The sequence below is a fragment of the Strix aluco genome, chromosome 4 (assembly GCF_031877795.1).
Source record: "Strix aluco isolate bStrAlu1 chromosome 4, bStrAlu1.hap1, whole genome shotgun sequence".
Classification (NCBI taxonomy): domain Eukaryota; kingdom Metazoa; phylum Chordata; class Aves; order Strigiformes; family Strigidae; genus Strix; species Strix aluco.
In genome coordinates, this window is record NC_133934.1 from 78865203 (window position 1) to 78937291 (window position 72089).

The window sequence follows — 72089 nt, forward strand, 5'->3', positions numbered from 1 at the left end:
CTAAAGCTTTGTGTGCTTCTTTTTGGATGTTTGCTTTTCTCCTAGTTGAGAAAATTCTGATGAATTATAGTATAGCAAAGATATCACATGAAAAGCAAAGATGAATGGAAAACAAGTTATTTTCTTTCAGTTTTAAACAGTGAAAAATACGAGACTTGGGATATCCCAAGTCCAAATACATGCACTCACAGGTATACGTGAAATCATTTACTCTCATTCTTTGAGCTGGCGTAAACTGAAGAAACAGAGGTGTTTGTGACAACTTTTGTCTTAGAAGAAGTGCCCTTACCACAAGACAGTTAATAAATAACTATGTTTCTTTGGCTTACAAATATTTATCTAGGCTGGTGTTTATTCCTCCAATGCTGGTACCTCCTTTTCACTTGAATTTTCGTACTCTGTCACAGCAAGAATTCCAGCCAAGTCTGTATTTTTATTTTCTCTTTCAAATCCTGCACAGGTTTCTAACAGCTGTCAGTTGAGGCTGATTTCACCTCCCATATCTGTACAACTGCTTAAAAAGTGGTATTAACTCTCTATACTGAGACAGAGTAGAAGGAAAGTGAGTTGCTGTTTTTCTGGAGACACAGATACAGTGTCATGTGAGAGAGCCAAGAGCCCCTGGAGAGCATGAAGTAGTGAGTTCTGCTCTTTTGTGTTAAATTGCTGGAAGGTTCTTTGCAGTGGTAGTGACTGCAAACCAGACCCTGTGCAGGAGCTAATCATCGTGACTGCGTTTCACTTGGGTGCCTCCTCTGCAGAACAAATGCTGGAGCCAAGCGTTGGACCACAGGATGCAGTGCACAGGAGTGCTGAGAAATGGCAGCAAGCTGCCTCACGTAATGAATTCATCATGCAGTCATCTAGAACTACTCGCTGCAAACACTCAGTTCCAGTCCTTGTTTCCTCTCTCATATGACAGATGTTCAAGACACAGAAGTCTTATTTAGGTCCTTAAGTAGATTTGCTGAGTCTGGCTGTAATAGAATATCCCAGCACAGGGAACTAACTGGTATTGTTCACCAGGTTTTATAAATAGTGTTCCTGAAAAAATGTTATTTCACTGAGAAACAGGAAGGAAATGTCCAACTATAGAAACTCATCTTTTCTTCAGCAAGAAGATAGAGCCATTTCTAAAACCCTCTCATTTAGCTGCAGAATATTTTTAGTGCCTCACAGAGTGTGACATGCACAGAATAACAACCAGCACCCAGAGTAATGCAGAAGAGGCCAAAAAGAAGATTGCACAGAGAGGAAGTACCATTTTCACTCTTGCCTCTGGAGTGCATGACCCTTACATAGGTAAGCGATGGTTCCTGGAAACCTGAGAGTACTCCTAGGGAGATCCTGAGCCTCATCTTCAGGACATTAAAGTTTAGCTCAAGGTAGAAAGGTTTTTCATCATGATGTGTCTAAGCAGTACTTTAGGATTACAGCTGTCATGTCCTGTGATTATCATAGGCACTAAACTCCCACTTTTCTTAACAGCTAACATCCACAACTTTTGAATTCACTGCAATTTGCAGAATATTTTTTCAGCTCCTTTATAATGATCCTCTTCTGATGTCACCTGGGCCTATGACACCTCTCTGTGCTGTTGTCCCACAGTAAGCCAGATGCTGTACCTTTTGGAGAATCTCTTTTCTGTCCTGGCAACCCTCTTCCATGGCCGTGCTCTTCTTTCTTGGTGTTGTCTTGAGAGGCAACTTCTCTTTCACTCCTGTGGTGGCTACTCCAGTAAAACACTGGGGTAGAGGCTGCAGAGAAAAGGAGGAATTACAGCATAAAGCTACAGTGTTTGCTTCCAAGATTAGCAATTCTTTGGTGCTCTGGTTGGGACGATACACTTAAGCAACAAAGGGGGAAGAGGTTATGCAGAGACAAGGGCACAGACTGTGTGCTTTCTTCCCTTTATGGAAGGATAAGAGGTAGCATGCATAAATGCCACTGCTTGGGACAGCAAGCAGCTGCCTTTTGTGTTTGTCAGTCACTTGCCTGACTTCTAAATTGCAGACGTATGTCTTGCCCCATGTTTTTTCTGGGTTTTTTCCAAGTTGGAAAATTGCTCAGAAATGGCAGCAGGAAATCCCTACTACCTACTATTTGTGGTGAGAAAAATTTCCACATCGTATTAGGTACAAACATAGTCTTATATTATTATATAACAACTGAAAGTAAAACAGAATGGAGAAGGGGGTGGAGCATTCGCTGCTGTCACCAGTGCAAACTTTATCCTAACTTCTGTGTCAACTTGCTGCACAGCTTTTCCAAGACCTGTGAGTATTTTACAACTTTTAACATCCCTTGTTTTTCTTTCTTTCTTTCTTTCTTTCTTTCTTTCTTTCTTTCTTTCTTTCTTTCTTTCTTTCTTTCTTTCTTTCTTTCTTTCTTTCTTTCTTTCTTTCTTTCTTTCTTTCTTTCTTTCTTTCTTTCTTTCTTTCTTTCTTTTTCTTTCTTTCTTTCTTAATTAATTAAAAATATGAGGGAACTCTTACTGCTTAGCTTCCAATTAGTTAATGTTTTTTAAAATTGACTCATAAGATTTGTTATAAATATAAAAGACATAGTCTAAGTATTGTATTTAACCTCGTATCTGACACCTGTTTCTCTCTTTCTGCTGTGTGAGAGACATTAGCAAGTACAAGGAATAGGTGCTAGCCAGTGATAATTTGTCATTGTTTTCTAACAAATTCACACAGCAAAAATGAGGAGAAAACAAAGATACTGCTGTGAGCCTAGTTAACATAGCAAGGACAGAGCTAAAAAGCTGGGAGAAAAGTTATTTACCATCTTAGTGTATACACTTGAAAGAGCATTAAATGCAGGCAGGGAACAGAAAATCTGCAGTCAAGTGGAATCCTACTGAAAACAGTGATACAGAGATACTGTAGCTAGTAGCAGTATAATAGGGAGGTTTTAGCTGGTAGTAAATGTGAGTATAACTATCACAATATGTTTTGCTCTACTTTCCAAATAATCAATAGCACAGCACTTCCTTTGCCTGTTATGAATGTGTTTATTTCTGTTTACAGTTACCAGTTTATTTGACATGTACTAGATAAATGGAAAGCTATTACTTTTATTTATCTTGGAAGAAGATAATTATAGATCAACTTAGTATAAACAAATGATCTTTACATGTCAATAGAGGTATCAAATTCATTCTTTGGAAGTCTACTGGACTATTCTAAACTCTAAGGACATGTAGTATGAGTTTATAACCTCTCACAATCATTTTAGCTCTGCAAACTCAAACAATAGAGGTCGTCTTTGCCAGCTCTTTACTGTGTAACATTACAATGAGGTGAGCAGCTCTGGTGTCGGGGGATCGGTGGTGGAGCGCTCCCATGCAGTGCCCAGGCTCATTTCCTGACACGGGCAAACTCCCGGGGAGCCGAGGGAGCCGCCACGGTGGCTGAAGGGACCTCAGTGGGGCCAGGAGCAACGGCTGGCCAAGTCCCCTTCCCCTGCCCCATATAAAAGCAGCCCTTAGGGAGCGCGGTGTGGCAGTTGCGGCAGCAGAGGCATGCAGGCAGGGCACTGAAGCTCTGCCAGCTTGACCAGGGAGGCCATAAGGGATTCGGAGGCAATGGCCACAAGTTCCTGCCCGGTGCAGCAGGCGTGTCTCCTCCGTGACTACCCCACCTTCCCAGGTGCCCTTGCATAATAGGTATGAGGCTCTGTAAGTGGAGCCGAACAATAACAAGGGCAATGGTTCATTTAGCATGGAGGTGTCAACGAGGTTCAGTCAGCTTATGCCCTGCATCAAAACCGCTTTCATAAAGAAAAAAAGACAGGTCATTGTCATAGAAGACTCCCTTCTGAAGGGAACAGAGTGCCCAATATGCCAACCGGACTCACTTAGGGAATTCTACTGCCTCCCTGGGGCCTGTGTTAAAGATGCAAAAAGAAAACTCCCTACCCTGGTACCCTCAGATTATTATCCATTATTGATTTTTCAGGTAGGCAGCCATGAAGTTGCCACAAGAAGTCCAAGGGCAATCACGAGAGACTTCAGGGCCTTGGGACGACTGGTTAAGGGATCGGGAGCACAAGTAGTGTTCTCCTCTATCCTTCCAGTTGCAGGGAATGATGAGGGAAGAAACATGGTGGGATGACTCGCACAACTGGAGTGCTGCAGTGGATGCCTACAAGGTATTCAGAAGGGATAGGCATGGAAGGAGGGGCAGTGGCGTAGCCCTGTATGCTAGGGAGTGTTTTAATTATCTAGAGCTTAATGATGGTGATGATAGGGTTGGGTGTTTATGGGTAAAAATCAGGGGAAATTCCAAGAAGGCAGATATCATGGTGGGGGTCTGTTATAGACCACCCAACCAGGATGAAGAGGTGAATGAAATATTCTGTAAGCAGCTGGGAGAAGTCTCACGATCACTCACCCTTGTTCTCGTGGGGTACTCCAACTTACCAGATGTCTGCTGGAAATATAATACAGCAGAGAAGAAACCATCTAGGAGGTTCCTGGAGTGTGTGTAAGATAACTTCCTGAGACAGCTGGTGAGTGGGCCAACTAGGGAAGGTGTCCCGCTGGACCTTTTGTTTGTGAACAGAGAAGGACTTGTGGGTGATGTGATGGTTGGAGGCCATCTTGGGCACAGCGATCATGAAATGATAGGTTTTTTGATTCTTGGAGAAGTAGGGAGGGGGTCAGCAAAACTGCTACCTTGAAATTCCGGAGAGCAGATTTCCAAAGGGTTGTCAAGCAATGGAACAGGTTGCCCAGGAAAGTGGTTGAGTCACCATCCCTGGAGGTATTTAAAAGATGTGTGGATGTGGCACTTAGGGATACATTTTAGTGGTGGACTCAGCAGTGCTAGGTTAAAAATTGGACTTGATGATCTTAAAGGTCCTTTCCAACCGAAACTATTATTTGATACCCTGATGTCTTCAAGAATGTTTGAATTCTCTGGTAAAAATAATATGGTCAGATCCATCCTGAGACTTCCTAGATCCTCACTGAAAATAGAGAGGGATCACAGGGAACAGAGGTACAGACTGATGTGGAGTAATTGGGTAGTATAGATAACATAATGCTAGATATTTTCTGAAGAGTGAAAAGTTCCTTCTCACTTCAGCTTGCAGTCTCTTCCAGGCCACAGACAGTAACACATTTGACACAAACCTTTCAACGTCAGGTGCAGGGCTCTGTCAGCCAAATGCTTCCCTCTTCTGTGCTCAGCTTGCTGCAGCCAGTAGAGCAGGGAGAAGGACAATCTGGAACAGCCCTTCTGTGAGACACATTGTTCTATCAAAACAACATTTTTTTGTGGTGTAAAGCAATCACCATTCTGCAGGCCAGCACAGTGTTATTGCTTGCAGGGATCAGTAAAGCACAGCAGCCCAACCTCAGTTGTTGGAACAAACTTGTTAACATATTTTATTCCTCTGTTTTCACATGACATGGTCTTGTTGCTATATTCTCTATTTCATCACTGCACCATCAGTAGGAGCTAAAACCTGGGAGAGTAAATACCCTTGCTTTCATGTTTTTCAGGAAGTCTTCCTGTGCACTTAAAAACTCATAATGGAAGATAAGGACTTTAAAGGTTATTTTAACTACAGGACTGTAATACACTGCCAGTTCTTCTCATTGTAATACATTTCCTATTCTCTACACCAAATTATAGTGTGTTAGGCAAAGCAAGAACATCTCAAACATGTCCATTTGCTGTGCTTGCATGCTAAAATGTTTCTAATTTTCAAAAGTATTTCAAAAGTAATTGTTCAGAAATGGAGGGGGGAAATCCCTACTATTGGTTATTTATTATTCTCTACTTATTACTCAGAGAAATGTATATGAAGAAAAATCCAATTTTTTTTTTTTTTTATAAGTAGTTCCAAAATTTAAAGACATTCTTCTCATTTAACCTAGATTTCTGATTCCCTTTTTACAGACTTTGATAGGACAGGAGTTCACTCCAGGAATAAATGCTGACATATTAACAAACAAGCTGATACATTTGTCTCTGCAAAGACCAAACTCTGGTAGAAAGCACTATTAATAGGTCCTCATGGAAATATATGCTCAAAACTCCTTTTAGAGCAGGAGTTCGAAGGGATAGGACTATGCTGGAGGTCCCCAGTACCTAGACACACAGCTTATTCTTTCACAGATAAAAGGAGTTCCGATTTTATATCATTAATCCCAGACCAATTTACCTTCTCACTGCTTCTGTGCCAAACACTGAACCTTAGCTGCTGGTGACTACCTCAAAGGTTCCTGCGTACTGCTCCTCTGCTCTTGCTGGGCCAATGCTGCTCCCAAGGTGGGTGCTATGATCCCACACTCAGAATGAACCTGAAGGAAGGACTGTAAGAGAAAGACATTTCAGCCAAGCTGCCTGATCTGTGTCTGTAAGCAGAGATCCCACTTAGCCAGGGCTGAGTGCCACCTTCGAGATAATATTCTGCACATCTCTATGAGGGGTCTAGTCTAGGATTTCCTCCACATCCTTTAGCTGATCTGGGGCCTGTTCACCATCCATCAGATTTATGGGCAGCTGGGGCTAGATTTTTATACCATGATGGCAACACAAAGAATTCAGGCACCTCAGCAGCTAATATAAGCTTTCTGTCTTCCATTCATGAATTAATGTACTAGTGTAAAGTAAGGAGACTGATTCTTTTTTAGCTAAAAAATTAGTGAAGAGCAGCAGAAATATTTGGAAGCCAGCAGGAGTTGTACTATATAATTAAACTGTTGTCCTTGCTGATAGGTTATTATCAGCAGGTAGCAAGATATATGCATCATTACAAACCACCTCACAGTATTTCATGCTTTAAGAGATGAGGTATGTCTTTAGTGGCAGTATAGGGTGATCACTCAGACATTGTTGCCATTATAGATGCTATAAATTACAACTTAACAGTTTAATAGTTTATCAATTAACTCTAGTGCCAATGCTTAAAAATTCTTTACTAAAAAATGGCTGGTTTTTTCACCTAGTGAGGAACTGTTTTTAAAAGCCTGCTTTATAAAAATACCTGTAGACTAGAAGGGTTGCATTCTGCGACAGTTAAAAAAAATCTTATACCAAAGCTGAATAAACCAGCCCACCTATGACTAGAATTTATCAAATATTTTAGGATGGCTTTTTGTAAATAAAAAAACAAATGAAGCTAATTTACTGGCTGTAATTTATTCTTGAGTAGAGGGTTTGCCATATTCTAAACCACTAGCCAAAAATGGCTCCCACTGCACCTTTCCCTGGCTGCGGTCCCTGCCAGAAGGCTGTGAAAGTCAAGTGCTTAGTAATTTTCTTCCCTTGAGTTTAACTTATAAATAAAAACAGTGTGGAGAACTTTATTGTCTCTGCTGGAGAAAGGACTTGAGTTCATTGGCGATGTCAGGTCACCGTCTGCCACTGATCCTGTTTGTGCAGATAAAAAATATGATGATGCTGTTGTTGAGCTGGTGATTTTGTGAACAACTCACGCAGTAGAAGACCCATTTTACATAAAGGAATAACAACACTGACAAGGTTTCACTCCACATATCTTATATATCATATTGACTGTTAATATGTTGTTAACCTATTAAGATATTAACATTATTAACATAATATCAATTCTGTAACCAAGATGATGGAAAATTAAACATGAACTCTGTGGCCTCTTTTGATGTTGTATTGGCTAATTAAGAATTATGGTATCTCCGGCATGTGACAACATGTCACTGTCTGTCTTCCCGCAAGGGGAAGTGGGAACCTTACCTGCCCTTCCAGGACTAAGAAGAGGTATTGCAGGACCATGGAAATCTCTCCACTTGACATCTGAAAGCTGCAGCTGGTTACTGCCACCAACCTGCTTGTAAAAGGTATCAAGCACTAATTATATCTGTTCGTATAAACCATATTGGCTCTCTCTTGAGTCACGTAGCCTCACTTTGAATGTCATATTAGCCTCAGTTTGAACATTATTAAAATAATAGACTGCACACCTGTTAAAAGTGAGTGCATGTAGTGTGTTTTTAAGAACACGGGAATGGTGTCACAGTAACAGTGACTCTTGCAGGCGCATCTATTGTAGCCTGTGGCAGAAAACCAAAAAGTATGGTTGTTTCCCAGCTAGTGTACATCCATAGTGGTGTAGTTGCTAGGTGGAGTTTTCCTTTGTGCTGCTTCTTGGCAGGGTAAATAGATCAAATAGTGTTTCACATTCCTGAGGCTAGATTACTTCTGATACTACAGTTAACATGATCAGTTGTACTCAGGGCTGCCACATGCAGCGTAAATCACTGCTGGGCAGCAGAGGGGATGGGAAGGAGGGTGGCACTGGAAGCCCACCTGGGACTGCACTGGTCCCTGTTCTCAGCCTGGGGATACCAGGTGTCAACATGCTCTGTGATGAGCAACACCAGATGCTGGTGATGGCAAAAGTCATCAAATTGGGGTTTACATGCTGCCTTGCTGCTTACAGCTTTCTTTCACTCATTTAATTTTAAATATTTCTAGTTAATAAGAAAAAGTTTACAGCCTTAGTTACACTGTATCTTATAGTAATTAGTTACATGGGCACAAGAAATGTGATTTTACACTGTCTAAAATATGTATGTATATACATATAAAATGTATAAATAAAACCCAGGAAAACCAGGAAAAGCAGATATTCTGTATTTCACGTATTCTTCTTTTGTATGGCCCTGTGTCTGATTTGCTGCACATTCCTTGCACCATGTTGTAAATCCAGAATAATTATTTTTTTCCCCTCCCGTATGGCACTTATCAGTATAGTATCCAATCGCTTTTGATCATGAATTAGTTCATTTTTCTCAAAAGTCCTGAAGGATAAGAAAATGGGAATTTCCATACAAATGGAAAAAGATTAGAAGAACTTAATTATTTTGGGTCCAGTATGTGATACCTGGAGATAGATTTTTTTTTAAGAGACTGTTTAGCATTCCCTAGGATTGTCTGTTTGCACATACAGCACCCAGTTTGTTCTGGGTGCTATATGAGAACACAGACAGCTGTGAGAACTCAATGCTTTTTTTGAACTAAGCTCTGTGGAGGGCACCCATTTCTTCAAACAGTAGCAACTGCACTGGAGAAACCTGTAGCCAGCTGACTGCATCTGAGCTAGATGACTATAACGACTAGAAATATATGTTTGGGGAGCAAGAAGCATTTCATCCTAAGGGCAGATATACAAGGCAACTTAAAATCAAGATTTCTTGTAGGAGGGAACTCAGAAAATGATTGTCACTTGTGAAAAATCTGGGTTAAGGAACTTGCCCAAATCACAGGTTGATGGTGAGATGAAGGCAGAGACAGGACTCTGTTCCTTAGGGTTGCATTCAGCTGCCTTTGTCATTGAACCTATCCTTTTCTTTCTGTGATCTTCTGCCCCCTTTTCCACACATCTTCCTTCTTCAAATAAGAACATTTATACAGGGTTTTTCAGGAGCTTGGTCCACTTGGTGAACAGAATCCATTTTGTCCCTAAATGCTGTGAGAGAAAAAGGAAATCATTACATCATGCTGTGATTAAAGATTTAATACCTTTTTAAAATTATGAATTCATGGGAAGGCAGTGAGAATGGGATTGAGTTTCAAGTTCTCAAGAAGAATATGCTTTAGTGTTCATAAATCCTCCCACTTCTGTACAACTAGACTTTCCTCCTTCCTTTCACCTCCACCCTGTCTTAATTTTTTGCTGTGCTCTTCATTCAGTAATGCTACTCAAATTCTACTGCTGTGTACCAGCAGCATCACTAATATCTGTTCCTCAGCCTTCACCATGCTGCTCCTGCAGGAAGTCTTGTTTTTTATACAGAGTTCTGTTTACCTCTGAAGCTCTGAGATGGAGTATGTTCATTGTGAAGAGACTGCTGGAGACCAACTACACAGTGCCAACAAATCTCTTCTGCAATTATGTAAACAGAACCACTCATGACTTGGCCAAATTTGTGCAGGTTTTCTAGGCTGTCAAATCTGAACACATTACTAAAAAGCACAGGTTTAATTAAATGGTTATAAACATTTTCTTTATATTAAAGAAATGCATATTTCTGCTAATTTGTTTTGGAAATGACTGAACTATTCTTGATGGGACTTAAAAGAAAATCACTAGCCTGAATAAGTAATTCTGTGCAGGAAATTTCAGCTCTAACAATTTTAGCTTGACCGAAATAAAAACAACTGAAACTGAGTCTTATTGTTTGAGACCCAGCTGCAGAAAACCCTAACAAAACTGTAGGTAATAGCCCCTTTACATATATAGAAATAGGACTGTGTTCTCAGCCTGTATCTTTGAAATTATCAGTGTTTAATTCAATTTTCTAAGAAAATAATGCTTATGCAATCACACATCTGTGCACGTGTGCATATTTCTGTCTCCCCCCTCCATCACATTTTTTATTTCAAGGCCTAATTTCACTCAATAATTTACATTGGAAGAGGCATCTACAGGTCACCTCTTCCAGCCTCCCACCTAAAGCAGGACTAACTTCAACATTAGAGCAGGTTGCTCTGGGCTTAGTTCATTTTTTAATACCTCTGAGAATGGAGCTTCCATAACTTCTGTAGGAAGCCTCCTTCACAAACTTATTCTCTTTCAGTTTGTGTTGCGACTCCTTTTAGAAAAAATACTAATATTGAAGTCCAAATAAACTGTTCTGTCAACATGTCTTCATCATTTTCTTCTGTGTGTCTTCAAGGTCTTGCTATGAATACAAACCCAGTTGTTTGAACAAAAATCTGCTTGTTTCTCCAGCACTTGCAAGATTTGAAAGTTAATCTAGTAAAAAAAAAGTTTCTGAAAGAGAAAGGAAACATTCCAATTAGTCTTTATTGTGTCATCTGTAAAGAGGTAATAAAAAGGGGGATGAGCTGGTCAGGCAGCTGCCATGATCCTTACTATGAAAACACTGTTTAAATGGAGGTGGTATAGTGGATTGCTGCTGACCTGACCTTGGTTCCATATGGTTTGCCTCATTTATTCTCTTCTAATTTATTTTATAAAATACAGGAGAACAGAAGTAAAATTGCATAGTTGGACTGTACTGTGTCTACGTAAATGGCAGCTTTTAAAAGCAGTTATCATGTTGTGTTGTAGTAACTCTTCCAGCCCTTTACAAAAAATAGAATTATGTTGATGTTAATGACTTTAATAATAGTTATGTGGATACAACCTCTCTTCTGATTGTTATCAGAAGTCACAAAAATTTATCTTTTGATGACAATATACATTTTCCAGGGGGAACCTGCCTTATATTGTAGCATTCAAAGATGGATCTCTATTCTCTAGATAAAAATGATCCTTTTAAAAAGTCTGTATCTTGTGTTTTCCATTCATTTAGAAGATTTAAAGGGGACTTGCAAAAGCTACTTGCGAAATTTCAGCAACTTCCTGCTTTGAATGCTCTTAATAAATGAGTTGAGAGCCACTCAGAACTCTATTGCAACATTATACATACTTATTTTTTCCACGCCTAGGTCCTACATGTACTTTCCTGATCCAGATTCTGTGCTTCTGTTCTGAGTAATGTTCCAGCAGGCAGGATGCTGAGGATGGGGCGGCCAACACATAACTCTGCTGGAGCATGGAGCAGGCTGGAGAGTCAAGTAAGTGCCACTTAAACAACACGACATTTTAGGAAATTTCAGCAAAGCTTTAAATGTTATTTTACAGCCCAACAAGAAAAATAGGTAATACCACAAATTTAAGGCTTGGAAACATTTTCTGTATTTTAGATGAGATCACTAGTACCCTATAATTTTCTGCTTTTGTTTTTCTACTCCTTGTCTTTCACTTGTACCAGAATTACATAGTAAATAGGTCTGGATTTTTTCACATTTGTGTTTTTCACAGTTTATTTGTGGCACAGTAGTTCTAGGAGACTTTCTTGCTTGGACTTAATGCCTATGTCTAGCTGACCTTTCGCAACATGCGAGGCCATAACCCCTGACCCTCAAGGGTGTTTAATACAGGAAGGAAATCATTGCAAGTGTCCAGCATCTCTAGGACTCTTCAGAGCTCCCCAACACGCTTTCTAGATGATTCTGTACCAGTTGCATTTCCAGTATGCAACATGGCCCCGTGACCTCATTATAACCAGAAGCCATTAGCATATGGCACTCATTACCCCCCAGGCTTGCACACAGCCCTGCACTGGCAGCCTGAGGTGGGATTCTCCCACTTGCAAACATTTGATTGTCCCATGGCAACAAACAGAGTAGAGAGCTGCCTGCATGGTCCCTTGTCATGGGGGAAAAAACAGAGTGCCCTAGCTGTGGGACCTCACCCATGCAAGGCAGGCACCGTGCCTATAACTCTGCCGCCATGGTGCCTTCAGCACACCTCCACAGCCCTATCCCACCCGGCCTTCCCTGCCAACATGCTGCACTGTGGATGGATAAGTCCCTGTGCAAAGCCAGTCTGCCTAAACATGCAGGTAGAGGGAAACAGACAAACAGAAATTGAATGGTCTCCATGCTAGTTGTGGCAGTGAAATTCTTGCTTAGGATGTGGTGGATTTTTTTTACAATGAAGTTTGATCAAAGCTTCTTTAGCTTCTTCAGTTCTAAACTATAGCTCATCTTTTCTGCTGGCTTACCACATGCTTTTCTGCAGAAGTCATAGAAATGATCAGTCAGTTCAAAACTGAGTTAATCACTGATTACTCAACAGCTTCCTATGACTTCATAGAGAAGAGAAGGCTCCAGGGAGACCTTATAGCAGCCTTTCAGTACTTAGAGGGGGCTACAGGAAAGATGGGGAGGGACTCTTGATCAGGGAGTGTAGGGATAGGACAAGGAGTAACGATTTTAAACTGAAAGAGGGCAGATTTACATTAGATGTAAGGAAGAAATTCTTTCCTGTGAGGGTGGTGAGACACTGGCACAGGTTGCCCAGAGAAGCTGTGGCTGCCTCTTCTCTGGAAGGGTTCAAGGCCAGGTTGGACGGGGCTTTGAGCAACCTGGTATAGTGGAAGGTGTCCGTGCCCATGGCAGGGGGTTGGAACTAGATGATCTTTAAGGTCCCTTCCAACCCAAACCATTCTGTGGTTCTATGAGTGCCAGAGTGATTTACATCAGAATCTTAGCTTTTATTAAAAGCAGGAAAAATATAACCCTCCTGATTATGAAGAAAAATTTGGAACTCAAACCCCACCAATTTAGCCTATGGAAAGTTGGGAGGATTAGAGCAGACAGCAGCAGTTTATGGGACAAGTGAAGAATATACCATAGCTAAGTCACACACCCAAATCTCTCTCATGTATTGAGAGAGTCACTCGCAATAAAGTTTGTTTCTTGTTTTTATCTAATTCCTTGCCATTCTGCTGTTTGTATTCTGTTGGGAGACTGGGGTAAAAGAGAAAAGATCATTCTTAGGAGATCATAGTATCTTCCACTTGTTGGCTGGGTTCAGGTGTCTGACAGTACTGTCATCTAGACTACTGCATGGACCTACTTGTCACAGGCCTTTCAAAATTGGACCTCCTTATAGTGCTCCCACTTCTACACCCTCTTCTTTTTGGTCTACACTTCTATCATCTCCTGCACCATATTCCATCTCTCCGCACCAGACTGCAACTCCCTAAGCCTTTGTCCCTACCTTTTCAGTCTCTAGCTCATGTTCTCATATAAAAAAGCAGGTCCTGGCACTTCTCAGATGGTGCTGAAGATATGATGTATGATAATGACAGAGCAGGTCATAAGCCACTGTCTTGAGCAGGTACAAGTTACTGCATGCTAGTTCTTCCACAATGTTTGCCTGTAGCACATGTGAGTAAAGTTAAGGTTATTTACTCTTCCAGGCCTGTAAAAAAGTCAAATGCATCAGAAGCAAATAAGTTTCCATTTATGCTGAGCATTTCAAATACAAATATAGTCAGTGTTGTTCTGAGTGTAGTATTTCCCCTACTGCTCTTAAAGAATATAAAAAGCCATTACTCATGCAGCAAGATTCAGACAGAGGATTGTGTGACTATCCCAGCAAGCAAGCTTATTTTGCCCTTTGGTCATAGTCATGTTGCCTCTGTTATAACTTACCTATTTAATCTCCTTCATCCTTCATGATAACTTAAAAGAAGTCTCATGTCTTCTGGAAGTGATTCTGTTTGCTTCCAAAGCCAGTGAACATTTTAAAATACAACTGTACCACTACCCCTTGTGCAAGTTTAATCGTCTGGCATTTATGCTGTTACTTTATCATCTCTTAGATTAATCATTTTATGCTATTTCTCATATTTATACACAGTGAATGATGTAGTTATGAAGGTACAGACAAAAAGACAACATCCTTCCCAACAGGGCTTAGTATCTCAGAACAGATGTAACATATAGTCATTAACATCTATGTTGTGCCTGTTAAAATAAAAAGTGCAAATAAGTTGAAAATAGTAAATCATTGTAGAATAGTCTACTATGAGGAAACAAGCTGAGCAAGATTCCATCCATTGAGAATATATTATTGTGCACTCTGTAATAGTTTTGTAAAGATTTTTTCCTTTAAATTTTTAGTGATCGATAAAGATTTGAATTGGGTGATGCATTTGTAGTTGAGCTATCTTCTCACGTATTTTTAACAGAGAATATTTATATAAAATACTCTCAAAAACTACTGCACAAAAGCTAAGAATATTGTGATAATGTCTCAGAAAAGTTTCCAGAGATCAGCTCAAAGAGGTATCACTCACTGCAGAACAGACAGGTAGTTACAGTGCTACCAGAAATTTAGGAACCAAGGTTCCCAGTCTGTTTTCCAGGAATCAGATCAGCCTTCCACTACCAAAATTACTTTGAATAACTGAATCTCTGTCTGTCAATCACTTTGTTATGAGTTATCTCTATACGCTAGAAGAGAAGATGACATTAACAGAAAGTTAGAATTGAGTATCTGGTCCTTGGGAACTTGACGGGGAAGCGGTCCAAGAAGATACTGATCTACAGGCTCACAAATAATTACTTATCCTTAGTGTACCCGAGGGTGAGTCTGCATGCACCGAACTAGCTTCTGTCTAGTGCTAGCCTGTGGGCTGTGTGATGCTCTTAAGTGGTGTTCTAGAAGGTTGTTGTTAAGAAGGTTGCTGAATAAGAGTTTATTCCTGACATTAATCTTTAATATAGACAGTTTTATTAACATAAACATGAGAACAAACTAAATAAAGGGGGGAAATGTACATTTCACCCATTGTCTTGCTCCACTGATTCTAACAGCTACTAGTAAAAGCAGAATTTTTTGTTCTCTTAAAAGTTCCTACAATAGTTTACCATATGATTTTAAATTAGAAGTTTAGATTAAACTACATATTAGCTGATTCATTATTCCTAATGTAAGGTTCTCCAGCTGAATTTGAAAGTTCAAAGGCTGTGATTAGAGGATTCCCTCCCTCGCTTACAGCTGGGGACCTGTGGAAAATTTTATATTTTTTCATTTTCTATGTCTTTCAGAGAAAAGGAAGTGGTTTAATCATTTCTCTAAAATGTATTGTGAGGTACGTTTGCAGAGTTACACATGCATTTACTTTATCTTCATGTTTTCCCCACTTTATCTTCATATTTTATTTGCATTTTAATTATACCAAAATTTGCTTTTAAAAAGATCACAGAAATGCCACCATATTCATTCACTCACTCATGAAAATGACATAAATCAGCCCCAATCTTGGTTGTTAATTTCTTTTCTTTTCTCTGAACAGTGTTAAAATGCCTGTTCCTTATTCAGTTGAGTCAATGAAACTCTGTGACAGTTTAAAGTAAATGTTAGGCCTATTTATCTACTGAAGGAATAAAACTCACTGCACACAACCCTTGACTTCTGGTGTTCAGGTTATGCAGTTCTGTGAAAGACAACACAATGCCATTGAGAGCGCAGCCTTTGCAATTTCTGTTATTCTCTCCTGTCTCCCTTTCCATTATCAATACATTAAGTCCTTTTTTTTTTTTTTTTTTTTTTTTTTTTTTTTTTTTTTAACACAATCAACATTAGGTCTATAGCTGGAACACAATTTCAATGCTTTTATTAGCTAATCTGGACTCATGTTTGGATGAAGTTTCATATGCAGTATTTTGTTACACCTTTGTAATCATCTAGCCAGTTGTAAACTATATTTATTCTACTGTGCTGTAAGCCTACCAAGGTTGCTGGGCAAATGACAGCCTCCAAAAAAGCTCCAGGCATATTCACTCCCCCTATTTCACCTCAAAGTTATTTTTAAGACAAACACCAATCATATAACTCTTCAGTATAAGAGTTAAAATTTATCAAAGTCCTAAAAAGAAAGAAATGAGAGGTGAGCATGGAAATTAGGGTGCAACTTCAGTGGGCATTTCTATGAATCACTACATAACAAGTTTTTAATTATATCAACTTGGAAAGTGGGATAGTTAGACTGCAACAGGTGGACATGCTCACTATGTGAGAAACTTCCAAGAAAAGCAAAAGCAATCCGGGGAGTGTTGCTCTATTTCCTTTCTGGAAAATGTTGCCTGTTGGAGACATGCCTCTAAGTTACAGCTCTCCTTCAGTATTAGGGTAGGCTGCAGACTTGTTCTGTCCTTGCTCCAACATCTCCAGTCATTCAGCCAACTCAACAGCTTAAGCCTGAATCAAGCCTTTTTTACAAAGTTGAATGAAGATGTGTTCTCTCTCCGAGCTTTCCAGATGGTGGCAGGAAACAAAGGGGAAAAACTACGGAACAGACATTCCAAACCTGATGAAAATACAACTTTCATCATTGTTGCCAAGGAGAAATTGATGTGATATTAATACATTCTGTTCCCTAGTTCCTAAGTGAGGTTAACAAACAGTCTCTTCCACAGAGAGGACCATTTGCCATTTCAGAAGAACAGACAAATCTCTACACAAAGATTAATATTCCTTTTCTTACCTGCTTTGCTCACCATCAATGCCTGTAGAGTAAGATCAATTCAATTATTGTATCCTGAAGAGGGATCAGACAATAGAAAGAAGAGGGAAGCCTCTATAAAAAAAGGGAGAGGAGGCATAGAAAATTGTCAGAAGACTGTACTGAGAAGCACAGGAACATCCAGAAACAGCTGCTGGAGTAACTGCAGAAATGGTTGGTCCTGCTGGAGAATATTCTAATTTAAACTCCAGTTCAGAAAAGCCCTACATCCTAAAATTAATGACATGCTGACAACAATCATGTGCTTCTCCTGCACTCAGGCTGCAAGATGATGAATCACTGACAACCCCACCTCTTTTCCTGCTACTTGCCTTTCTGTGCATATGACAAGGACAGCAGGCGGAAATACTATGTTTATCATAGCAGAGACTAACACAAACCTATGGCCTCAGTACTTGCAGGCATGCCCACTACATCTGCATTGTTGCATTCAGTGAAGTTAAATATTTATTCTTACAGGCTGAAGTTCATGGTGTAAGGTTTGCGTTGTTGGTGGGTTTTTTTCTGATAAAAACATTTATATTTGACAAAGGCTTAATGCAGCATCATGTGCTGCAATGTTTTTTTTTAAAGGAACAGCTGTATAAAATCCTTCAGTTTCTAGCTTCCTTGCAGGCTACCTTGATGCTGTGCTCAGCTGGCAGGAGGGATTAGATTGCATGAACAACAAAAGTATTGGCAGTTCTGCTTTCCAGCCACTGCGAAAGCGCCCTCCCTCTTTTTTGCTGGTATTGTGTCAAATAGGGAAAGTTTTACAGGCACTTGAGGCATTCGCTGTCTAATGTTACTAATTAGCCTCATCATTAAGCATCGCAAACTCCCTTTCGACCTCCCAGCAGAAAACCTTTTGGTCATTCTACAACTTCTTGAGATCCTCCCTTCTATCTATTTTGTCTGGTGACTGAATCAACAGGCAGGGTAGTGGAGTGTAGTAAATGCCTGAGCCTTGCAATATTATGCAGATGGACTGTGAGACCTGAAGGGCTGTGCAGACAGGAGTCCTAACGGTCTTGATGTAGCTTGGCAATCCAAACTGTACAAATCCATCTGTCATCCATGCATTGCAAAATTTTGTAAGCCAAGATTTCAGTATCCACTTAACTGATGTAATCTACTCATCTACAGCCTTGGCGTTTGATTTATCCTCATCAAAGTGATGAGCTAAGGATTAGTAGTAAACTATGCCCTGAAGTGGAATTATCTCCTTGGTATACCGTTTTAACTTCTAGATTGTCTCTGAGTGGATTTTTACGATGATAAACTTCATTTCCATGCCATGTAGTCATTTCTCTATCATATCACTATCCAGCACAGCCTTGTTGTGAATCACCATTCCTTCCCAGCATTCATGGGTAGTTTCTTGAGCCAAGAAATAATGCTCTCCTGAATGAAGTTGCTTCAGGAAAAGTTTATTCACAGCTTTTTTTCTGGAAGAAAGAGAGGAAAATGTCAGCATGGCAACTTACTTTCAAATGAAAGCATCTTCAAGTGAAAGTGTATTAGCACATCTTTTTTTGAAGAACACAAAGTTCCCTCCCTAAATACAATCTAGAAGTTTCACTTCAGCTCAAAACAGGTGATTATCTCACTTCCCTCCTTTTGTAGGGAACATGGAATTTTGTTGGATTGACTACAATCACAAAACCCCAGTGGTTTCTAACAGATATCCTATGGGGGGCTGGGGCGTGGGGAGGGAGGAAAAGACCTCACATGGCCATTTGTATGTACTGATTTAAAGAAAACCAGCTATGGAAATAACAGTTATTTCAAATGAATTCTGATAGTTATAAAAAAATAAATACAGATATATATTAAAAAAAACATTTGCAATGCAGATATTAACAGTCAGTTCTCTTATCTACGCTATCAGTCAATTTTCAACTAAACACATAAAGCACAGGCTGCTATAAAAGTAATTGCTTCTACTGCAGCGTAACACAATGCACCAGACCATTAATGTCTCATGATACTCTTTGCAAAAGTAGAATTGGTAGCCTTTATGTCCTGGCTAAATTCTTTTGTGAGTAAGTATTTTCCCCTCTCTCTTGAATCCCAGGTATGTGTTTCTTCATGTCCTTGTCACAAACTTTTCAGCAAAGACAGAGAACCTTGATTTATATGCTTTGTATACTTTTGTGTCCTTAATTGCTCTGATATTTTGCTTATTTAACCAGTTGTTTGTGTTCCCCAGAAATAGCTAGCTACATAAAAATAGATGACTCCTGTGACTTCCAATTTCCTACAGAAACTATCTGGATAACTACATGGTTTTACTTTTTAAATTTTTCTTTTATTAACATGTCCAGACAAACACAATATTATTTAATGGACTATGGCTTTGAGCCTGCAGTTATGCTCATTTTGTTTCATACAAAACAGATATTTCTCACCTCATTATCCTGCTTCACATAGCTAAGAGAATTGCCCCCTTGTCCTGCTCTCTTGCTTCTATTCAGAATTCAGAATGCTGAAAGGTTGTGCCATAATCTGGTTGATTTTAGACTTTCCCAGCATATTTTGGTGGATTTAGTCCCTCCAAGATACAACTTTCTGTGTTATTAAAGAGGTCTGATTTTAAAGTTCGCTGTAATAAATAATGTGAATTTAATTTTGCATCATGATACTAATGCAGAGGAGAGATGACCAAATAATATGTCAAAATTAAGATCCTGAATCATGTTAATAATCCACAATATTTCTCATCTCATCTGCTGTTGATTTGCAGATAAATTTGTCAATGTAATTTGAGAGGTATGCTATGGCATTTTAGACTTAAGTAATTTCTTCCTGTCTTTATTTGCCTTCCAGTAGAATGTGCCTTTCACTTCACTTAATATCATTACTTAATTAATTAGAAATAATTTGTGCTTTCTCTTCACAGCTACCATCTTTTTTTTCAAACTTAAAGATCTGGGATGTGATTTTTTTCCCATTGCAGATATCCCATGACTCTTTTTCTCAGCTTTCAATGTTATGTCCCCTCCTTAGAATATTCACCAGGTAATCCTACCACACAGGATAGCCTGTTTGTCAGCCTCAAATCCTAGATCTCATATCAGCAAATACTACATTATCTTCCTCATATTTAGTGAGCCTCAAAGATGTTTTTTCCTCTGCTCTGCTCTTCAGATCCTACTCACACTGCCACTGGGGACCATAAAGCGAAGTAACCAACAGGGTCCGGAAATTACAGATGTCTGCAACAATAGCAGACAAGGAAAGAAGCAGGAGAAAAGAGTACATTCTCTGGGTTGTAAAAGTTTGAGTTTGGCCATTTTATCTACCAGTCTTTAACAAACAAACAAAGAAAAAATCCTTATAGTGCCAAATAAATTAGGACAAAATTTTTGTTTAGTCAGCAGAAAATGACTCAAGCAGTAACAAGGTCAGGTATAGTCCAAATCCAGTGGTATCTTTTACTTACCCATTCTGCCCAGCAGCTCTCCTTTCAGAGGTTCTTATGAATATACTGGCAACAGTTAAATGTCCTTGAAAGTTTTTCATCTCTTTTTCATATCTTTTTTTCATTTTTAAGAAGCAAGAGTCCACATGCTGTTACCACAAGAGATTAAACTGTGATACGCAGTTGTCATATATGTTATGAGACAAATAACTCCCTAAGAATATTGAAAAATCTTCTCTAGGAGTGTTAGGTACTAGGCAAAGATCTCTTAAAAAAACAACCAAACAAAAAGAGATTGGCATTTGGTTTTGTCTTGGAACTAGGATTTGTTCTCCCAGAAGCCTCTTCTAGACTGTGACACTAGTACTCTGATACTGCACAATAAACCAATGCAGTGTCTCAAGACCACGGAAACCTGGCCCAGGTGTCACTGAGATTTAACTGCAAAGTATTTGGTTTAGTAGCCAATCCCTCAAGAGCAATTCCACTGTATGAACAGAGAAGAGAAACTAATGTAATTTCTAAGGAGCAGGATGCTTGTTCACCTGAAAATCCACACTGGCATTCAGGAGAATTCAGGTCACTTTCTGAAATCTCCACAAATTCTATGTGTAACCAAGGACCATTAAAGCAATATTATTGTGTGTCCATTCTCCAGCAATAAAAACGACATAACTCCTTCCTTTTTGCATTTTGTCTGACTTGAGGTGTTTTGTAATCTCTTTTGGAAAACATTACCCTTAATTACAGGTTTACATAGTTTAGAGTATAGCACACTACGTTCTGTCTAAGCAGATATTTTCAGTTGCTACCATTAGACAAAAACAGTATAGCATTCACATAAAGAATGAGTTCTCAAAAAATGTCAGTCTTTCAAAAATGCAGGTGATATCTCCACTTATATTTTTTTCTAAAAAATTAGTTAAAATAGAGGCAAATACAATCAGTTTGTTTCAGCAAAGTTATTATCTTTTTCTGATAGTAATCATGCTGATATTCAAGTAACTAGTAGCATATAAAATTACTGAAATTAATTCCAGTTATTCACTCCACCTTAAAAAAGATAAAAATCAGACACACAGAGTTGGCTGTGTATTAGTGAAACTTTGTTAGCGGAATTTTAACCACAATTTGGAAATTACTCAATAAGTATCCTTTAACTGAGCTTATCCTCTTACTGAATGTTAATCAATATCCTTTGCAATTGTAAAACAAATGAATGTGAATATGCTATGAATTGAGAAATTCACACCATTAGGAGATAATTACAACTAAAGTAAACAAACAGAGTTTTGGCAAAACTGCTGAAGCTTCCTGGTATTTTTTTTTCTATTGATTTCAACCTCCTGTGCTTGGCTTTTCTCACTTCTGCTTAACTCCTGAAGACCCATGGAGGATAATTAAAAGCAGGTAGGAAATTTAGAAAAATGTACATTTGTCACATTGCATGAGAGATGGTTAGGAGGAATGGGCAAAATATCTTTTTTTCCAAAGACCTTCAAAACCATTCAAATACTACTGAGATTCTGATAAACACTAAGCTGTTACCAGGTCAGAATATGACTATTGAAGAAAATTTATACCAGACCCAAAACATTGCTAGAAACATCTAAATAGATCTCACAGGTCTATAAAAACTTCAAGTCTTTAGATTATTAAAAGCATGCATTAAGATATTCTAATTTGATTGGTGCATGAATCAAAGTGGTTGGTTCTATTTCTGTTAAATTACATAGTTAAAATGTTATTGCATTCACCCTTTCTAAAAATAGAACTCAAATATACAAGAGTTAACAATACCATATGGAAAGAGTCTATTTCAGAGTAAGAGACAGGTACCTTTATGACGACTCTGTGTAGGTTAACTTTGAGATTAAAAAAAAAAAGACTTTAGTGAGTCAGTCCAGCATTCATTTTCTGTAAAAGTTGAAATGAAAGCTTATCACAGAAAACACACTTATTTAATTTGTATGGTAAAACTTGAAGAAAATACAGTGAAGATATTAGATTTGGACTGATTTGGGGAAACATTTTAAGTGACAACTTTATCTCAGGAATACCCCCACCCTTTCATAAAGGCTGGAATTTTTCAACATAAAGTTTTTCAGGATGTGATGAAGCATGTGAGGGTCTAGTACTCCTGAATGATGAGAGAGATGTGACAAGTATCTGCCCTCACAATCCTGATTTATGAGGGGGATTGGCTTATTCCTCTAGCCAGAAACATAATGTATGCTAATGTGTTGGAGGAAGAGGGATGTGCAAGCTGCAGCTGACGAAGACTGGAGGGAGAAAGAGGAAAACTGAAGAGTGTTCCCCATAGTGAGCTCTGTATAAGAAGATGCCTCAGAGCTCAGCTGTGGAACAAAGCACTTTGGGTCTGGATAGGCATTTGTTATTTTTGAAGGAAAACATAGGTCAAGTTACTGTATTTACATGATTTTTGTCTCAGTTTCAAGTGAAGGACTCTTGAAACATCTATGTTGTCTCTGTAAGTTATTTTGATGTAATTTAGTATAGAATACTGCTGATTGCCAGCTTGAGGATGAAGGGGACCTTCTAGAGGTTTTGTTCAGCACCATGACTTCAGTAGTGCTGGGAAATGTGAAAACAGCACCAGGAGCTAGAAAGTGATCTTCATAGGCTGAACTTACCCAGTGTTCTGGTGTGAATGTGATTTTTACCACATCCATTCTGTAACTGAATGGATGACTACCTTGATTAGTCAAAAATGTTTGGGGAATATAAACCAGTTGGGTCATCACTACAGACATTGATTTTATATGCATTCCTTGGCTGATGCTATCATTTCTCCCTGTAGGAGCCAGTAGTTTAAAATCAATTAGTTGCTTTCATTTCCTTACCAGGTAGAAGCAAGGAGCTGGGAGCTAGAGAGAATATAGGGAAACCCTAGTGAAGAGCTATGATGCACTGGCACTGAATTCCCCACGGGCATAAATCCAGTTGAAAATTCTGTTATGGGTACATGGTGTTACCATTTTCATTCTCTCTAGCTGATCAGAACACAAAGTGTAGCTCTCCTTTCTAATGTTCAAATTTATCTTGGGCTTTGAGAAAACAATCTTCAGCAGCTGGATACCTATAATTCAGGCAGCTTTACTGGCTTTCCTACTCTTTTTCTTCTGTTATTCCATACTCAAAACCACGTGACTTGTGCATTGTACTCAAAAAACCCTATGCTACTAACATTTGTTATCTTGGTTAGGGGTTATCTAACAGTCCCTGAAAGTGTTATAAATGTACGGTGATACAACAGAAATGTCCAGAGTGTGTAAACTAATACATTCACTCTTCAGGTATCTATGAGACTTTTGTTTCCAAGGGAATCTTTGTGAAACTTTTCTCATGTTCTACTTTTGAAACAATTCCTTCTTTTTTCTGTCTTCCTCTTTTTTTTTTTTTAAAGAACAAACCCCCCACTCATCTCCTGCCCTCATGTAACTGAAAATATCTCTCAGATTCATAAGATTTTATGGATGCCTGTAGATTATTTTGCATAATTTAAATGACACATGAATATTTCAGGTCTCATTTTAAACTGTCTGCAATTTCAAGATACAATAGGTCATAGAGAGGACAAAGTAGTTTTCTAGTAGTTTTCATCCAGCTAAAGATGAATGATGACAATAATGCAAATTTATGTGCTGTGCATATGTGACAGTTTTTAACAAGAAACTAATAGATCATTTGACTACCACTCTGGGTAAGATACAGCATTGAAAGTGAACTGATGTATAAATATTGAGAAGGCCAACTCAAGTCCTGTATTAAATTTAGTAAAAGTGACTTTTCAACAATAAGGTAACCCAACAAAATGGAGGGCTAGTAGTGATCCTCTATGCTTTCTAGGATCTGAAGGTTTTGCCAGTACCTTTCCTAACAGCTCAGTCCTCAATGCCATATCGAAAGTATGGTAGCATCCAAGAAGTAGGACAGACTGATTTATCTCAAAGCAATCCAAGACACCTGTTTTGTGCTGACTTAAATATCAACAAACAAAATACCATTCATTTAAATAATGGATCTTAATTTTGATTTCTGATTATACTTCTATTATTTTCTAAAGAAATGATAATTTTCTCTAGTTCACATAACCACTAATTTTTTTTCCAAATGAAAGAAACCTTTAAATGTACTACACAGTATTTCTAACCAGAAAAAAAAGATGTGCCATATTTCTTAAGTAATTTTGTAAGTTATACGCTCAGATTCTTAACTGTTATCGTGCTTTTATCCTATAAGATTGTGAATTATTACTTTTTTGCTTGCTAGTTTGTTTTGTAATTCGCTTACAACTTTTGTCAGTCTTCTTTCCAAAAAAATGGGAATGGAAGTAACATACTCAAAGAATATTTGAATCTTGCCTTGTATGTGTTAAATATGAGTAGTCAAACCATTTCTGATATAGAAGAAAAAAGGAACATTCTCAAACTAACAGGTTATTCTTTTTGCTCAATGCCCCTCAGATTTTCTGAAGGATAGGGAAGCACCTTTGGAAAAAAGTGTTAGGAATTTGAGTAGTATAAATGCCTCACTCTTACTGACACTAATAGAATAAACTGATATTTATCATTCCTTCAACTGACCACAAGCTTGGGTCTATGGGATGCAACTTTGTTATGTGCTCTGAAGAATTCTATACATGTCTGCTTTGGTGCCAAAAGTAATCTTGAAAGTATGGTACATTGTCCCAGGAATTTTGAATTAGTAAATGATAGCCCTTCCATGTAATTTTTTTATTCCTAGTTTGTAACTAAGAGAGAAGAAAGTTTGTTTTCTCTTTTTCAAATAGGTTGCTCAGTTCTGAAATAGCTATTCCAAATGATGAAAATGTTCTCACAGTGGTGAACTGAAACAAAAATAAACAGATCAAAACCACAAAGAAATTGAATACTTGGTTTTTGGAAAAAGGAAATACCAGCATTTGTTCCATTGTAATGTCTGAAAATAATATATATGCTTACTCAAGGTACTGACATTGTGACTTTTAGAAAACTCAAGCTGACCTAAAAAATGAAATATATGTTCCCTTAGGTTACACATGCTTGCAAAAGCAGTACTCTAGAAAATTACATTATGAAGAGGTGTCATTAATGTAACATTTTGAATTTTTAAATTACTTACCATATTTTAAGTTTAGAACTTAACATTACCTGTCAAAATTTGAAATGTAAGATGAAAAAAATATTTATGTAGAAGAATCTGCTACATAAAATTATTTAAAAAATCAGTTAAAAAGCAAACATTTATTTATATTGATAAAAATGGGAAAAAAAGAGAAGTTATAAACTTGAAAACATTAGCCCCAGATCTGACAAGCCTTATATGTACTCTCCTTTGCTGGAGACTGGAGGACATAGCAGGGAAGTATCAGTATACGCATTCCTTGACATCCAGAACTGGCTGCGGATGGAGACATCAGGTCTAGAGGACTTTTGCACACAGTCAGCTCTGCTATTCCTGAATTTGATGTGCTTCTCTAATTCATATCAGAGACATGTACTTAATTTTTAACCTGTAAGGACTAGAACCCTTTCTCATCTGCTTGTTGCAACTGACCCATAAGGTATGTACCACCTGGAGACCATCAGGGGCTAAAGAACAGTCATTATGTGTGACATCTTACAACAGTATTTTCTGCAGGCCTTTGAGTGTACAGAAGCTGTGTAAAGAAGCGTTAATGTAAAACAGGTTTTCAACAAGAAGATTCCTGCATGGCTACTCTGACGAAAAACTGATTGCCTATACAGGTCTAAGACACAGATCAGCAATGTCAGTCAGGCTCTGAAAGCAAAAGGTAGAAAACCCACTGGGAAAAGAGCAGACACAGCAACTTGCAGGCTCAATATCCCAGTATAAAACAAATAATAGTATTAAATCTGGCCTAATCAATTTGCAAGACTTTCTTAGATGGCATGCAGTAGGAATGGATAATTCGCTTTGGAAAAATCAAACAGATGCAAAATTTTGAAAAAAAAATAAGAAGGAAGTTTTGTTTTCTGGGACTGAAATGGTGCTGGACCTGTTCTTGCAGAAGTGTTGAAAACTTCTAGGTGTGTGTTCTCAGGAGGAGTCGTCTAGTTCAGTAGTTCAGAAGTTCAACTTCTGAAGAAGAGAGTTAGACTAAAAATCAGTGAGCTCAGTTAGAAATGTTCCTGATTTTAGGGAAGGAAAGTGTAAAATTCTTCAGCATACACATTTCAGTCACACTCTGCTATGCTGATTATCCAGTTTGCATGTCTTATGCAAAGAGCACTAGGAACATTGGTGAAAGAGCCTATTGTGCTATCTTGATCCTTAGAATAAATGTTTGCATTGATGACAACTCCAGTTTTGGTTTGGGAGTTGCTGTAATCTTTGAAAGCAGCAACAGTGTGCCGGTGTGTTCATTCTGACCTGATACAGGTGTAACACAACCTCATTTTGTTCTAATTTTGTTCCCATGTGGAAACAGGCACCCAATACTATCAGTTAAGTTTAAAAAAAAAAAAATCAAAGAGGAATGTTTATGTGGACAGAGTCAACTGTTTGCTTGGCCTCTTGAGGTCCCACACTGAAATTCCCAGAGACTAATTATTTCCCAAACTGAAATTCCCAGAGATTTATTATTACTATCATGAGTCATAGAGAATGCAATCATAAGACTTCAGTATAAAGCTAAGTCTTAAGGTCTTCAAACATTTAGTCAGGGAAGTTTCAGAAACCAGGTGGCAGCTTGGGACTCATCTGTGATAATTCGGTGAATTTTCCTAACTGTTTTCATTTCAGTTGCTTTCTGCCGTGTATCTCTATGCGCAGTATGCATGATGCCTATTTTGGCTTTAAGACCAGAAGGTGCCAGGCTGTATGTGAACGGCCATATTTTTAGCAACTTCTAAATCTGATTCTAGCTTTACCAACCATGTGGACCTTACATGGCAATTGGGTGAATATCTGACAAAACCAACCTTTGTTAGCTGTTCTTAGGAAGACAACAAAGTAAATCAGTCTGAAATGTTGTGCTTCCATTCAGGACAAATAGGTGTCTTCCTTTGGTGGCAAGCAAGCAGTGAGCAGTCCCAGTGGGAGAGTAAAGAAAAGCCTATATAAGACAGCAGGGGTATATTGCCTTCAGCAAACTGAGTATTGTTCAGGCAAGCAGTATGACACACAGTTATTAATATGTTTGGTAATTTTTTTTTAATTTTTATTTTTTACAAAGAGAGACTATGATTGTGAGGGAGATCAAACACTGTATCAGCCCTTGCCTAGAATGACATAGACCTAATTTCTAGCTCTACCATTCAAAAGTGATGAAAAAACTTCCTTGAAAAAAGACTATAAGGAAATATTATCTTTAGCTTATCCACCTCTTATGCCTTCCAACAGGGTGGATGTGGCACATTTGCTAAACTGGCTACCTACAGCTGAATCAGGCATTTATTTCAGTGGGAATTGCTGAAAGCAGTCCATTTTGAAAATGAGACTATTTTTTTTTAATTGATTGATGTTGATGTGAAGATGTGCACTTTCCAATTTGTAAGAAGTATTAATTTTTCTAGCAGACTACATTATCTCTCAAAATGTTTCTTTTACTTAGCAAGACTAATCATAATTATGGAAATATATATACATATATATTAATAGAATTGATTGACTTCTCACAATGTGGCCATGGGTTAAACTTACAATGTGTATTTCATCTCTTACAGTTTATCTTGTATCTTGTATGAACGTATCGGAAATATTTATTATCACATGATTACTGTCAACAAAGTGAGTTGCTTTGGGCTTAACATCTTGTATGTTAAATCAATGAAGTAAGTAATCCCAGAGTGCAGACCTGTAATTTTATGCATTTTATGCTCCTTTTCAATATTGTTCCACAGAACTTTATAATACAAAGGCACCCAGGGATTTATTTGTTCTTTGCAGTATTGACAATTATTTTGTGTACAACTGCTTTTAACATCCCTCTGAAGCACTTTTTTCAATCTTTTTAAAAACACTTTTGTCTAAATGAATGTACTAGCTAGTAGACTCATCCTACCCTGTCTGAGAGAAAATTTGAAGTTTTCTGGCTGAGCACTGTTAAAAGCTATGACTACCATTTATTCTTTTTTAAGAGCTACAATACAGAAAGCAGCTTAATATAATTTAGTATTGCTTCAGCTCTCATTAGTTTGCACACACACAACCTCTTCCATTCCTCTACACGTTCTGGGTTTGGCTGCCAAGAAACGAAGGAAAACCCACACAAATTGAAGAAACCTCAAATAATGTTAACTACTGTATTGCACTCACCACCTACATACATATAGAAAAAGTGGTTCAGTGTGCAATCTCATAATTTGTTACATTCCACAAAAATACATTAAAAATTTACATGAAAGGGGGAGGCTTCTATAGCACACACTAGAGCTTTTCCAATAATCAATTTTCCTCTATCCTAAGGCAAGAAACTAAGGATGATTGTTCCATTGCTGTAAGTCTTACTACAATGTTATTTATAGATTTAGAGTAATATAAAGCAGAAATAATTTCCTTTTCAAATTTGTTTGCCTTTCCTATGCACAAATCTATATTAGAGATATTTTGTTCTTTCCTCGAATCCTGATATTGTTTTTTTTCTGCCTATTGAGCTGTTTACAATATTTCTTTTGGAAGTTTGTGAGCTGCTTTGTTCAGCTGTTCAATAAATCTATTTTTCACAGGTTAACATTTTGGTCAAATTCTCAACAACTTTGGAAATGGAAATAACTTCATTGGTTTCAGTAAAGCTATGGCAATTGACACACATCAGACTTCATTCTGCACTTTAAAGAAGAATAAATGCACAAGAAAAAGTAGAGTATTTCAAACTACATCCTGACTGTTTGCTTCAGAATCCAGTAAATTCCAGTAAAAGTACTGCTGTAAGAGAGGGTCATAGATTATAATTTTATTTTTTTCAAAAAGCTCTGAACGTACTGCCTTACTTTACCATTTTGAGAACTGCATTTGCTATTTTTAGTCTTCTATCTATCACAAGTGTGTTACAGACCTCTGTTATCATGTGATAGTATTCACAGACTCTGAGCTGAGTATTTTGGTAAGACTGAGATATTATTTGTCCAGCAGTTGCTCCTGTAATAACTATTTCAAGGTCTCAGGATTTCCAACTTTTATGCATCAGTACCACATCCTTTATATTTTTTACTGTTTAAGTTTCTGTGTTTGGCACTGTGTTTTAGATCTTAATAGCCTACCCCTAAATGTACAAAAATTTTATCCCTAATTGTTGGATATTTGTTGCCATGGCATAAAAATATCACAAATAATATTTACAGGGAGTGCCTAACAGCATATATAGATCAGGACACTTGCTAAACAAACTTCAGTGCTGACTAGTTCTGGTTCTTTTTTTTGTGTTTAATTTGTCCTTTACATTTCGAATCTCCTGTGATTCAACTGCTTACTAATCTGGGAGAGTATAGTCTGAAAGGCCTTTTCACTAATTATTTCATATTGCATCCGAAAGGGGGTCGTTTAGGGATAAAGAGTCAAATCTAACCATCTGTGCCCTATGGAGTTTTTTTACTGTGTACTTCCTCTTTACTTTACTAACTATGCCTTTAACTCATTAATTTTGCCACTACCAAAACTTGGGACTTCTCTATTTATTGATCAGTGTTTGTCAAGCAAATGTCTAGCATTAATGTCATATATGCTTGCATCAGGACAACATTCAGTTGGTCTTTCATAATTTAATAAATGATTGATACCTTGAAAGGACTGACATTACATGGAAGGGTGTTAAAAGAAAAAAGCATGTATTCGCTTTCTTTTCTGGCTGGATCTTGCCAGCTGGCAAAAAATGCCTAAGAGAGATCCTGAACTGACAGACAAGGGGTAAGTCTAACCTATGGAGTAAGCAACGTTTGATGTCCTGATCTCTCACTCATGTAAATAGGGACATGGCACCCCTATTATAGCAGAGCTGTTAATGGAAGAGGCCTGTGGTCATGGAGTATGCATTGTCTGAGACTGTGACTGACAAATCAGAGAAGGCAGACAGACCAAAAGGAAAGCTCTTAATTTATAATATTCATACTTATATTCAACTAGTAGTATTTATCCCTAAACACTACAGCACTTCTGTTGGGTTTCATTACTAGTGTGACTGGAGGGTTCTTGGGAAAGGTACAAAATCATTCTTTGCACCAAGGACAAACTTCCTCTCAGGCCTATAGCCAAGTATAAGACACATCTTTATAAGGCAATGGTATGAGCCCCAGGCCTCAAGCATGTTTTGCAAAAGAAGGTCAGAGGAAATATTTAACTTCTTACATTTCAAATTCTGATGTTTAAGGTATTGAGTGGAATAGCAATGACTCTGTGACCTTTTGGCAAAGTTTTCAAACAGGCATTGCAAACTTTACTTTCTGGCATAAATGCCAATTAGCAAGAGCATATAGGAGAAGAAAGTCCTACTGGATGACTGTCAAAAGCAAATCAACAAATATTTAAGCAAACTAAGAACACATAAATGCATAAGTGATTAAACTGAAAGAGTTTTCTGCCACACTGATTACTGAGAATACTCTTTTGAAGGTCAACACTATTCACATACAGGCAGAATAAGTTAGGTAGGATAGTACTCCACAGGAGAGGTGCCACTACACAATAAAAACAAGGAAAGCTATAGTTCTTGGGGGGAAGGGCGTGAAAGGGAAGTAATCAAATAGGAGTAATATTTAAAGAATGACAAATTTTAAAATGACAGCTGCAAAAATGCTGTAGCCTGCCTAACTCTAGCTATATACAGAACTTCTAAGAAAGCACTTTGGCTTTGTGAAAGGCTTGAAGACATAATAATCTAAGGCAAGTGTTGGCTCTCATCCAGCCAAGCATTCAAGCATGTGATTCAGTAATTCCACTGACTTTCTGGATCAGTAAGTACAAGCTAGACAGAAACGTGGAAAGCTCGCTCTTTGCCCTCAAACCTTGAGGAGGAGAGCTGATGGTAACACCTGGTGGAGCTTGAGGGCTGATTTCCTAGGCTTCTATGCAAAGATGGGTAGGAAGGGAGAAGAAGAACCAAAATGGCTGTGGAATCATAATGGATTCAGGCACCATGACAGCAAAGAAGCAACTTTTTAACAGTTGCTGCATCAAATGGTCTTCAGAACAGAATTTACCAGAGCTGTAAAATATGTTTCTTCAATAGATGGGACTAGTCTGTAGAAATTGGGAAAGGATTTAAGGCCCTGGTACCAGATCCTGTCATAGGAAAATATTACTTTAAGTTGATATTGATAACACACAAATTAAATTACTCTCAAGGTGTGTTTAGAGGGCTGTACCTATAGGTAGCATCTGCTACAGAGTTTCTTATTGTCTCAGAGTACATTAATGTGGTTCTGTTTTTATCTCTGAATTCTATCCCATCAGAATAAATACATTCTGACACTAATTCATATTCAGGGGGTTTGTTTATTTGTTTCCCTTTGGTTGCTTCCTTTAAACTGTCTAGAGGAACTTAGGAATGAAAGAGCAGAGAGATCTTTCAGTATTCCAACATTTACTCCATAGCAGGCACTAAGAACATGTCTTTTCTCTAAAACTTATTCATGATCCATGAAAATTTGATTTAAAAATTACTTATTTAAGGGCTCAGTACTGAAACATCTATCTAGTTCAGAAGCATTGCTTTCTTTATGGACTCTATTCCTTTTTTAGTCACTTCCATTAGTTTATGAAATCTTTACTCTTTATTGTTTCTCTCCTGAAAAATTATTTTTTTTTAAAAAAGGTTATTTTTTACAACACAAGAATGCAAATGGGAAAAACATCTGATTTTCTTCCAAATCTAGATTGTGACATAAAAAATGCTCAGTATGCTGAGCATAGAGAGGGGACTGAAGTATTATGCACAATATGCAACCTTAAATAGATGCAGCACTCTAGTTATGCAGCTACTTGGCACTTTGTCCTCTTGAAAGGGATTGCCCTAGCCCAAGAGGACAGAACAATTAATTAGTGGAGCCAACAAACAGAGAACAGCAGAACAAGAGCCACAGGATGAGATTTTGTTGGGGGAGGAGGCAGAGTTCTCTAAAGGAGGCTATGATTATTGTGGCAAAGGAGACATTGAAGGAGAATAATTGTGGAAGCAATGCAAATGAATGGGTGTAGAGCTCAGCTCTGTACGATGTAGACAGTACTTGAATATGGATCTAAAAAAAACATTCTTTATGCCTGAGATGTTGCTCAATAAAACATCCAAGGACTAGAGAAAGTTGATGGTACAATTTTAGAGGGAAATTTGCAGCAGTAACAGAGAAAAGAAGAGAGGATTTACAGCCCTGTCTTGGTTTCGGCTGGGATAGAGTTAATTTTCTTGAGCTGGGAGAGAGCATAGCCAGAGCACCCGACCCAAATTTCAGCCAAGATAGAGTTAAATTTCCTTGAGCTGGGAGGGAGCACAGATGGAGTGCCAGGCCCAGATTGGCCATTGAAGTATTCCATATCATGTGACGTTATGCTCAGTATATAAAGGAAGCGGGTTCTCTCTCACTTCTAGTTGGCATGGCAGGATCACTGCTGGGGGTGGGTTGCATGTGGTGAGCAAGTGCGTTGTGCATTACCCGTTTGTACTTCCTACTATAATAATAATTATTATTATTGTTGTTTTTTTACCATCGCTAAAGTGTTTTTTTATTTCAACCTATGAGTTGTTCCTTTTTTGTCCCTTCCCTATTTTTCTGGGCGGGGGAAAAGGTGAGCAACCAGCTGTGTGGTGACTGGCTGCTGGCAAAGTTCAAACCATGACAGTCCTTTTGGCACCCAACATGGGGCTCAAGGGTTGAGATAATGACACATCGCATCATAATGCTGGTTGCTTGGCTCCTTAAGATTTTATCATCTCATTTGCTGTATGTAGTCCACATGCTGCTGCTTACCACCTGTGAGAGTTAGATTAAGATTTTGTTTTTGCTGTACTATGTAATGCTGATTCATAGCGATGAAGTTGTCGGTCCTGGGGCTATTTGTAATTATGTTTGAGAATTTGGGGAATTTTGAATATCCTTGGAATGCTCACATTAACACGATCGTCTTACTGCTGGGAGCCAGTGTGTTCCTGCATATGTTTCAGGCTTTGTTTGGGTTAAGCAACTATTTAAGAGTATCACCTGGAGATCTACCCTAAGGTTGGAGAATTATGGGTGGCTGGGGGTGTGGGATAGCATGGACAAGTACCTAGAACAGTGGGCACCTCTGGTGTATTGGAACTTCACTCCCAAACAGGTGCAGAATCCTGAAGAGCTAGTAAAATATTTGGAAAAAATATGTTGTTACCTGTGTAATTCCAGAGAGGCACAGCTCACTGCAACATGATGGAGCCTGGCACTTAAACACTATTCAGTACCCTCAAAGGGAAGAAAAGGGCTCTGGATCTGGTAACAAAATGACAGACATTGCAGCCACTCCAAAGCCTGCAACAGAAACTGCAGCCACCTCAACCCCACAACAAGCGCTGCAGCCACTCCAACTCTGGCAACAGGTATTGCAGCTAATCCGACCCTGAAAACAGGTGCTGCAGCTGAACCTGAGGACCACCCTCTGACAATCAGTTGCTCCCATACTTAAGAAGAAATATACAAGAAAATCCCCTTTTAGTGTAAAGGGTGATGATGAACCAGGGCCATCACAAGAACAAGAGGAGGAGGCAGACCCAGTGGTAGTCACCTGATTCTTATCCCTGAGTGAGTTGTGAGACATACAAAAGGATTCAGCTGCCATCCAGGTGAGCACCTTATTAGCTGGCTGCTCCAATGCTGGGATAGCAGGGCCAGTAGTGTGGAATTAGAGGGTAGGGAGGCCAGGCAGCTGGGACCCCTGTCTAGGGAAGAGGGCATTGACAAGCAATTGGAAAAAAAGACACAAAATCTCAGTCTCTGGAGGTGACTCCTGTCAAGCATGAGGGAGGGGTATCCCTTCAAGGAAGATGTTATGTGTCATCCAAGTAAGTGGACCACTATGGAGAGAGGTATCTAGTACTTGAGGGAACTAGCCATGCGGGAGATGGTTTACTATGACCCAGATAATGAGCAGCCACCCACAGATCCAGATGAAGTCCAATGCACCTGGACCCTTTGGCGGAAGTTTGTATGGAGAACACCATCACCATATGCCAATGTATTAACTGGAGAGACGAAGAGGGACCAACAGTGTATGAATTGTCTCGCCAACTACGACAATATGAAGAAAGTCTTTCTTCCTCCCTCGTTGTGGCTGTGGAGAAACTATCTCAAGAATTCCAGCAATTTAAAGATGATATGTCCTGCTCCCCACCTGCATGGACAAGGATCCCAGCTATTAGGAGCAAGTGTTTCTCTACTCGAGAGAAATCGTTTAGATCACAGGGGAAGCTGTTTCATCGCCTGCCTGACCATGGAGAAGACATGAGGAAATGGGATGGAAAAGCTACCTACCTCCTAGAAGAGTGGGTATGTGAGTTGGAAGGAAGAACAACTACAAAACGGGGTTCTTTCAGGAGAAATGCGACTCCAGTTTCCACTAATCAGTTGCCCAAACAGAGCAGAAAGGTCAAGTTTGCTCACGATCCTATGAGAAGAACTTCTGATTTGTATTCACAAGAAGTGAGTCACCAAGATGAGACTGAAACCCGTGCATGCCACACTAACCCATTCATCAACAGCGAGTATTATGACTGACATTAGAGGGGCCCTGCCTCCAGCCAGGTGGAGGACAGGGACAATCGAGTTTATTGGACTGTGTGGATTCGATGGCCTGGCATGTCTGACCCCCAGCAGTATAAGGCTCTAGTGGACACTGGTGCTCAATGCACCCTAATGCTGTCAAATTATAAAGGGGTAGAATCCATTTGTATTTCAGGAGTGACAGGGGGGTCTCAACAGCTGACTGTGTTGGAAGTTGTAATGGTTTAGCCTCTGCCGGGGTCTGAGACCACGCGGCCGCTGCCCCTCCCCCACAAAGGGAGTGAAATACAAAGCCCCAAGACTGAAATAAGGAAAGGTTTAATACAACAATGCAATAGCAACACAACAAACAACAACAATAACAATAACAGTAATAGTGATAGCAATGAACAGAGCAAAATAGCTACCAAATACAGCAGTTTGAAGCACGAGGTACAAAACCACGAGTGCACCGCGCTCCCGCGCCAGGAAAAAATGTGACCTGCCAGGATGTGACGTCCGCATGGTATCTGAATAACCCGGCTAGAGCTCCCCCCCCACTGCTGGGGAAACTTAACCCTATCCTGGTTAAACCAGGACAGAGGTTGAGGTGAGCCTAACTGGAAATGAGTGGGAAAAGCACACCCTTGTGACTGGCCCAGAAGATCCAAGCATTCTTGGTATACATTACCTCAGGAGAGGGTATTTTAAGGACCCAAAAGGGTATCGGTGGGCTTTTGGTATAGCTGCCTTGAAAACAGAGGAAATTAAACAGCTGTCTGCATTGCCTGGTCTCTCAGAGAATCCTTCTATTGTGGGATTGCTGAGGGTTGAAGAACAACGGGTGCCAACTGCCACTACAACAGTGCACCAACGGCAATATCGCACCAATCAAGATGCTGTAATCCCTATCCATAAACTGATTTGTCAACTAGAGAGCCAAAGAGTCATTAGCAAGATGACTCCCCCTTTAACAGCCCCATATGACCAGTGTGAAAATCTAATAGAGAGTGGAGATTGACAGTGGACTATTGTGGCCTGAATGAAGTCACGCCACTGCTGAGTGCTGCCATGCCAGACATGTTAGAATGCCAATATGAACTAGAGTCAAAGGCAGCCAAGTGGTATGCCATGATTGATACTGCATTTTTCTCTCTCGCTTCTGGTTGGTATGGTGGTATCTTTGTTCTGGCAGGACTGCTGTCGGGGGCAGGCTTCATGTCAGTTGGTGGGTGTTGAGCAATCGCATTATGCATTCCCCTTTTGGATTTCCTATTATTATTGTTTTGTTACCATCACTAAACAATTTTTTTTATTTCAACCTATGTTTGGAGAGACAAAAGGTTGAAAACCTTTTGTCTCTCCCCTAATTTTCCAGGCAGGGGAAAAGGTGAGCAACTGGCTGCATGGTGACTGGCTGCCAGCCAAGTTCAAACCACAACAAGCCCTTTGTTGCACAAGAAGTCAAAGAGAAAGTGTTGAGGACACATAGCTGTAGAACAAGGCGCAAGTGGAGACCAACTAAAATAGGATAAATAATATGCAAGAATATGTCTATTACACTAGAGAATGAAGATGAGAAATGGGCAGAAACAAAACATTGCATGGCAACAAATAAGAGAAGGGCAACACATCATACACACAGAAAAGAGAGGGAAACCAAGAAGCCAGGGATGAACAAAAATGGAATACAGGTTGTTACAAGAGAGAACAGTCTGAGGAGGACAATTCGCTTATAGGAGTAAGGAATGGAAGGACTTGTGACACCTGTCAGTACCACTGAGACTAGCCACAAACCTCAGAGGCAAAGGGAGAAAGGACTGATCAAGAAAAAAGCTGTGTGCTAGAGATCAAGAAGTTAGGGGAAGATTGGGAGTAACTAAAAATTAAGCAGGTTAGACTTCAGGTTTTTGGTTTTTTTGGGGGGGGGACTGAAGGGTCTTTTTGTTAATAGCAACAGATTCCAGGATTTTGAAAGAACTGGACTTAAACTTCTGGCAGGGGAACATATTGAAGTATGAGCCACCAGTGTGATACAGTCATGAAGAAGACACTGGCACTAGCCCGTTCCCTGTTTCTCATGGAAGGTGAAAATATAGGCAACAGTTTCTTAAATCCTTCATGAGATGTCAGTATGTTGTGTGCTTCTGGTCACTTGTTTTCAAGAACAATGAAGCACATGAGGATTGCTAGGAAGATCACAGAAATGGACACAAGTGTCTTCAAGAGATTGCACTGTATAGTTGTAGTGGGTTGACCCCAGCTGGCAACCAAGCTGCCACCCAGTAGCTTGCTCACTCTCTGCCCGTCCAGACAGGAGAGAGAACTGGAAGCATAAAAGTGAGAAAAACTCAAGGATTGTGATAAAGACAGTTTAATAAGTAAAGGAAAAAAAGGAAAAAACACAAGCAATGCAAAAGTAATTACTCACCACTTTCCACAAGCAGACCGATGCCCAATCAGTCTCAGATCAATAGTTACCTTTGAAAAACTGCACCCCTCCCCTGACTTTTAAAGCTGAATGTGATGGTATGTGGTATGATATATCTCTTTGCTCAGTTTGGGTCAGCTGTCCTGGCCATGTTGCCTCTCCTTTTGTGCTCCCCCAGCCTACTCGCTGGGGGTGGTAGGGGAGAGCAGAATCAGCAAAAGAGAAGGCCTTGCAAGCACTGTTTAGCAATAGCTAAAACAGTGGTGATTTATCAACACTATTTTGGTCACAAATCTAAAACATAGCACCATACCAGCTACTCTGAAGAAAATTAACTCCATCCCAACCAGACCTAGTACAATAGTCTAGCAAAATGGAGGCTGACAAAAGACCTCTGTTTATTCACTTATCAAAGAGGGATCCCAATGAAGGAAAGAGCTGTTTTAGACTGAAGAACAATATTGAAAGCATATACACACATAGACAAGAGGTGGTCAAGGACTTGTGTGTTCAAGATCTAAATGCTCCAACTAAGCATAAAAATACCATTCAAAACAAGCAATAAAAAGTAATGGACCTTTGCAGATAACACCAACTTGCATAGGAACTAAACTTTCTTAATTACGAATATCACATCTCAAGGATTCACTGAGAAATTTATAACCGAACCTTAATAAAGAAATTTAGATATATGGTATAAAGGCAAAGACACGTAATTTTAGCTTTCAGTACTTTTCTTCACATGTAACTTAAATACTGTAAAGAGTTATGAATATTTTCTTTTGACTAACTTAGATTATAGTTTCTGTGACAGCCAAAACAACAAAATCAGTAACTATTCCTGCCTTGTTAAAGAAAAGTTTTTTCATTTGCTTATACGTTTGCTTCTTTAAAGAGAAAACAGTACCACTGTGGCTTAGATTTTACTCAGTGGTAACTGCTCTTAAAGCGTTTCATTTTAACTTCATTATAAAAAAACAGGATTCCTTTTCCAAACAGATAATTGTGTATATCATAACTCTCAATTGCATTTTGAAATAACACATATACATTTACAAAGTCTTTAATCCTTAACCTAGAGTTGCAGGTTTTCAGGACACAAGTTACAGATAAAATTATGTATGTATTTAAATATGACCTTCTCCCTTGTCCAAAGTTCAAGCTTCCATAAAACAAGGGCAAGTATCAGAGACATAATGAAGACGGAGAGGCATTGGTTAATGATTAAACAGAGTAAGAAATGAAAAACTGACAAAAGCCAAAGAAAATTTTTACATTACAACAATGTGTGCTCGAGGCAGGAGAATAATTTGTCAAAGCATGTAAGTGAGCTAATATTCCTTATGTCGTTGAGTAATAGTTTGGATAAAATAATTAAGAAATTCAAGTAGAAAATGTCTCTGAATTGTTGAAAGGAATGTGTTAGGTGATCTACTGGGCGTTAAGAACCTCTTTCTCTGTAAACGAATGGAATACCCTTTAGAGTATGCATGTAGACTATTTCTTACATATTTTACAATCAGTACGAGTTCTCTATTAATTCTAAAACCTAAGCTTTTATTTTAAATTAGCAATGATTATTTCTTTACAATAAAATAGTTACCTACCGTATTTAAGAAAACCAAATACATAGATAACTACATTAATCATTAAGAACACAGTGTTCCATCGTCATCAGAGTGAACAATTATTAATAAAAGGAAACAAATGACAAAATAATGATAGCCCTGGCCCATTATTCATTAGGTACCATAATGTATTATTTTCCTCATCTTGAAGACTTTGTTCCTCAGCATAAATTTGACAATCCATTTGGACTGTAACTCCCTCTCAAATTAGCTTTTTAAGGCCCCATAATACTAATTATGAAACACAAAGCTGGTAAGTGCTTATGGGCCCAACATAAGCCTTACATATTTTCATTTGTAGCCACCTCATCTTGTTTGATAAAAACTGGCTTGTAAAATGATCAAAATGTTTAACTATTGTAAAATGTTTCTAATACATTTTAAATGATTTTGTTAAAACATGTTTTAAAAAATGTAAACATGGGATTAAAACATATTTTCTTCAGCTGTATCCAACAGATATCCAAATCAGAGTTTAAATTTCTTTAAATGTACTTTGAGTTTCCTTGTAAGGCTACTTTTGAACTTCAATTTTTAAAAAAGCCAACAAATAAAATATGATATTTTTTAAGGATTGGCAAATCAAATGAAGACAGTTAGTATGCAGATTTTAAAAACCATCCAAACCAACACCATGACAAATTTCAGATCAAACAATGTTAACTGTGAAAAGGTTACAGCCTTTCTGTCATACTATAACAAAATGATTTAGCTCTTTTGACCATAGCCAAGCAGTTAATATTTCTTTTCCATTACATTCTTGTATGTTTGGAAAATATATATTTATATATACTTCATACTTTGGTTTTAATACTCACATAGTTTCAATTTCATTTTGTTGTGGAAACAGTAACAGGTTGACCCTTTAGACATGCTTTGGGTAACAATGTTCCATATTGAAATAGTTCAGAAGATGGCTGAGATATTACTCGCTCTGGCCTTACTGTAATTTAGATTATCTATTTATCATGCATTTACCTACTTCTTATTTAACAGGTTTTGGACACACAGAGGTGTGAAAAGGGTCTGGCACTGCTTTCCATTACTGAGTGTGGAAATTTATGTAGTGTTGAGGTTATTATGTTATTTCAGCTATACCTGTGGGTTTTGGAAACAAAATATGTTTTTAATGTATTTAAAACATTTTCTGTTTAAGAGAGTAACAAATATTTGTTACAAATACTCTTCAGAGGTCCCCTGTGACACATGTAAGTATTACTCTCCTGGCTTTGCCAGTAGTTGCTTTTATAAAGTGGCTTTCAGCAAGTTAGCTGCAAACCTGACAATGTATGGATTGACCTTCCATTTTGATACTTTTACCACTGCACAGTGCTAACTCTTGTTTTATTATGTTCGCTGGTCCATTTTTAAATATTCACTTGCAAGTTAGTATGTAAATAAACCACTGCTAAAGTAACATAATCTGAGTCAGTTAATATAGAAGTGTTGCACATATTATAAGAAAGAAACCCTTGGATCAAAAGCACAGTTGCAGATAATTAACCTAGCTCTGTGAAGGAACTGTATCAGCTTAAATCAAAGGGCTTGTGATTTTGGAACAAAGGTTCCTAGACTATGCAGAGTGAATCATTTGCAGATGGTCAACGCACAACTCACACCTCCTTCTTATTTCTAGTTGCCAAACTCCACTGACAAAATTCTTAAATGCATCACCTCCCAGTATTAGATGTATATACATTATGTAAAGAAGTATAAATATATACTATATCTAAATATTATATTTAAGATCTATACATATAACTACAGCATTTGATGTATTCAATGCAGAGTTTCATATATGTAACCACAATATTGTAGGTAATGTTATAGTTGTATGTAATTCATAGAATTTGGGTGGCAAAAGATAGGCAGGGGAAAGATCTCCAGGATGGAAAACAAACCAAAAGTTCTTTAATATTGTCCCTGCATTAAATTGCAGTATGAACAGATAAATAAACAGGGAGCTCAGGATGAGTTCAGATTTTTGTAGTGTGTCTTCAGCATCTGATTTTCTACAAAGTGTTTTGTAAAGTGATTATGTATTTCTGCAAGCTACAAATCAGTTGCTCTTTCAATCTGCAAACAACAGGTAGTCTTGTCTTGATTGGATGTCTTGTCAAATTGGTTAATTAAGTCAGTACTAAACCAAAATGTTTTGAAACCAGATTGTGACAAACTATTGTCTTGGTTGTGTCTTTCAGAAAACATACCTGAAAAGTATTTCTCTGCAGTATCAGCTGTATCTTCTTCTGAGCAGCCATTTCTTTTGCTTTTTAAAGAATGAGATGGGACTAATCATCTTCTTCCTATGGTAATTACAAAGTCAATGTTAATTAGGCAGTAAATATAAATTATTTATTTTTACTATTACAGCTGTTACTTGCCTCCAGTCGCTTTAGAGAGTGGATCCTCTCCTGCCATGATATGCAGTCTCCCACTGCTTCATAGGCCATGGTCCCTTACTTTATTCTGTCTTTGACTAGGCTCAGCCTGGTTAAGAATCATCTTGGTCCTAACCTCCATGATAACCCTCAAGTTGTTTGAATTGTTGCGTTTCATAGAATGGTTTGGGGTTGGAAGAGACCTTAAAGATCACCTAGTTCCAACCCCCTGCCATGGGCAGGGACACCTTCCACTATACCAGGTTGCTCAAAGCCCCATCCAACCTGGCCTTGAACCCTTCCAGGGAGGGGACAGCCACAGCTTCTCTGGGCAACATGTGCCAGTGTCTCACCACCCTCACAGGAAAGAATTTCTTCCTTATACCTAATCTAAATCTGCCGTCTTTCAGCTTAAAGCCATTACCCCTTGTCCTAACCCTACACTCCCTGATAAAGAGTCCCTCCCCACCTTTTCTGTAGCCCCCTTTAAGTACTAGAAGGCCGCTATAAGGTCTCCCTAGAGCCTTCTTTTCTCCAGGCTGAACAACCCCAACTTTGTCAGGCTGTCCTCATAGGGGAGGTGCTCCAGCCCCCTGATCATCTTCATGGCCTCCTCTGGACCTGCTCAAGGTTCCATGTCCTTCTTATGCTGGAGACCCCAGAGCTGGACACAGCACTCCATGTGGGGTCTCATGAGAGTGGAGTAGAGGGGGAGAATCACCTTCCTTGACCTGCTGGCCATTCTTCTCTTCATGCAGCTCAGGATATGGTTGGTTTTCTGGGCTGCAAATGTACATTGCAGGGTTACATTGAGCTTCTCATCAACCAACATCCCCAAGTCCTTCTCCTCAGGGCTGCTCTCAATCCACTCTTTGCGCAGCCTGTATTTGTGCTTAGGATTGCCCTGACCCATGTGCAGGACCTTGCACTTAGCCTTGTTGAACTCCATGAGGTTTGCACAGGCCCACCTCTCCAGCCTGTCCAGGTCCCTCTGGATGGCACATCCCTTCCCTTCAGCCTGTCGACCACACCACACAGCTTGGTGTCGTCAGCCAACTTGCTGAGGGTGCACTTGATTGCACTGTCCATGTTGCCAACAAAGATGTTAAACAGCGCCAGTTCCAACCCCGACCCCTGAGGAACACCGCTCGCCACTGCTCTCCACTTGGACATCGAGTCATTGACCACAACTCTTTGAGTGTGACCATCCAGTCAATTCCTTATCCACCGAGGGGCCCATCCATCAAACCCATGTCTCTCCAATTTAGAGACAAGGATGTCATGTGGGACAGTGTCAAATGCTTTGCACAAGTCCACATGGATGATGTCAATCGCTCTTCCCTTATTCACCAACGCTGTAGCCCCGTTGTAGAAGGCTACCAAATTTGTCAGGCACGATTTGCCCTTAGTGAAGCCATGTTGGCTGTCACCAGCCACCTCGTTTTTTTCCGTGTGCCTTAGCATAGTTTCCAGGAGGATCTGCTCCATGATCTTGCTGGACACAGAGGCAATCTCCATCAATTGTCATATGTCTTTGCAATGAAAAATCCACCACATGTGAGCACTTTTAAATATATATGCTGAATTATGTATACAAGATGCCTCCTTCCATTCTTACTCCAGTTTCCTTTCTTAGAATACTGGCCCCGCTTCTAAGGCCTACGCGCCCCACTTCACTTGTTTTCTCCTTGTGCCCCTTCAGTCAAATCTCTTTGCTAAGGTCTGACTTTTCTTCTCTCTCTCTCCTTCTGGCAAAAACACAGTAAGTGTCCCTGATTCTTGTTATAAAACCCATTTTTTTCCTTTACCAAAAATCTTGTAATTTTTGAGCCTTTGGTTAATGCTTAAATTTTAACAACAGCTTGTTTTAAACAACTTCCCCAAAAAATTGGTCTGTCTTTCCCTACCTTGTTGTATATTATTTATAGTACAGCAGTACAGAAAGGCATCCAAATTAAGGATTCAAGTGGGGACATGTTAAGACTGCAATTCACATTCCAAAAATCTTCCAGGGAGAAGGCAATCTTCCTTCCACCCTTTAATGGTTCACTTTGAGAAAAATCTTATCTGTAGCAGGAGGAAGCTTTCCTGTACACAAAAAATTACATCTAAAATGACAAATAATATATCTACAGGGCTTAAGGTAGAAATTCTATAGGAGCGGGGGAGGGGAGTGATGAGTTTTCAGTCTAAGACACTTGGAAGTTTGTGATTTTTTGTATACTTTAAAAGAATTGTAGGTATTTTATATTAAGTAGTTGAACATTTCTCTTTCATTACGTTCTATAAAACTGGCCTTTTTAAAAAACACATTGTTTCTACAGTGTGTGACTCAGATACAGTTTTTATCTATCTGTAGGATTTCATGATTTCTCAACTATACTTGCCCCATGCATTTACCACATGTAAACAATGTATCTATAGTATTTTAATAATCTCTGACTCTTTTTTCAGCATAAATGTTGTGCATACCTACTGAGCCTAATGGTCACTGTTTTTCTTCTGTTCTAGTGCTTCTGTACCAAAGACAGCAGCAGGTCATTGCAAGTGGGCGGAAGTTCTGAAAGATTTGGAGCAAATCAAGACATCCAAAGTAAGTTCATAAAAAAGTCAGCATTTCATATAATCATAGAGGCAGACATAATTAAATATTTAGCACTTTACTCAGCTAAGAAGTGTCAGTGACAGGGAGCAGGAAAAGGGGTAGTGTTTGTATAATGTTGTTTCATGGATGGAAACAAAGGAATAGAAGGTTAAAGGGAATTGGAGTTGACCAAATTCTGCGGACTCTAGAATTAAATATTATTTTTTTTCTCATTTTTCCTAAGAAAAGGGGCAGTGGGCTTGGGAGTTAGCTCCTTCAGACAAAATATTGGAGGACTTGATTCTGATGAGTGCTTCTCACAGTGAAGCCCATCCTGCAGGTTACTAGGTGACTTTAAGTTCCTGGACTTGCTGGCTCCCAGTACCTGGATGAATTGGGCCTTTGAACTTGGAGCTAATCCATGTCTTGCAGAGTTAGCTTTATTATCTCTAAAACTGTTAGTTAATGTTCATAATTCTAACTCTTGTTTTCTTGTAGGACATTGATGTCAGTTTATATACTGCAAACACAGATGAGGATGTAAGTAAACTTAAAATTTGACCACAACTGCTCTAATATGGTAGCTTCATTTCTGTACTAGCAACTTTCTCCCAAGGCAGCCTTGGTGTAATTTGAGAAAAGTTTCAGAAATCAAACCATTTGCCTTGGAAGGAACGGTTCTGTTAGTTAAAGTACACAGGATAAATTATGTAAGCGGGTATTAAGTATTTTTATTGAATCACCTGCTATTAAAATTAATCAATTAAAAGGGATGATCCCAAAGATTTTATCAAAGCAAACACGGCTAAAATAATATTGGTATTCATCTGTAATTTGAGGGAGGAAAAAAGTGACAAATAAAATACTTCCAAAGACAATTATTTAACACCATGCACTATTTAATGGAATAAAATACTGGAGAAGTGGAATATGGAGAGTAACTGTCAGCATATATCTATGCATTCCTCTGCTTTTGCCACTCCTTAGCTTAGCAGCAAATACCTAGGTACTCTCAAGGATTCAGATTTCTAATAGTTGCAGAATATAATTTATCCTGCAAATTATGTTAATTTGTCAATATAATTCTTAATACAGTCACAGAGACCTATGTAAAATATGATCATCTTAAATGCAGTTTTCATAAACTGATTTCTGAAGAGACTTTTTCATAATCTGTTGCTATGGAGCTCAGTCTGCACTCTGCAGGACACATGCACCCCACCAAGAAAAAGAATCCAGCCACTACTCAACTCACTCCATCCAAAGCTGACACCAAAGCAGTCACCTTTGATATAGCCCTGGTGGAACTGGCTGGATTCATTGCTGTGGCAGTAGCCTGCTTCTGGGACATTGCTTTTCTGACAACATAAACATTCCCACAAGGTCTGTGCCAAACACAGAAAATACATGAATCCTGTACATAAAGAGTTAATGAAAGATTTCCTAGAAATGATGGACTGACTACCTCAGTGCAGAATAGTCTTAGTGTGCATGCAGAATACAGCAATTTGATGTATTCAGCCAATCTGGCAAACCTGAGAAAGCACAGAGTCTGATGTGTCTGTAGAGTTAGCCTTGTACATGACAGGAAGCAAGAAAGGTCACAAAACATGCACATCCACACCCGCACACACATTCTCAACTGAACTGAGCTAGAGAGGTTAGTCCATTGTAACGGCTGATTTACTACCTGGTAATGTCAGGAAGATTTTCTTAAAGTGAGACAGTCTGATACGGAAGTAGACAACCTGAGACTTATTCTTGGCTTTATTGTTGACCTGATGGGAGAAATTAGTACTTCTGCTTCTTTTTCTTTAACCTGTGAAATACAGGTAATATCTACTTTCTCTTCTCCCCTACCTATTTTGAATTCAGAAATCAATTCTGAATGAAAGTGCTAGAACTACTAAGAATAATACTGATATAATTCCACAATGTTTAATTATATCCCAAATTCCTCTCCTAGTTAATTATTTCCCTATGTTCTTCACCAAGACATTACGTTTCACCTCATCTTAGTGAATTAGCTGGCCTTTATGTTGTTAGCTCTCACAGCCAATCTTTGCAGATATTTAAAAGTGTTTGAATAGCAAGAAGAGATACCCAGTAAATAAAAATCAGCTACTTTGTGGTACATTATATCTTACATTCACTTATTCCTTCTTAATTGCGAAACCATTAAAACTTCATTTTTTTTCAGAAAGAATGCCAAGAACCTGTAATGAGATGCTTTCTCTTAGAGATGAATGTGATTCTTCACGAATGTCGTATCAAAAATTGTAGTAAAACACAGGATGTACTCAACATATGGAAAAATGGAAACGCAAGCTTAGAAAACAACAAGGTAAGTAACACCACCAGCCTGTGAAGAAAAGGCAAATCAGAAGTGTTTCTTCAGTAGCAAAATATCTCTTTTGTTCTATAAAAGGTGGGATAGTACAGAGGACAGCAAATGAGATGCAGTAACCTGCACATATAACAATGAAAAAGTCACACATGCAACAGTGGAAAAGCAGAATTTAGTGTTTTTTAGAAAAATGCTTTCAGGATTCCCATCAGAGCAAATACTTTTGACTGTTCACGCATACATATGCCAGGGTGTTTGAATGTGCTTGTGTAAATAACAGTTTGTAACTTTAGTATCTGAAGTCAGGTATGCTCAGACACATACAGAAAAGTATCCTAATTTTCAAAGGGGCAGCCACTTGCATCTCTCACTGAAGTGCTGTATCTCTGAAAGCTGATCCTACTCAGAAAGCAAGCCAGGAGCTGCACAGGCCATAAGTACTGTCGAAGCCTCCAGCAATGCTTTCTGTAGCCATTGACTGCATTGGAGTTATTCACAAAAACAGGACAAATAAGGATTAGAGTTTTCTATCAGAACAAATAGATCAGTATCATGTTTTATGATTGCATTTTCTTTTTCAGTTGAATTCCACAACATCAGCGAAATGCAAAGAATGTGAAGAGTATGAAGAAAAAAATTTTACAGAATTTATACAAAGTTTTGTAAAGGTCATACAGAAGGAATGCAAATACTGACCAAAAGACACAAGCTGGGAACCAAGATTCTTCCATGAACATCCTCAGAGAAATTAGATTATTGCCAACAATAAACTGGAAAGAACATCACTTACACTCTTACTTACGTAGCATAACACATAAAGAAAGGATAATAAAATCCCTGTAATTCTCAATGTATTCATAACTGAATACATGCAAATGATACTACTTATGAAATACAAATGAAAGGAATTTAACAGGGTTTAAAGCTTCTTTTTGACTTAAAGTGTCTTTATGTCCACCAGAAAAGAAAGCCTGCCTAACTTACCAACCTTTCAACAAAATTCTCTGAGAAGATCTCAGTGTATCTGCAGTGGGAACCCCCTCATGAACATCAGTTCAGAGCTAACTGAATGGGGTTTCAGAGAAAAGCTCTTTTATTATTGTTAATATAAAATCATCATATCCTGTTAAAGCATTTGGCTATAGCTATTTTTATTATCTGAAATCTATCCCTTTACCATCTGTGCTCCCAGAAGACCCTAGCTCATCTTTCACTTCTGTTGTTAGTCAAGTCTGACAGTTTTCCTTGCTATTTTTTTTCTCATTACATTCCTTCAACGAACTAAACACAAAACAGAAGCTGAGGCCTATTTGTCTTAAAGGTCTATTGGTTATCTGTTAATTTATTTCTACTGTGGGTTTCAGGTAAACCCAATTACTTGTTTTACCTAAGAATTCAAAGTAAAAAGTTAGAATATTTATTTAAAGATTCTTCCCTGCCTTTTTTCCCTTTTGTACAATGGTAGCTTAAGGGTATTAAAAATTAACTGCAGTCTTCTTAACAGAAGGTAATGCTGGTGTTTAGTTCCACCGTCCAATGACAGAACATGCTTTGTTACTTCATTTGTTACCTCTCACATAGACACTACCTTAATTATTATGGTAATTAGTACAGTTCCTTTAGCAGTTACCAAAGATTTCAGTCTAAACTTCAATCAAAGAAAAGTAGCATAAATTTCATTCTCTGAATGAAGGAGGTGACCAAGTCTCTTACAAACTTAAAAAAAAAAATTCTATGTGGTAGAAATCTTTCCTGTGTAGTAGAGTTTGTAATTTTGGTCTCCTTTTGAGGTAAGAACTTTGAAGGCAGGAATCACTTTTGACCAGTTATTGGAAATCATGATAGCTGTATTTCTAAGACTCAGTGCAGTCACCTGTCCCCTGGTAGTTCTGAAATGTTGCATAGTCTTCTTTCAGCTCTTTCTAAAGTAACAGCTTTCTTCATGATTCATAACCATGTCATACCAACTGCTATTCATAATAAGTAATTCTTTCCTCCAGGCACCTCCATTTCTCCATCTTCATTTGATAAATGGCTGAGTCATTCAGCTGTCCACTTACCAGGAAGAAAGTCTCAATCTCATTATTGCAACAAATACACTGCCTGGTGCTTCCTTATTGTTGGGTCACTCCCAACAGTCAATCTTCAGCACTCTGAGGAGCTGAATCTCAGTAAACTACAAGAGAAAGAACATAAATGTGAGCACAGTGGATGTCATCTTCCAGATGACTTATAGACTAACTGATTGGTAAATTCATAAGCACATTGGTATCAGGATTAAACACTGGCAGAGGTATCACAGAAGACATAAACAAATTATTTGCCACTGAAAAACATCAATGAAAGAAGTGTTTATTACATAGTTTGGATGAAGTAAACTGGTCCTACACCTTAAATTTTTCCTTAAAACAATCATAAACATTGAATATGATTTTCTCTTACCTGATGCCACATGCAAGGCAAGGTAACACCAAGTTACAGCTGTGGTCTTTAATCAAAGAGATGAAGGGATTTTCCTTATTTCTAGCTTTGAGGGAGCTTGTGACAGTTCAGCAGTATTCATGATGGGAGAAATAAACAGCTCCTTTGCTCAGATAGTTTTATTTATCTTGGTCACTGTGAAAATCAGTTATCTGATTAATTTTAGTCTGCTTTTCATCGAATTTTTTACCAGTGGCAGGTATGTTAAATACTGTGAATTTGTCTTTCTGAAAGACAGTCAGCTTGCCATCGCATTAGCCACTTTCCGTTGGACATTGGGCATAGCTCTTTTCATTTCACCTCCACCTGTTCCAGGTGCATATTCTAGAACCAAAAAAAGGCCATTTGCTAATCTAGTTCTCCGTATTTCTCCTGGGGTTTTCCTTTCCCTGAGAGCTAAGCTGCCAATTGAAAGCTTTACTACCTCCTGAATCCTATGGTTATAAGAAATTATATGATCAGTATAAAGGATGGACTAAATTAAGGCCAGGTTGGTATTTTTTATTTTTTATTTTTTTTTTTAGTGAGGGAATTCATACATATCTGGGAGGAAAAGATTCAATATGACTAAGACATGCATGAATCTGATCTGATTTGTTCATACTGCAGGCAGAACAGTAAAAACTAATTCAGGGTGCCTACTTTTGAAGTAAACAACCCTAGGTTGAGGAAAGTATTTCTTCTACACAAGGTCTAGTCATTTGTGTGGCATTTACCATCTAATCTTTTCCAATGGTAAATGTTAAGACTGTTAAGAAAAAGATTAAAACTGTATTTTCTCCAATTAATCCAACTCAATTTGGGACTAAGATGACTCATAGCAGAGTATTTCTATGTTCAGAAAGAAAAATAACTCTACCTTTTGACACCAGAAGAGAATAATAATGCTCTTCCACAGAAGTTTTGGACTACATAATTCTGTGTTCCTGACTTTGCAATAATTTAAAATCTATTTTTCATTTCCTTTCCTGGTATTCAGTATCCATATTTCTGTCTGTATTTTAACAGGATAATGTAAGTAGCACTAGCGCAGATGATGTCTGATATCCACTACCTTCTTGTTGTTTTATTAGACCCTGGAAATAAATATTGGTTGCTCATCAATAGAATGTTGCCTCCAGTGGCTCCGAATATTAGAGCACCTGTTGATCAGGTAAAGTGCAGATAATTTCACAGGAGATGTTTGAAAGTCCTCACAGTTTAAAGTCAGTTCTGGATCAGCATCAGTATATTTATACAAGGATTATTAGTTACAATACCTCTCTCTTAAAACACACAAGATAATTTAACCAATAATTTCTGCAGTCCAGATTTTCTTTTAAGCAGTCCATCTACACTGCATGATCAATAGATTTCAGTTTTTGCAATGTCCAACTGTCTTTTACAATTACAGGGCACAGTATGAATTATCAATTTAATTTCTCTGGTAGACATTTGGACCTTACAAGTAGCATCTGACAGTTTCGCCACAATTTTTCAAGTCAGTTCAGTTTTTGACTGAGGTTATACAGTGATTTAATTAAGATAGTAATATGGCATTATCACTGTTGCGTACACTGAAGGGGTATTCTCGTCTGATACTCCAAGTAAGCTTTTACATCCTGAGTGGCCCTTCTTAGGCATTTACCTATGTGGATGCATAAGTCTGTAATAATTAATCACTGCCCAGAGGTAGTGGTCCATTTGTCCATTTAACTAAGAAGATGCTACTTTAATGTGCAAGATGCCTTCAGCGAGAAGCCAGCAGCCATGGGAACCTTACGAGCAAGCAAAGGGCAGGCTAGTAGAGTACTGCAGGTCTTTAGCTGATGGTGTTTTGCCCAGGCAGAAACAGGTGACTCCTCGTTTGACTTGAGTGATGGTATGAGTGTTTTCATCTTTTTCTCCATTCAAATCCCCTTTTAAGGATTGATTGAAGTGTTCAATGATTCTAGTTCATTTAGAAATGAGAACTTTGTGAAAGCCAGAATCATTAATGGTAGTGGAAAAAGGCAAATTCTGAACTGCAGGTACCTCTCTTGTTGGGAGGTTCACTGTTTTGGGGAAAACATAAAAAAGGGGATCTTTTCCCTGCAGTGAAGTAGCTGGGGTCTCAGCAGCAGTTTCAGATTATTCATCTTGTTCATATGGCTATGTGAGGAAAATGACAGTTAGAAACATACTTTAGGATCTATTCTAGCTTCACATGGCAAAAGCTCAGAGAGATAATGAACATTTGAGTCAGTACCGTGGTAACACTTACAAAGGAGGACAGTGTATTTGCTATATATATCAACAGGCATTCTCTACATTGAAAGCAGTGTTTCAACTGCTTCAACCCTTCAACCAAAGGTCGAGATCTAAAGTTCAACAGAAGCCAAGGAGGGTAGCTACTGTAGAAGCCATTACAGTGTGTGATATTTAATCTCCTGAAAGCAACAGTCTGCTCTTTCTTTGTTTTTCCTGCTGCAGCTTTCTGAACAGTTCCAACAGAGATTTCAACAGAGATTCAGGGTTTTTTTATAAGTCTAATTCAGCACCTGAAAAGCAGTGGTATTGTTACATGCCTTAACAGAAAATGTCACTGAGTTACCATTGCCTGCATGTTTTTCCAGTTATATTTCCAAGTACCAGAGAACTGATCCATTTTTTCAGTACTTCTGCCTCTAAGCAGGAATACTAGACATGCAGGTGCAGCAGATCATAGAGATTCAAGTGGCTACACTGGAGCAACAATGTTAACCTCCTACCACACCAGAGGATCAGTGAATGTTTCCAGAAGTATCATCTATTTTGTAAAGCAAGGTAAAGGATATTTGCATTTACACAGAAAATTACTGCCCAGTAGGTTATGGCCCCCAAGTAAACTGACTAGGACAGAGACATGCTTCAAATTAGCTCTCCAATGACACATAGCACTAGATAATCACGTCACTACCCTTCCAAGTATGTAAATTACATGTACAATTGTTAGTCAACTCATTTGTCTAGACAGCTGCATCACAGATATTGTGGTTCTACTGTCCACTAAACCCAAACTAAGTGCCCTGTCATCCTTGTGAATCTCTTTCCCTGCCTGCCATTCTTCCCTAGTTTAATGTGAGCAACCCAACATGACGGAACTATTAATATTTTGTTGCATTTCTCATAGGAAGAATACGGAACACATATATAGGAACAATATTATAATAAAGTCATCTAAGATTAGCCTAGCTGTAATTATCAATAACTCCAATACCATAAGGGACTGAGCTGCCAACCTCTTGTAGTATAGGAAAGACAGGAAAAATGAAACATCTACAGGAATGAATGCAAACAGGAGGAAGGAAAAGAAGTGAGAGCCACCTTAAATGATAAAAGTGGAAGCAAAATTATTTCAATTCACTGTGAATCTACTGCATCAGTTCTTTCTGAGTAGCAGAATTTGGCAAGGGGCTGGATGGAAATAAGGGTATGCCTGCAATTTCGAAGTTACAGTAAATTTCAAAGAGTACTTCCCACAACTGCAGTTAAATCATTCATGTCTTCCCTCTAACAGGCACCAAAAGGGGCTTTCAGAAGACTTTGGAAATTCCCATCCTGAGTCCCTGAGCCAAGGTCATGATGGGATATCTTGGCAAGAGGATTAAGAATGTAAGAACAAACTAGCTGCTCAGAACAACTGGATGAAACTAAAGCAAGAGACATAAACTTCATGGTATCCTTAAGTCAGTATTGATGTACTTGAGAATAGAAATAGTATTTTTATCCGAAGTGGCCTTCACTTGCAGCTCATCCGTATGAAGGCATACCTTACTAGCAATAGAAACAGCATTGCATGCCAGAATTTCTGTACCGCATCAGGAGACTGACCAACATCACACTGAGCCATACTTAAAAGGGGACTATTCTGTAGTGTGTAAAGAGATATACCTTTTCTAGAGGCAGAGAAAAAACAATTAAACTTGGCTACTATGCCCTCTATGGAATATTACTCACAAGCAATTAAGGAAGAAAAGAAAGCCATAAATGAGTAGGTTATGTGTTTTGCAATAATAAGACCAAAACGGCACCTCTAAACTGTTTTCTTTCAACTATTTTCCTCCAAAACTTGCCAATGTTGGAGAATTCTCACCTCCTTAACAAAAGGCTTAATTAGGCCAATAATCAACACTTGAAATAAAGATGTAAAGAAATATAAATCTTCCAAAACCTCACCCTCTTCTGAATGCTTATTAGAGGTGGTATTTTCTTGGTCAAGTCAAGCTGATCAGGAATCAACTGGATTTGTAAAAATGAGGGAGAAGATGGGCAAATACAATAAAGAATGAAACTTCTGTTTAAACAACTGACTTATCTGTACCATGGCATAGGCGGATCATTACCTCTAAAAGTGAAAAATGTATAGGGGAAAAAGGAATGAAGTTAGAACATAAACAGGAATCAGGGGGATTGAGAAATACCTAAGGCTAAAGAAGCTTATTTTAACTTTAGCGTACAAATGAGTATCTTATCCTGGTTCTCTTCCTTTTGAGTCTGAATCAGATTTTTCAGAGATGGATGGTGACTAAGCATTGGGTAAAAGGTTTAAAGTCTCAGCCAGATGGTGAATGCGGAGGGAAGCAGTTGAAGAAATGTCAGGAGTTATCTAAGGTGTGAGGCATAATCTTTAGAATATGTCCTTGTGGACAAAAGAAGTGAATTGATGTAAATACCTTCATCATCAGCTAATTTATGAGAGTCCATTTGTAAAAACATATGCCCAACAGAAATGGATCATGACAGAGTCCTGTCATCTTGACTCTAATGCTGTGTCACCCAAGAAAAAAATTGAATCTTTCATCCTACGCCTTCACAATCTGATTTCCCAGGCAAACATAAATGGGTTTATATTCCAATGGGATGTCTCCACAGTTCTTCCAGATTTCTAGGCCCAAGTATTCACTTAAGATTTATCTTGTAATACAGCTAGTCTCTCCTCATATTCAAATTCCCTAGCCAAGAAAAACCAGCATGGTTTTACTCCCAGACTGTAATTCCATAAAGTCTCAAACCACACAAACTTTGCCCCTTTGTTTCTTTTCCTAGTGAGATTCAGTACTCCTCTGGGCTTTCCACTTCAATACATACAGGTCAGAGTTCAATCTCCGTGTACAATTACAGAAACACTGTAGTCACCCAGATAAACCAACCTGCTATGTGGCTTAATATATCCTCCAGCAACTTCACTTTCCTATGTCTCACATCAACCACTTTTACAGCATAAAAAGGATTATCTGCACTTTCTGTTGAGCAGAAGAGTATTTGTCAAAGTTCCAGGCTTTAACAAAGTTTGCAGTTGACTGAAACTCTTCTGCCTCTTCTCCCTCTGCCATTAGCTTCTTCAGCATAAAAAGAGGTTCAGTAATTCTGATTTCCTACTTTGTGATCACAATTTTATACAAAATGCTTCTTTTTTTAAAATCTGATGAAATAGAGCTGAGAATTAGCCGAAGTTTTTTCAGTGCCAAAACTTTCTATATCTTTCTGTAAGTGGTTGTGTCTTTCAAATTAAATAAACGTGCATAATGCACGATATGGAAAATTATCTGATGCTCAGGGGTCAACATGCAGCACATATATATATAAAAATAAAAGTATATTTTATGTATATTGAAAGGTATATAAGTATATGCTTTATTTTATATTTTGATTATTCAATCTTCCTATGAATCTGTATTTTCTAGTGTTTTGTTTGCTCTATCCAGATGGTAAATTTACCATTATCTAACCTGAACTGATCTTTTTTTGCCTAGTAAAAAGAATTATTTTTTTTAACGTTATCTATTTATGAACAAATATGTGCAGCTGCTTTATATGATGATACATTAATAGTGTTGCTTTTGAATAGACACTGGTCAGATTCCAGTATGAGATATACCCTATGCCAGAACATATTAAATGATGAGAACTGTGGTTATGTTAGAATATAGTAATAAAATATTAATAATATAATAATACATAACCATATTGTTTATGACACATAATCATAGGCTAATAATCAAATAATGTTGCTTTAATACAATATAATCACATTGTTTTATGTGTTCATTCCCATACTGTTTATTATCAATAAAATTCCTAACTCTGCTTATTCAACCAATGCAATTTTTTGTGGTTTGCACTGCACGTTTGATCTGTGTTGGCAGGTAGATAATATGAACACTTGCCACATAAAAAAATCCAGATGTTATAACTTTTGTGTTACAAGCAAGGTAAAATTTCCCATCTGTCACTTGTAATAGAGAGACATTTCAATTTATATCTAAATTTCACAAAAAAATCAGGTATTGCGTTGTGGATCAAGGACTGACTATGAAAAGCTAAACAAGCAAAATTAAAAGATGGTTTAGTTTGGTTTTCAAACCATTGTAAATTATTTACACTGAGTGTTCTAGACTTCTAGAACACTCAGATTTACCAGTAGACATCTACAGGCTCAAATACACCTATTTCTACCTAGTATATTTGCTGCATTTACCTACTCGTATCTTGCATTCAAAGCACTTTAAGGCAGAGGCATTATTTTTGTTACATTCATTGGAGTTTTTCAGGACTAATCAGAATTTATCTGCTTCTCACTGGCACATCTTAGAGGTTATCCACTTTCCTGTATCAGACAGGTGAGCTTATTCATACACTACTGCTTATTTTGTGTGTATGTGTATGTGTGTATAGGGTTGACTAATCAAGAGATTTTCAGCTTGTGGTTCACAGGGCACCTAAGCAAAAAGTAACAAAGAAAAACAAATAACCCTATTGTCCATCAGAAAATGTTAAATGGTCATTGAAATAAAAAAAAAAAAAGCATGAAAAACCCCATAGTTCTAAGGACTGCCTCCTGTAAAAAAAAAAAAAAAAACATTTTAAGTACTCTGAGAATGGTTTCTAATGCACTTTTTCACAAGTTGTAGCTGAGGAAAACAAAGAACTACAACTAACTTTTTATATGTCAAGTTACTTTCTCAAAATCAAATTTTAAAATACAGTGATAGAATTACAGAAGGAACCTGCATTAGACCCAAATACAGCATTTCTGCTGTGAGATGAACAGAAGCCATCAGTTTGCAGCTTTTTTTATTCAATACCTTTCACGAAGCAACTGTACTGGGCTTTCCAAAATGAAATATTGCATGTCAGTAATCATTACACAACCTTAATGGCTGTTCTACCACAAATGACAGATCTCATTAAAGTGACAAAAGAGAATTTAAGAGAAATTTAAAATATACTTACATCATTAGAACATTCCTAATATGGCACAAACAATGATAACATTGTATTGTAGATAACATTGTATTGTAGCACTGTGATATCTGTGCCATAGGTAAAACTGAGAAACCATTCTATATAAAAGTTGCCTTTCCCAGCTCTTCTAAGACACGTATACTTCCTTCAGGTAGCTTGAAATCTATAGTCTTGCAGTAATAGAGGACATATTAGTAATCCCAGCTCGGGATCTTTTAGCTATCAGTTTCCCAATGAGCTAGAATTTTGTCTCCCACCAAAGAAAAAAATCCCAATATTTCTTATAATTGATAGAATCTACTATTTTTGAATAGAGTACTGAGAAGTCAAACCATGCTTTTGGTCAGTCTCAAAGCATTCAAGTCACTTAATATTTATCCAGTTAGTACTACATGGAACTCCTCAATCCTCTAAGGATACTGAATAGCAAGTGTTCATCATCAACAGTTATGACAGCTGGAAATTTCTTCTCTTCATTAACCTCAATTATGACTTTTTACATCACATTTTGCAAGAATCTTTTTTCTTCTTTTAGTCACAAGATAACAAATGAGAGATTAATCTACATTTCCTTTGGTTGTTCCTTTGGCAAGAGTGTTACAACTAATTCAAAGAAAATTAGATCATTATGAATAATTTCAGCAACATTTTTCTGTAACAAGCTTCCTGCTTTCATGCATTATTTGACATTTTAAATTTTTTACTGATGTCTTCACACAACATTTTCTCTCTCTTACACTGCCTACTGCAGGACAGTGACTGGGCTTCATTTTACCCTAGACAATCTTCCTAGCAGTAGGTATCAGGCATCTGGATAAGGTAATTTATCCAAAATCCTTTGGCTGTACTGTATTTTTACCACCTGACATAATTCCATTTTAGGACCTCATCCTCTAGTAGTTTATATCACTAATAAATTATGAAGATCTACCTCAGACAACTCAGAATTCATTGAATTTCTTAAATTGTTTGTAAGTTTTAATTAAGTTTTCCACCTATGAATTATAAGGTGCAGATGTTAACTATTGGTTTAAAGACCTAAAGGGGTTTTTGTCAGTTTAATGTCCCCTTTTCTCCCCTCACGATCTTCTGGGATCTTCTGAAAGCACTGATAACTCTGGATAGTCCATGTTTTGATTCAGCTTTGGTGCAGGAATCTCAAGCAGATAAACTTCCACAAAACAGACGTCAGTTTTGTCAGCAGGTGGGACATAACCTTTCCCAAATATGTGCTTGTACAGGATCTCCATTGTCTGGTGACCAGCAGCAAGACCAAGCTATGGAAATGATGCCTTGTCCTCCTCAATGCACAGGAAATGTGCACCAACACCCAATGGCTCCTGAAATGGTTCTTTGGAAGTCATAATTTCTGACTCTGCAGTGAAGCTTCTAGAATTCCCATTAGCAACTAAGTAGGATGGTGATGACAGCTATCAGGCTATCATAGAACATGGCGTTTCTGCAATTAATTTTCTTCTGGACAAGCTGCCTTAAAATAACAATTCCAAGGTCCTGTTCTCATGACTTTATCAAAGGCCTCTATGCCTATACAAATAAAAAGAAAGGGTGAGGAATTATTCCTTGGTCCCAAGGCCAACTGACACAGCATAACTCATTTGGGGGTGACTGAATGAACGACTGAATCTGTGTCTAGTGCCAGAAAGCAAGGAATAATTTTAAGCTGCTGTGACATAAAGGGATGAGACAAAAAAAATAGCACCACTGACAAATATGCTATACGGACTCACAAGGAAGGTGTGAAGGGGTAGAAATTAATTTCTTAGTTTTCCTCTGGTCCTTCAAGTTATTGTAACCACTAAATATTGAAGCTGACAAGATTTGGATTGAGACACATGAGTATCTGTGACTCATCTCTCTAAGCTGTTAGCTACATCTTCCAAGTCTGCAAATCATGACCATCTCAAGGTGTAGTGTATGTTGAAACCAGAGCCTCCTTTCTCCTTGCCCAGCTACAACTAGCATTTCAAGTGCAAACCATCTTGATAATGGTGATCTCTAACACCTAAAGGTACTCTGTAATCACCACAATCAATAAAATCCTGGGAAACTGAGAGAAAAAAGAATAACAAACAGTTATTTCCTTAGCTGAATATCATGTCCGTGAATGCTGAGACTAGCAAATCTCAAGGTTCTGAGAAGCAGGGAGTAAGACTTAAGTAGCATATGCATTCAGACACTGTTTCCAACAGTAACCCATGCCATGAATACCTTTGTTTATGAACAATATAAAACAAGATCTGCCTTTACCCTTCCCACACTAAAACATTTTCTTGCTTCATGGTAAAAAATGTATGCGCTTCATTTTACAACCCTCTTCTCCTTAAGGCTGTTACACTTTTATTTTCCTCTGATTAAACACCCAGGCTACACTCGTCTCCAACCTAATTGCTCTCAATAGCAAGACCACCCTAAGTTCTGCAGCTGAAGTAGTACTGAACAAGAGACATATTAAATCTCGAGATGCATATCCACTCCTTTCTTCATTCTTTCATCACAGTGAAGTTCTTCCAGACTGCATCATCCTTTCACTGACAAACTGTTTTAATTAAGCCCTCCAATATTGACAGTAGGTATGCCTAAAACAGTGAATACAGCTTCAGTGCAGGCAAATCTCCTTTGGCTATGAAATCTGCAGTGCTTAAGGTTGTCTGTGCATTCTTGGTCATCATAGAGAGTTTTGTTGAACAACCCATTCCAGAAGGGCATGATTATACCTCCATGCAACCCTAACTCTGTATCAAAGTTTTCTATTAATAAACTACAGAATATCAAATAGATCAGTTATAACTACAGTTATAGCAAATAGATCTTAGAATTACTTAGTAGAACAAAACAAAAAGCCTTACAAATGCCTTTTATCATCCAAAAAGGCAAAACAATGCTCACCCAAAAAGTTGTTTTAACTCCTCAGATGCTGCCAGAAAGTATTCCAGACCAATTTTTGCACCATAGTGAAGACACTGGGACATAACTTGAACAGTGTAACTGGACAACATTTCTGCAAGGAAAAGATGTTTACTTCAAACAATATTCACTCACAGCTGTTGCTACAACAAAAGCATATCAAGAGAGCTCAGAAATCTATTCATGCTAAAGATTATTATTGGCTGTTATCTCATTGTAAGAAGAGTTGCAAATTAAGTTTTTACTTGAAAATATTTTCTAACAGAAACTTATCAGATCTTCAGAAACAGTCTTTTAAGCAACTTGAAATTTTTTAAGCAACTTTTAAGCAACGTCTTAAAGCTTTATTATAAGACTACTGATGTCCTTGTGAAAAGAGGATAACAAATATATGTTCAAAAATGTGTATGGAGGTAGTTTGCATTTTTCTCATGCCCTAGGATAATACTGTGTGGGATACTAGCACATATAAAGAGTATATAGGTTACATTCTCAAACTTTCTCAGGACTTCAGGGAAATTTACAGTGGTTTTTATTCTGTATTCCAAAAAGGATTACTAGAATTTGCAATTTTCATTATCTAATAAAGAATGCCAACTTAAATTTAGTCTAAAATGACTCTCAGTCAATCCAGCAAAATCAGCTCAACAGTAAAAATCATGGCTATATCTAAAGTGAATAAGAATTTTCCAAAAGACATTCTTTGTGTAAAGGCAAAACTACAAACTCTTTTAAATACCAGGCAGTGTTTCTCTCTAGTTTTTTTCAGGATTGCTCAACTACTATCCAATATATATCTTTCGCAATACTTCTATGAAGAATTGTACAAACTCATTCTTGTTTTGCAAATAAAATGATAACACCCACCTTATGCTTGAGTTTGCTTGTATTTTCCATGTTGAAAAGATCGGAAAATGTCTTTTAATCATTAAAGTCTGACAGTCAAGTTGTACAAAATATACACTAGTGATTTTATAATCGAGGGAGTTTTTAACCCCATTTTTACTCCATTTAAAAATACCCAAAACTTTCTCAGACTATATTCTAACAGGGAACATTACTGTAAATCTTAGGTCAGAATTTCTATAACTCCACTGTAAGCATTCAAACCATTAGCAATTAAATACATTTTTGGGAAGAAACCCTACAACATCCTGGGTGAGAGTAGAGGGTTAAATAAAGAATAAAAAGAATATGAAAAAAATATTTTATAAGCAAAGTATATTAATCATATCTCAATTTGAACATGAGTCAGATGACTATAATTTAATTTTATTATTCTGTATCTTGTATATTACTTTTTTTGTCTATTGCCTTCTTTATACTCTCCCTTCCTGCATTTCTTTCAGTTAGGGATTAGGCTTTTAAAGATGTCTCTTAAAATGGATGGTTGCACCTTCAGGGTTTGACTGTGTCTCCAGGACACAGACTTTATTTTGGGTTGTAGAGAATGGCAATACACTACTTAGCATAACAAGGAAGATATAGAGCAGTGAGGTGACAATTCCTTGGCTTGAAAAGCAGAATTTACAGAAGGTTGTGCACCTCTGCACTTTTGCTGTCATCACCAGCCTTCAGCTGCTATGGACATCTTAAATTAAGACAGTTTGCTATGGTTCATATATTGTTTTGATCCCCTTTCAGAAATTCAAAAGAACTTTGTGAAAGCAAGAAGAAAAAAGAATGAGAGTAACTGAAATGAGGCACTGGTCACAACTCTTATATTGGAAGGTTACATTTCAAACTGAGATACAACACTCAGTTAAAAGGATGTTCCCAACTAAAGAGAAGTGGGAAACTCACTCATGGCCAGCCTCTTGATCAAAAGAAGGGACAATTAGTATTTACTATAATTAAATAGTTCTTTTTTTCTTTGTTATGTAACTAAAGATATTTATAAAGGTCAGAATTAGTCATCTTCTTTGTATCTCTAATTAAATAAATACATCATTTACTTATTCTAATAGCCCTTCTTTGCAACATAGAATTGACAGATGTGCAACATTTTTTCTTAGGGATTCATGTAAACATAGATGAGAGTCGATGTTAAATCACTGACAACAGATAAATCAAATACCAGAAGTTCTTGCCAGCTGTATACTAACTGTAATCAACTAAAAAAAACCTACTGATCATCTTTAATCCCCTGTTATTGAAAATACCTAGCTAGTTCTCCAGCCGTCCTGCTAGATAAGAACCATTCACTTCTTTAACTTAAATTCAAATCCATTGTTTAGTTACAAAACATGGCACTAAAATCTGTTTTATATGAGCATCAGATTTAAAAGCTGGAATTTCTGACCCAGCAGTGCTCCAAATGGAAATTTCAATTAGTGGATGGAAGAACTTCCCCATTTTTTAAGCTTAGGACTTGCTTCTGCATCAGAAGTCTCATCATACAGGGCAATAATTTTATGGTAGGAACTGAGTGGATAATCTGCAGAGCAGGTTCTAAGGATCCATTCTGAACCCATCTCTATGGTTCTCAGTCAGGACACAGCTGTTCCACTACAGCTTGTATCTTGGGAGGGCATGGGAAATCCCAGGGAAATTGCACCTAAATTTAATCTCATTCCTTCCTGCCTTTGCAACTTCCCTACTCTTTCTCCACAAACACTCTCTCTGCAAATCATGTGAAGGGTCTAAGTGGGTTATGTGCGTATGACAGCTGCTGGCTAGCCAGCTAAAGGGCTGCCTCCCTTTGCTGTCCCCTCCCATGCCCCTTCAAAATGGCAAGGCAAAGTAGGTATGCAAATTACACACAACTTTGGTTACACCAGCAGCACAAGCACTCAATTTATAGAGATTTTTCTATACCTCTCTGCAACAGACCTACCACAAACTGACCCCTCAGCCAAGTATGTGGTACCTCTTTGAAAACATACTTAAGAAAGGACAAAAAAAAAGACAGACAGATAGAGGGCAGGTAGGAACATAAAGAATGAGAAACAGCAGAAGGAACACCAAGATCAGAGAAGGAGGAGGAGGTGTTCTATGGCACTGGAGCAGATATCCCCTGCAGTTCATGGAGGACCCCACACTGGAGCAGTTGGATGTTTCCCAAAGGAACTGTGGCTCATGGAGAGCCCATGCTGGAGCAGGTTTTTCCTGAAGGACTGCAGCCCACGGGGAGAGTCCATGTGAGCAGGGAAACAGTGTGAGAGGGAAGGAACAACAGAGAGAAACCACTATGTACTGGTAATCCTACTCCTCTGATACCTTCCCTGCTGCTACTCAGGGGTGAGTGTAGAGGAGTCCGGAGTGATAAAATGAAGTTGAGCATGGTAAAGTGGGGAGGAAAGGTGTTTTAAAGTTTGTATTGGTTTCTAACACCCAAATCTATTTTGGTAATAAATTAGATAAGGTTTCCTCAATTTGAGTCTGTTTTGCCCTCTTTAGTAATCGATAAGCAATCTGCCTATCTTTATCTTGACCCATGAGCTTTCCCATTCTATTTTCTGTTCCTGCCCTGCTGAGGAGGGGGAGTGAGTGAGAAGATGGGGGGGAGTTTGGCCCTTAGTTGAGCTTAATCCACTGTACCCATGCTATGCACTTTCAATATAGAACTGTTGCCAGTAGGTACCTGAGCTCAGAGGCGTGCGAATTACAGAGATCTCTAATCATACTTCACTACACACAAATGACCTTTTAATTTATTATTCCATCCTTGACATGTACTACTCAATATATTCAGTGCACTAAATACATTTGGGAGTTGCTGAGGATTAAAGATTAGCTGCGACAAACTGAACTTTTCAACCAAGTAACCAAGGGGAAAATACCAATTAAGCAATGTTGCAGTTCCACACAGACAAAGCATGTGTTCAAATAGGTATCCAGACTAGAAGTTATTTGTAGGCTCTACTACTAGGTTAACAGACTGAATATGGATTCCCCTGTGCCCCCATTTCTATGTGCATGCAGTCCCAAAGAGGGTTTCTTACTATAGCTAGAGAAACAGGGTTAATGAACAAATGTGTGCAGACCTTTCCTCCCTACAGAGTCATCACACAATCACAGAAGAAAATACAAATGAGTCATGACTGTGAATGTCCTCTGACTATCAAAAGAAAACCTACTCTGCAAGATTAGACTGTTCTAGCTCTCAACCGTATTTGAGGTTTAAGAAGTTGCGTGTTAGAGTTTGATATTTTACTAGAACAGTTAAAAAAAACAAACAGTGAAATACTGTGCCACATTCTGGCCCTTCACATGCTGAAGGATTTTTGAAATAACTTCCAGGATATTAAAGAAGATAGGCCAAATTAACAGTAATAATAAATAGAATCACAGTCTAGTTCAGTGAAGTAATATAATCTCTTCTTGTATGTGCTCAATTGATACCAAGTTTTTTAAGAAAACCTTCTTGCAACACATGCAGTTGTGCATCATCTTTCATGAAACAGGCAGCAGATGATAAATTAGCCTAAATCACAACCGTTTCTCTCTTTAAACCTGAGGCATGTATAGTACAATTATTAGAGTATCTGTATTTATTAAAAAAAAAAAGTAGCATTAAGAAAAGTAAAAACAAACAAGAAGGCATGACTGGGTTCCTGATCTAGGAATAGGATGGACTGAAGAAACAAGTAAAAAAAAAAAAATCTATCTTTCAAAAGTATTGTTTCTAATGAGCTTGCAAAATAGCCAGCTCATAAGTGTCAGCTTGATTTGGAGGGATGGGTAACATTGGTCAGAGGGGGGGAAATGCATGAACACAGGCAAAATTATCTGTGGAACTGTTTTGTATAAATAGAGATCAAATGAGATAGTCTTGAAGCTTCTTGCTTTCTAATTTTAAAAAGTTGCTATCCAAATTTAGTTAGACCTCAAGAGTACAAACTTTAAACAAAAATAATTCCAGTGACAATCCTTAGTCTTTAAAATATCCTCTTTGAATATCAGGGCATATGCTATACTTATGTATGAAAACAGATTCTTGCAAGTAGACAAAGAGTAATGGGAAATAAAAAAAATTCCTACATGTTGAGACCCTGAAGCATCTCACAATCAAATATCTAAATTATGACCACAGAAGCCAAACACAAAATTTATATTAAAATTATCTCTGTATTTGTATTGAAAAATTATTTCTGAAAATTGAAAAGTCTTGGAAAAAAATTCATTAGGAATTAGTTTTAACCACATATATAACAGGGGCAATATCAGCCAGATAATTGCTCCATTGTAAACAGTGACTAATACTTCCCTGGAATATTGTATTTTATAACAAGAACTCTTCATACGCAGATCTACTGAGTCCTCCCTCCTGTGCAAAAGGGTCAAATTCTGCATTAGTGTGACATTGATATGCATTAACACCAACACAGCCAAGACCAAATTTCAGCTCTCTGACTTATCAATCAAGTATAAAGGCCCATTTTATGTTGAATAGAATATTTTATGAAAATTTATTTCCACTTAAAATAAATTCTAGTGCCTATCAAACAAATAAATGTTTAATGTTAGATCTATTGTCACACATGTTGAAAAATAGCTGGAAGGTGCCTTATTTTTATCTGATATGCTTAGCGTCTTTTCACAAATGACGCACCTCAAATACGTGAGTAAAACTAGGGTAGTTCAAGATTGCAAGACCCCCCCCACTTGCTTCTCTCTCATGGGTTTGTAGCAAACTAGAAAAAATAGTATTACCAGCAAATGCTGCACCCATGTTATATCAAAGATTTCATCAAAAGGGAGGGTTTAAGACGATCTGTCAGAGAAGACAGACATTTTTACCAGATCACAGGACAGAGATGAAAGGCCTCACAATCCATGTGTTTAGGATAATTTCATACTCTAAGCCCAAGCTAAACAGAGGAATTTGTTAGGTTTCTCTTCTGGGAAAGAGTCCAAACAGAGAAATCATCAGTCATCAAAGGAAAACCACTCCCTCCAACCCCTCCAATCTGGAATCATCAGTTGCTGTAAATATACAAAATAGGTGTGTAAAAGAGATGTAGCAACCACCTGCTTACTTTCTAAAAGAGATTTTGGGGGACATAATCAGAGTTTCATATTTTCCTATGCTTCATGCATCAACAGGGCTGTGACAGGTGTCCCATGCTTGCATTTGACACTCTCTTTTACTAAAAAAGCTTTTCCTCCTTTTTCAGTTCAGTTCCTGAACTTGACTCAAGCCTATGATTCATGCCAGGTTAAATAAAATCTGATTTTTAAAAACTAAACTAAATACCATCTTTTGGGTTGAGGAATATTTGTGTTTTTGTCACAGACTAAACTGATTTTGTACTTAAAATTGTGGTTTGGGACACTGCCTCTTCAGCATTGTTGTTTTTCTTGGAAAAAGATGTGGTATTGGGATCTTTATGGACTATAGCTTCCCAGAGACAGGTAATCTACAGGGTAGGCACTGCAGAACACATACTATTAAGCTGGTGGTACAACAGTATAACTGAAATTAAATTAAGTGCTGAAGTAATACTTAGAACTTGTGCCAGAGTGGTAAGCACCAAATATTGTAGCGAGCCATTTTCAGAGGCATTGGTATGTTTTTGCTCACAGAAAATTAGATTAGAAGACAAATTATCAGCAGTAATGGCTATTTTTCTTTTAAATTCTCTGCTTTGCAGCCTCATGGCATGTATATGATTTATAACCATACTTCTGTTTATTACCAAGTTGTCTATTCAGAAATACATTACAGAGTGTTACCTTCTCTGTTGCACTTTGCTACAGACTTACTAGAGCAGTTCATGAATAATTCTAGAGCAAGAGATTTTGATAATTAAGTGATCCTCAGTGTATATTTTTCAGAGCACAGTTTGACTTCCTAATGATGCAGATGTTCTGCAAATCACAACACCACATGTGAGATATGTATGTCTCTGAAGAAATTTCTGAAAAGAGAAGTGGGAAACTTAATGGCACATTCATCACCAATAGGTCTCTCTTATCCCAGAGACAGCATTGGCAGTTCTGTAATTACATACACTTGAAAGCCCATTTTACATACATACAGCAATAATTCAATTAGTTAGCAAAGGAAAATCAGAGCTTTTCCAGCACAAAGTTGCATTTTCTTTAATATGATTATCTCAAAAACATCTGCTCTGTCCCTTAAAGCTTACCAGACTAAACTTTTTCCAATAACATCGAGACCTGAGACAGGGATCCCAAACAAGAATGGACACTTTCTGAAGCGGAACTTTGTCTTGATCTTCCCACAGAACCTGTGCCTGATAAGTAAACTGTCTTACTGCTTGTTTTGGATTTCAATAAAGGGATCAAAATTCGCCTTGAACTTACAGCTATAAGTCAAAGACTGAAAATAACTATTGTGTTTCAGTGCTTACACACTTAGTCTTTGCCTACTATCCCATTTTTAGCATATGCTTCAGATACTCTGTGATGGGTGATGAATTCCCAAAGATGTATGTAGTGCTGCACTTAGTAGGAGAAGTATACCTAAGAAGTTTCATTACTAGACTGAATTTCTACTGGACCAAAGTTCTAATGAAAACTCATTCAAGATAATCAAGAACATTATACCTATATTTTTCTAGCAATTTTTAATTAAAGTTAATAAAAATACAGATTTTTTTTCCAGTTGTATTGGGCAGGCAATTTAGTTGCAATAGCTATTTAGCAACATACAAGCCTTATAGTTCTGCAGCTGTAAGTAAGTCCCAGACTTGAGACTTATTTTTTTTGTCTGTCAAGAAGAATATAGAGATATTGTCTATCTAATAAAGTATGCAAAGGAAGAAGATAACTATCCTGTGACTGGACAGGGAAGATTTACATCTTCAGTAAAGAGTTTGAAAATGCCATGAAACTTTTTTCTGTTGGCCTAAGCATAACAAACATTTGTCTTTCAATTCCATTTAGGTAAAGGCTTCATCTTCATAAACTCCATTTTAGAAATCACAGAGTGGTTGAGATTGAAGGGACCTCTAGAGATCAACCAATCCAACCCCGCTGCTCAAGCAGAGTCATCTAGAGGAGGATGGCCACAATCATGTCCAGTTGGCTTTTGAATACCAGTTTTCTTTAATTGTAGCTAAGAAATAATTAGAGCTGCTAGTGGATGGTGTCCTGGTTTTGTTCTGTGGTGATCACCAAGAAATGATTCTCTGCATGCAGGACAGAAAAACAAATAGTTATACTTCGTGTAAAATTTGTCCTGATTCCTACAGCATGCTAAAACCAGCATTCTGACTCAGTGCGATCTTTTAACTTAGCCCGCTAAGAATAATATGCCAACATTACGACAACTGAGGACATGATAGTGTGTGTGTGTGTGTGTGTGTGTGTGTATGATATGCGTTCTCAATCTTAAGGAATGGTTTTAAAGAGAATTAATTATTTTCATATTCTATGCATTTTAACTAGATTGCCCATCTGCTTGATGGTCAATAAAAGTTGATATAAAGAATTGCAGATTTTAATGGCCACACCTGGATTAATATTTTGATAGAAGACCGCAACATTTTAGATGTAAAGGTAGATTAGAAATTCTCCATTTAATAGCTTAGTGTACTCTTTACAGATTCAGCCCAAACCCCTTAACTCTCTTAGGTACTTAACAACAATATGGACAATTAAGCAAAATGGAATAGTACAGAGAAAATAGCTCACTGTGCATTAAAACACAGCATAGGAATCAAAGACAGATTGATCTATAAATTCAAGATGGTTCATTACTAGAATGTAACCAACTAACAGTTAATACTTTATATCTGATAATAGACTATTTCACCTTGATATCTCTTCCTCTAGCTAGACACTGGAGAGAGGTTCCTTTGGGATCACACTTAAGACCACTCCCTTAGAACAAGCTGTACTTGAAAATACTTAAGCACATTTCATTATAAGATTACTTTTCAGTCACACCCTAATAAAAAAATATTTATTGTTCAGCAAACACTCATTGAACAAACAAGTAAATCCCTTACCCTTCGTTAGCATTCTATTTCCCTGAAGTCCGATTTAAAGAGTGTTGATGGAATGGGCAGCTCTGTGCTGCGTTAAAGTATTTTAAGATCTTTATTTAGAATTTCAGCATTAAAGGAAAGTCAATTAATTACTTTCACTATCATTATAATTATTTTCTAGCCTGAAGTCAGTTTGTAACGACTTTTCTTCTATCAGAATGTTTCTTATAGTAGGAAAGAAGTTGGCAGAGTGTTTTAAGTATCATACATATTTAACAACATGATGATTCTCCGCTTAAACTATCGGACTACCTTATAGCAGAGAAGACTCAAAGCTACATAGCTATGAAAGCAAAACTGAATGTTGCTGCCTCGAGGCAGAAAAAGGATTGTATTTTTCAGGGGTGGAAGAGATGGCATTGGCAGCTGGGGGAGAGAAAAGGCTGGGCAAAGTCAGAAGAGTATTTTGAGGGTACTCAGGTTTAACTGAGTAGGCCTGGGAGCAGGCAGTCAGATATGGGGAAAGACTTTATATAAAAATGGAGGCTTAGGCCTTGTGACTGAGGGACACTTTGAAAGGTGCATAGAGGGACAGGGATCTTTCCTTTCCGCCTTCTTCGGCCTGCCCCTCTTCTGGCACCACCTCTTTTCACTCCACCTCATCCCATACCCCCCAACCCATCCAAGACACTGAACTCCACCCTCCTTCCCACCTCCAAAGGCATCTTCTTACCTTAACATCCACTTCCCATTCCCTACCTCAGATAAACTACTTTTCCATCCTAGCAGCTTCCCTAACGAAGGAAGGGCAAAGTCAGACTCTTGATAATGTGGGTTGAAGACAAGACAGGACCAGAAGAAGAACCCAAAGGATCTGGGGATCCCATAGAGCGAAGATTTCTGACCCTTTACCTGGCAGGCCTGAGGCAGTTGTGGTGGTAGCAACAATGTCTGCTTTGGACTGGGGCTACTTACATGGGCTGCCATTCCCTTCCTCATCCTCACATAAGCTGACCCTCTCTAAGCAGCAGCAGGTGGTGTAAGGATGGATTATTCAGACTACAGCAGTCCATCTTTGCCACCTCAGGCACAAGCTAAACACGCAGTTTGCAGTACCCTACATACTCACATTGTAGAAAAATGAGGATATATCCTTGCCTGGGAAAGATGTACGTATATACAAGATGCTGTTTTCATCCTGAAGTACTAACTGTCCTCATTTTATCTTGGAAGAGGCCGACTGTTGAAAAGCAGTAGTGCATGGAAATTTGATAGCAGCTGTATCACATTTCAGGCCTTGAAGGCAAGCGTGCATACAAGTGCTGTTATTATTAGAGGAATGTGTTATCATAGTGATTTCACCTAAGACAGATACTGACAGATGTCACACTTGCTTCATCAGAAATAAATAAGGGACATCAAAAACCATTAACAATCATAGACAATTATATATGCTCACGGTAAGTGTCCTTGGCAAACAGATTCTTAAGTCTCGAAGTCCAATCTGTGTTACTCACTTTGCTTTGACAGCCATCGAGGATCTCTGTCCTGGATTTTCCTGGGTATTCCCTTTGGTAGCTGGGTGTGTGTCTGAGCCTGAAGTCAGACTTGTAAAGAGCTCCAGGTGAATCCAACCTCTGAGTCAGTTTTTGCCCTATATCTAAGTCTTCCTACCTAGGGAATCAGCTGATTCACCCCAAACGAGAGCTAGAGATGAGGTTAACATGCAAATTGGAGAAATGGCAAAGAGGCTGTGACCTGAGACAAAAGTCAACATGACAGCAGAAGTGTTGCCTCAACATCACTATCAAGTCCCTGTTCCTTCAAAGTGTATCACTGTGCTTTTCTTTAGTGACTAAAAGATGGAGCAACATCATTCACTTCAGCAAGGAGTTTCTGTGTTGCACTGAACAAGCTTTCCAAAGCTAAGTCTGGATGTTTTCCTCTATCACTCCCAAACACTTAACAATATCAAACTTCTTTCTTAGTATTTTGAAAATACTCTGTAATGGCTGCTAAAGCACCTCCTGGGATGTGAAGAAAGCATGATTCCCATTAGGGCAGTTTCAGATTTCTTTGTTTTGCTATTTAATCAGGATAAAGATTACTGTAACATAGCAAGACAACAGAACTTGGAAAAGCTGGTTTCAGGAGGATGTATAGGTTTAACACTTTTGCTCCTAATTCTCTCAGACCTCGATTCCCATCTGTTCAGATGTGAGTCTTGCCCTCCTGTCCACAGCTCTGCTTCATAACATGCTGTTCTCCAGTCTGTCCAAGCACACTTTCAGGACAGGCAGAGAAAGATCTCATAAAATCTGAAGCAGAAGTTAACCAGGCATCTAACTTGGGAGGCCCTGAAAATTCTGAGTAGTCAGCACTGAATATAACACTTCACTGAAGGGGAAAAAAAGACAGTGAGGAGTGAGAAATGATTCTGTTTGTGGGGGAATAAAAGAGACATAATGAACAGTAATGCCTCCACAGTACTTTGAATATTTAAAATGCTATATACTTTATGCATTTTTGAAGTTGACAAGAAAAATCACAAGCACAAGAACAAGTAATGGGAATGTGGTTTGCAGACTAATCTTAAAACTTGGGAGTCAAATTCTGAATGTCTATAAATCATTGTCTGAGTCTTGATTTCATCCCAGTCTCCTATGAACTTCCTCACCACAGTGCCAACAAGACTTCTTGAACAGGGAAATGTACTCCTATTTAATAATAATTACAGATTATTTATTGTTATTATTGCTGCTCTTACTGTTATAATTATGCAAGCATGTTCATAAATTTAGAATTCACAACCTATAGTGATGATATATCTATTTTGAGCTACTAGGCTTACTTCAAACATATTTGTGTCCAGGCTTCCACAATAACCTTCTAAACTTCAGTATCAGTAGAACTTGTCGTTCATTACCTGGCCTGCTAATGCCTACAACTCATTTTATTCACCTAAGTGATATAAATGTTAGACATTACTCTCCTCTATTTTAAGACTGCACTATCTGCCACAGAACCACATCAATTATAAATAGTAAATGGCTTTTCAAACATTTTAAATTTTACTTTTATCAGGGAACTTCCTTTCAGAAGAAAGAATAGTGCTTCCTGTTGCTGTCAGTTCTTATATTATGGCTAAGGCAGTGATAATTCTGAGTCTTGGTCATGTTATTTTGTGAATTGTGACAAAACTGATTATAAGAAGGAAATATGATGTAATTATAATTATGTTACTTATTTTGTACTTTGATAGCACTGGGAAGGCAACCAAAAGCAGAGGCACGTTATGCTATGTTTTGTACAAACACAGCATAGTAGACAGTGACTGCCCTGAAAAGCTTACAGTCTTGGTAATTTACAAAGATTAGAGAGTGGATATTGAGAGTACTGTGATTCTCTTCCTGGATTTGTTGACACAGAATGACTGTATATCTCACCTAACTTAATTTAATTGCTGAAGAAATACTTCACTAATGCAAAGGAAGGAATTTTTGATAATCCAACAAATCCTAAACTTCAAGCCCCAGTCAACACCTGTTAGAAAAAATACTGTTTCTCATACAGAACAGTTACTGTATCTTCCAGCTTCTATTCAGTGGAAGCTGGGAGCTATGCTTAAAACAACTTGCTTAACACCATCAGTTACATTTCATGTTTTCCATGTTTAGCAGACCAGAAGAGGCACAACGTGAAAAAGTTAATAGCCCATTTCACACATCCCTGTCCTAATGAGAGACAAAATAAGCCAAAAGGAACGTTGCTAGTGTCATCTACTCACATCTGTAAAAAGAAGTTTTCTATCCCTCTTCTGTTACCCCTAGTATTATAAACAGCACTGCTAGTATAAAAAAGGCCATGGTTTGCTTTAAGTCCAATAGAAAAGGTCAGATATTTTTTGTACAGGGAGTTTAAGTGATGTCTCATGTGTAAAGTAAAATGGTCAATACTGCAGCTGCAGTCAGATTACTAATGGTTAGACTTCCTGAAGATCACAACTACCCCAGTGAAACATTTTTTTGCCCGTTTCACGTCTCAGTGTTTTCCTCATGAACAAAAAGCAAACAACAACATGAGCAGCTGGGCCTGAGCAAGCGAAGTTACGGCCAGTGGGAATTTTGCCACTGACATTAGTTAGCCCAGCAGGAATAAATCCAACACA

The 72089-nt window shown here is 38.0% G+C and overlaps 1 protein-coding gene across 5 annotated transcripts; it reads left to right on the forward strand.

The window, feature by feature from the left end:
- The first annotated feature begins 11453 nt into the window (after positions 1-11453).
- IL15 (interleukin 15) lies at positions 11454-54947 on the forward strand. 5 transcript variants are annotated; one of them, XM_074823719.1, is made up of 8 exons: positions 11454-11582; positions 41260-41369; positions 43951-44032; positions 44522-44563; positions 46224-46367; positions 46952-51635; positions 52369-52527; positions 52969-54947. In XM_074823719.1, exons 1-6 carry the CDS (start codon positions 11520-11522, stop codon positions 47063-47065), a joined length of 555 nt encoding a protein of 184 aa, XP_074679820.1. In that variant the 5' UTR covers positions 11454-11519; the 3' UTR covers positions 47066-51635; positions 52369-52527; positions 52969-54947. The 5 variants fall into 5 exon arrangements, with proteins under 5 accessions (XP_074679820.1, XP_074679817.1, XP_074679818.1 ...); XM_074823716.1 differs by having other exon boundaries at positions 46952-50004; positions 51303-51635; positions 52369-54947; XM_074823717.1 differs by having other exon boundaries at positions 46952-50004; positions 51486-51635; positions 52369-54947.
- Positions 54948-72089: the final 17142 nt, after the last annotated feature.

Excerpts from the sequence above, each read along its gene's own strand:
- IL15 (XM_074823715.1), top strand. The coding sequence starts at position 11,520 with ATGCTGAGGATGGGGCGGCCAACACATAACTCTGCTGGAGCATGGAGC. Across the intron at positions 41,370-43,950 it reads CTAATCATCTTCTTCCTATG|TGCTTCTGTACCAAAGACAG; the intron begins GTAATTACAAAG and ends CTTCTGTTCTAG. Across the intron at positions 46,368-46,951 it reads CAAGCTTAGAAAACAACAAG|TTGAATTCCACAACATCAGC; the intron begins GTAAGTAACACC and ends TTTCTTTTTCAG.